The sequence below is a fragment of the Leiobunum rupestre genome, chromosome 6 (assembly GCF_980474605.1).
Source record: "Leiobunum rupestre chromosome 6, qqLeiRupe1.1.hap1, whole genome shotgun sequence".
Classification (NCBI taxonomy): domain Eukaryota; kingdom Metazoa; phylum Arthropoda; class Arachnida; order Opiliones; family Sclerosomatidae; genus Leiobunum; species Leiobunum rupestre.
The window spans coordinates 21,416,775-21,488,863 of NC_143389.1; the positions used below are offsets into that span (position 1 = coordinate 21,416,775).

Consider the following 72,089-nt stretch of genomic DNA (forward strand, 5'->3'; position numbering starts at 1 on the left):
CAAAATATATTAAAATTTCAATAAAATATTTTCTACCCAATTTTTAAAATACATTTTATTTTTATTTTTTAAAATTTGAATTTTCTTAAGTCGTATGTATTAAAATTATTAAAGGAATAGTCCAGGTTGGGTAAAACTTGGGTCTATTTGAAAGATCATGTTTAAATATACTCAAAAATATCAGTCGTAAAATTTTAATGACGAGAAATTAATTTTTAAACGAGCGAAATCTACCCGCCAAGCGAGTTGACATTTTCTTTCATCTTCCCTCCGCAGACCGCACGCGGAGCAAGCGCGCGCAGGAAACAGAGCGCTGTTATAGTGCGAACAGCGCGTGATTAAAGTCCTAAAACGTCACCGCGAAACAAAATGGCAGATCGCTTGGCGGGTAAATTTGGCTTGTTTAACAATTAATTTCTCGTCATTAAAAAAGATTTTATTTAAACATGATCTTTCAAATAAATGCAAATCTTACCCAACCTGAACTTTTCCTTTAAGTTTTTTAACCTGAGAATAACATGGACCCTGAATTTGTTTTTGGAAAAGAAAAAATTGGATGGATAGTGAAATTGAAATTTATTAAGTAACTATGGTATATGATAAAATTTATATATTTTTTATTTTTATTTTTATTTATTTGATTTTTTATTTAATGGATGCACACAAGAACGGATTGGTTCGAAGAAATCTTTCCCAGGTTGAAGCAGTCCAAAGCGTTATTACAAATATTTTTTACCTAACAAAACCTTGTTATGACAAGTAATTCAAAATCATCTTAACTCACATTTTATAGCATTCGCATTATCCTCTCGAAATCCCGTCAGCAGGTGGCCCAATGAAAGTCGACATTTCTCTGGCACTTGGGACGAACCCGCACTCTTCAACAACATTCCCAACACAGTCAGCTCTTTCGCTTCATTCACAAAGTCAGTCATTAGAAAACTTTTGTTGTCGAGGACATTTTGCGTAGTGTTTCTTAAGCTGGTGTTATTAATCCTACTAGCCAACTCTAAGCTAACCGTAAACTCGGAGAGAACGCCAACAACTACAAGACGAATAATTAAATACGGATACATTTTACAATAACAGTACATAGGACGGTCCAGTTGCTACTGAATTTTGAATAGTCTGACACTACAAGTTGAAATATACGGATTAGAAAAATAAATAAATTTTAAAGAGTGTTTCATCACGCGGGTTGTCCATGAACTTATGGAATTCTTGTTCTATTTAGATAAAAAGTTACCGTATACCGTTATAGTGTAAGGAATCTGAAATAATCTTATGTCAGTTCCAATGACAGGTCACCTGTAACATACGAAACGAGCTTTTATCGAAATTAATTATGAACCAGCCCCGGGGAAACTTTCCCGATCAGACGGTATTTTAAATTTTCACTCGTTTCGGAAATATCCAATTAAGAATTTCAAAGTTAAGTAGCTGCGGCAAGTAATTTTTATACAGGTTTTTTAATAATACAGTTTTTATTTCTTTGGCCAGTTTTAACAAAAAAATATCCACAAGAAAGAATTTCGAGCCGACAGTTTATTTTGTAAGATGCTTAATTACTAATAGCACACAATATCATACTTAAATAAACGTTTTAAGAAGCGAAAAATATATAACAAATGTAAACATCAGTGTTTATCATTTTATCTACGCGTTATTTCTAGCATAAATTGGTTTTTTTTTGGTCTATCACGAAAGCAAATTATATTTTAAATAAAATTGTCACTTTTGGTTGAAAATTTATCCGGTAATTGGAAAAGCAAGTTTAGTGTTTTCCCTCGAGCGAAATCGTGAAAAAACTTAAAATCCTTTTTGGCCTACTGAATTAATAAAGAGGTCAATCCCGCATTAGGTAACAAGCACATAGATATAAAACTCGGTACTTACTGTTTATTTAAGACTGTTATCTAGACCGGACTTCACCGGTTCATTGATAGGTATAACGAGTTTAAAAGATTTTTAAAAATATATGAAAGATTATCTTGACCGACAAAATTTCCTGTTTCAAGATGGGAGAAAGCAATTTCGTTTCTATGGTAAAACTAGAAACGAAAAGTAGTTAATATTCTATTAAATGAGAAGTGGAGAAAAACCAAAAAAAATTACAATATGTTTTACATTCTTCATTCACATATCAGTGTGATAGCCTCTCCGTTAAAAAATATCAATGCCAATTTATTCCACTTACAATTCCACTTTTTTGTGCAACGAAGAATAAATATTATTGGGGTTTTAGAGACCGCGAGCATTTAAAAAAAGAGTTTAATCAGCAACCAATATTTTAATAAATGTAGAAAGTGATTGGTTTTTAAAAATGGGAAATTAATTTTAAAAGTTTTTTAAATTCCTTTTAATTTTGTAATTAAAATGCACAGCAGAAATCCCAGAAAATAGCTAAAAATTAAAAAAAATAAGATACGAATTAAAAAAATAAAAATAAAATATATCAATTTGGCAATCGTTCAAATTAAGTCTTTGGATCATATTTTATATTTAACGGGGAATTTTTACATTTGTAAGCCCGTCCCTAGCTATCCCTGATCTAATGAGACAACAATCAAAAGAAAAAATTATCGGTTCCTTCCGGCCTACACTTATTATTTCCTTATTTGTGGAAAAAATACATTACGCTTCATCTTTCTCTTTTAGGTAATGTCACGACATAAAGTAAATATCAATAGTAATTTTTTAAATATATATAATTTAACATTTTAATAAATTGAACATTTTATTAGATTATAATTAATATTTATATATATTTAAACGAATATTTTAATAAAATAAACATTTTATTAGATTCTAATATGAATATTTAATCGAACATTTTAATAAATTTTAATTAACATTTTATTAAATTTTAATTAACATTTTATTAAATTTTAATTAACATTTTATTAAATTTTAATTAACATTTTATTAAATTTTAATTAACATTTTATTAAATTTTAATTAACATTTTATTAAATTTTAATTAACATTTTATTAAATTGTAATTAACATTTTATTAAATTGTAATTAACATTTTATTAAATTGTAATTAACATTTTATTAAATTTTAATTAACATTTTATTAAATTTTAATAAACATTTTATTAAATTTTAATTATAATTATCAATATCTTAATATACAATTTTATTTAATATTAAATATATTTACATTAATATTTTAAATAATTCAATATTTTTTATTAAAATATTTAATTTATCATATATAAGTATTAATTCAAATTTTATAATCAAATTCCAATCATATTAATATATATTTGATTTAATTTTTTGCCATGTTTAATTTATGTATTTTAAATATCTTCGTATTTTAATTTTAGGTTGTATGTCAAACAGTAGGAAATTCCGTTTTGCTATTCTTTTTGAGATTTAGACTTTTGTATCCTGGGTGATTTTACTAATCTTAAACTTGGCTCCTCTTTTTCAGTCCAGAGTATATCCAAAGAAATTGGAGATTTATTTAGTTTTATAGAATAAGAGGAGTAGAGAGGAATGTTTCACATAGTCATTTTATTTTTTTTAAATAAATTTTAAAGGTTTTAAATGTGTTACATTTGACCATCACAAAATGGACGCCAAAATTTGATTTATTTTTTTAATTTAATTATTTCACTTTACAAAATTATAATATAATTAATTATTTATAATATAATTAGAAATAAATTCATTTTAATTAATAATAATAATAATAATAATAATAATAATAATAATAATAATAATAAAGAAACCTATGAAATTGTTTTGCTTCATTTTGTCTCAAAAATGTAAAATAGCATTATATATAAGTATTTTTTAATGTGTTACAGTTTTAAAATAAAATACAAAAGAGTTTTAGCGTTTCTTTAATTGGCTGGGAGGGGGTTACAAAGCCAATAATTTCTAAGGATCTAAAACGTTGAGATGTGGTTGATTTTGATAATCGTGGATGAGGAATTAGAATCGATCATGTGAAGAACACTAAGTTTCGTTTTACCACTTTAAAATTGTTTTCCTTTTTGATCAGATAATTTTCAGCACAACTTTCTAACCCCTATGCAATTTGCTCCTATCGAATTTTTCCCTTTTGTCAAAGATGAACAAACATATTAAATTTTAAATATACACAACGGCAGTTGCCATAAATTATATATTTTTAGTTTGGTATTAGGTGTAAGCGAATTCACACAAATGAAAAAAACACAAATCTTATATTTTTCTTATCATTATTTCAGGAATATCCCAATTACTGTCATAAAAAATTTAAAACGCCTGAAAAACGAGATATTTAAATAAAATACATTCTTTTTTTTACGAAATAATGAATAAAAACCATGTCAAGGTTTTGACATGTGGTAGTTTCTCTGCAATATATGTAGATTTTAGGTTAGCCTTGCATTTTAATAGCTCCACAACAAGAGTGTAGTAGGAAAAGTATTGTGTTATAAAATGGTACTCGGTTGCTACATGAAACGCTTATTTCCCATTGCTCCTGTAATGGAAATCTTTAACTTAAAGGTGTATGCTTTCATAATTTAACTTAAGTCCAAATTATTAAGAACTTTTTTATAACGGATAATTGACGTAAATAAATAACATTTGAGAAAATGTTTGACAGTACTTTTAATAAATATAAATCCTTAGATGGAAGCCCCCTTTTATGAGCGATAAATGCACTATTAAAGGTATGAAGTTTTTTCCCCATTTTGACTAGGTATGAAGATTGCTCTTACCCCCTTGAAAACTTTCTGCAGAGTTCATTCCGTTGAGCAAAACACAGTTTTCCATATGTGTCGTATAGTTTCTTAGCTATGACGTTTGATAGATTCGCGTTATTGGAAGTAAGTTTTAAACTCGATTTTCAACCTTCCAAAATCAAACCCCTTAAGCAACGCAATAAAATATTCCTCAATTGAAAGACCACTTTGCAGCATTGATATTTAATTACGAACTGGTCATGCTGATTAGCAGACAGATCAACGTAATCCTGCTTTCCAACAACGAAATATTAAAGACATGGAATATATTCAGCTAAGTGAATAATCCGCTTTGTCCAGTGGCACTCGAATCTCTCTAGTCTGAGAGTAGTGTTATAAGTATGCGGCCAGAGGATATATTCATGGACTCGTCTTGCAGACCTTTACTCCCTTCGAGACTTGGTTGACCAACATATATTTAATCCAAAGATAAAGTACCACTAATACCAATACGTCTTTTAGCGTAAATTTTGACGCCATTAGAACCAAATGACATTTAGATCAAGAATAATTACATTGTGTCCCAAGGATAATGAAGGTCAAACGATTTGCCAAAATAGAATTTAAGCACGGTTAAAAAATCGAATTGATTAATTCGGGCTGCTTTAGTCTTTTTTGACCTCGAATAAAGATCTTCTGGCCTAATGCAAGTTCACATTGAGGATTTTGTATAATATCTCTATTTATTGATTATTTAAACCACGCGCGCTAAGAAAACAGTATTTTCACGAGGTTAAGTGATTTAGGCTGGGTAAAAAAATTTCAATGTGTAAGTTAAATCATTCACCTATTGTGTTTTTAGGGAAAAAGTAACGCGTACAACAATTATTCACCACAAAGAATCCGAAATTCAAAGCAAAGATTTTGACCATCTTAAAAACACCTCTAGTCGATTTTTTCAATTGTTTTGCCTCTTCAAGATTGTGATGATTTCGATTTACAAATACTACACTACTTCACCTTTACCTTAGCCTAAAGACCGAAATGATACACACCCAAATTTAAAATGTATATTTTATATTTCTAGTAAACATTTCATTGGCCATTTTAACTGAAATTAAAACTTTATTTATGCTTAGGCCTATAACGGGCTATGGGGTACAATACTTGCGGCCTTAACCGGGCAGTCGTGGCTCACCCCATGTAACCCATAAGGGCGGTGGCGCATTAGTAAATATAAATCTTGGTCAAATGGTCCTACCGCCTGGTCTTTTTGAGCTGGGTATTCGTCGGTGGTTCTAGAGCAACCATCCTTTTTTTTGCGGCTGTGCCTGAAGTTGGGAGTGGTGATCCTGTTGCTGAGCCTTTCCGAGGTTTTGAATGGCTTGCATCAACGGTGCGACTGTCAGCAGTAGAATTTGCATGCTGCATATGGTTGTCGTTATCCCGTACGGGCTGTGAACGTTATAAAAAGGCCATCCTGGCTTTCGTAAATATTACTGCTTGGAGATTTCCTTGAAGATGTTTTATTGAAGCGTATATTGCTGCTTTTAATGCACCCACTGTTTTCATTAGAAGACGAATAACAAATAGATACTTTTCCGATTTAAATGAATCAATTTACGCTATTCCCTTTATTGATTATCGGTAAAAAACCCCACCAAAAATAATTCAAGGTAAAAAAAGCCAATTTAAAAGTCTAATTTTATTATTATTTTATTATTATCAAAGTTCAGTGATTTCATAGAAGTATATATAGATAAAGTTTTAAAGCGAGCTCTGCCATTAATGTAATTCAATTAGCATGGAATCCAAAGTTATCGAGGTTAACGGTAATAGTTAGAGTAGGGAGCTGTTGGCTCGGGTGGCTTGCCACCACCCTCCTACGCAATGTAACCCGGTCACCTAAATTAAAGTCTTTAAAAGTTACACGACCTAAGGTATAAGCCTAGCTGATTATTATTATAACTTGGAGATGTGAAAAAAGTTCATAATTGAAATGTCACGCAACCATAAAGAACACGTTTCAAAACATCTGTGTGAAGATTTATTAGTTGGAAGAAAAGACATATCACAATTCTTTCGCGGAGTTAGCCACAACACACGGTTCGGCAATCTTTACATTTAATATTAGAATGTGAAAAAATGACTGTAAAAAACTTTTTATGAATCTACAAGAAAATAAATGACTTTTATTTCCAATTTTGTGGCTTTCTTGAATATAATATATACAATGAGCATCAAAAAAAGAGGTAAGCTACAATACATGGAATTGTCCAGGCGGTCACTCAAGCTGTCAGAGCTGTCACTTAAGTTGTCAGAGATGTCAATCAGTTGTCACTCGTCAAAAGATTAAGTACAGGATAAGAGGGGTGGAAATTCGCTCTGGTCTCGGTCTTTAACCACATTTTAAAAGTCCAGTAAGTATCAAAAGTTTTTTATGTAAGTGAGTTTTTACAATAAGTGAGTTATTATGAATATTTTTATCTAACTTGTAAGATATATGTATAATGTGGCAATCTACATCAAATCTCTAAATTTTATCTATCTTTTAAAAATTAGATACTAAAAATACTCTTTGTTCTTGGTAGGATAAATATTTTAATTTTTACTTAATTTTATTATTTATTTTTATTTAAAAATAACGCTTAAATTATTGAAATCAATTACACATTGAATTGTCAAGATTAGAAACCTTTAAGTTTATATCCCAAGGAATATCTTAACTAAAAATTTACCCTGAATAACGATCTCATTAATTTTAAATACTTTATATGTAAATTTTAAATGACTATTATTATATGACATTTACAAATACAAAAACTTTGCTTGCTATATTAATTATAATAGTAAAAAATCCGCAAACAATCCAACAAATTAACAAAATCCATGAGTAAAATTAAGAAATCTACAAACATACCAAACGAAATAAACCGTGGATTTCTTAAAAAAATACCATTAATTTATTAAAAAATCCTTAAATATATAAAGTAATACCAATTCGTGGATTTTAAAAAATGCAGATAAAAATTCTGTATCTGCTTTTAAATATCCGACTCCTCAGACGCGTGTTTAAATTTTCATTTTAATAATTTAACCTATACTATCAGGCTTTACACGTATCGTTTTCGCAAATAATATTTTTGTAAGGGTAGCAAATGTCATGCTCGTTTTTTAACTAAGAATGTAATCGGGAAATGAACCGATTTCGGAGTAAGGAACTGCTAGTTCTAAACGGCGGATGCTGAGTTACATGTATATGACAAAAAACGATTTTTAAATATTTTCATGGATTTAAGGGATGTCATATTGATTAAATTTCATTTATCTCGCAACCATAACTCCCGTTTTGAATCACGTCCTTTTAATTAAGGGCCGCGTTTCTTTTGGCAGAATTAAATATCAATTCTGTACGCCCTTGAAATAGTTTAACGTTATCTTAAATAATCATTAATCTAGTTATTAGAAATTATTTTTTTATTCGGGGTATTTAACTAATATTTTATTGATTTTAATAAAAATAATTTACAGTAGCTTTCGAGCTCAAAGCTCTTGTCAGATATTTTTAATCAAATATAAAATAAGCCTCCATGTATCTTTCTTCTAATTTAAAGTAATATTATGTCACTTTCCATGGACAATAATCGATTTTAGTTTTACACGAGCCTAGTATAGGCTAGAGTAATACTCTCGTAGCCGCTACAATCCCCGCCGCCGCCGTTCGCAAACACGCCGTTTTCGAACGCCACGGTAGGATTCTCACCGTCCGCAATAACGTCGTTCTCTTACGCAACGGTAGAATCCTCCTACGCTCGCGTTTTAAACCAGAGATGGAAAGACCGTATAAAGCTAGCCATATTCTCCTATAGTTTTACCAGATTTTCGTCCCTAAAATTCACGTGCGTTCGACAACCAACAACCTAGCAAGCCGGGCAATCGGTATTCGGCGATCTTCTGGAGTTTTCGTCTCTGGCGTTTTGGCGTTTTCGTTCGCACACGGTTTCCACTTCCATTCGGGTGGGGGAGGGTAAGATATGGCGATTATGGCGGATCTCCCACCGAGAGCTCCTTTCTATTGTTGGCGACTCTTTGGAGCCCAGCCTTTCTATGGAATTTGGGAACTATCACCTCCCCAGGGGCCAGAGCCCCCAGTTGTGAAGGGAGGAGGGGGAAGCATGGGTTTTCGTAAGTGCATCTTTAAACGTGATGAATTTGCGTCTTTTTGTTTTGTATCCCTTTAGCCCAACCACTCTGGGTAATTTTTGAAATTGTCACCCCAATATTTCCTACAAAAAATTTCGAGCGGTTCCCATATTTCCCACAAAAATATTTCAAACGGTTTTTCTCGACCGTTTATTTTATTTGTTCATAAGAAATAGGTCACTAAAGTAACTAAAAAGCATGGCGTCTCCGAGAAAAGAGAACTATCGGGGGTAATATCAAGTCGTGCCCAAAAGGCTTTAGTATATTATTTTTTAGAAAGTCGATAGAGACACACACGCAAATTCTAGATATAGCCGCTTTTTCTTATTTAAATCATAAAGATCCGGTCGACATTATATACAATGCGTTAAAATATACGGGAGACAGTGAATCCTTCGGGGATCTGAAATCGCTTCTGTTTGTTTTGTATCCCACAAACATATTTCGAGCGGTTCCCATATTTCCCACAAAAATATTTCGAGCGGTTTTTCTCGACCGTTTATTCTATTTGTTAATGTTTCCGTTACCAGTTAAGGAGGATTATGCTTACGGGGGACACTTCCTTCACTAAATAAAGTGTGGAAACTGAATAATTATCCTACTTACTTTAATCAGTTTATACTACTATTCGTTGTGTTCGTAAAGCTTGGCTCGTGTGAAACTATTATTAGGGACTGCCGGGCCCACTTGTTTAAACTGTCGCTACAAGAAATAGCTCTAAAATTTATACAAACGCGGGCGTACGCCGCCGCCGCCGGTCATCAGGGCCGGCTCAAGTAATTTTTTTCACCCGGGCAAGGGGGATTTTTGGCGCCCCTGTTATTTTGAAACTTAATTAAACAACCCCCCTTCCCCCCGTAAAAAACATTACCATGTCCGTGTTATAAATTTACGGTTTTCATAACAATAAATAATCCCTTTAATCACTTTCTAAATACTTTGTGTAAACATATTTCATACCTTCTTTATGGTACATGGTCATTTTACATGGAGTTTGAAACACTAGGTAAGGTGGCAAGACTAGTATACCTTAAGTACATTAATTATAATGTCCATACTGAATAGTATCAGCGCCAAAAAACACTTCCAATTCAGCGACCGTGTCGGCCTGACCGTCCCGACGGTCTCCACTGACCTCCTCTACGCAATGGAATCGCTCTGCAATGAGATCCCAGCCTTCCGAGGTTATACCATGTTCGCACGGAGAAGCTAGGTTAACCTAGGAGGGTCAAATAACCCCCCTAGGTGAGCATTTTGCCAGTCCGAACGCTCGGCGAAAAGACGGACGAAAAAACGGGAGGCGGACCTCGAAGAGGTTCGCCTCCGGTTTTCTGATCACCTAGGGGGGTGAGATTCCGAGAATTTTAAACGGTGCGAACAATAAACGGATTACGGAAAGTCCAGTTTCAATAAAAATGCACGTGCGAACGCCTCTCGAAAGAATATTTTCCAGATTAACCAAGAAAAACCCAATACACCATATTTTCACTTTGTGTTTGTTTGTTGCAAGCCAATAATTCACTCGTGGTTTAGTTGGTCGCTTGTGCAGTTTCAAAATATCATTAAAATGTCTAATTCGTGGTCTTCCAAAGAAATTTATGACCTCATTGATTTATGGAAAGAATTTTACAATAAATTAGAAGGTATGAGTAGGAAAAAAGGTGTTTTTGAAGCTATGGCGAAAAAACTACAAGAGAAAGGATATTTTGATTATTTAATAAAACGACTGAAATCGCCTGAATCACAATAATTAAGCTCAAAAAAATAACTTGAATTTCTTCATTAGCCATAGCTAAAATCTGCCACGGACCCGTAAAACGAACGTTCGTATTTAGCCAAATCTCTTGTTAAAATCCACGTGCGAACGGTTTCCGGCTTTTTAGATACAGGAAAAAACGAAGAGAAAAACCCTGCGTCCGAACGCTCGCCGGGTTTTACCTAGGGGGGTTATTTGACCCTCCTAGGTTAACCTAGCTTCTCCGTGCGAACATGGTATTAGCTCTCAACTCTCCGCCCTGCTATTGTCGCGTTACCTGAGACAAAACTGAACTCCTCGATAAATTCCTCGGAAATATTTGGCTTGGACTTTGCCGTATACCGTCACTACCGAAATCGACACGGTGGTGGTGTCCTGATCGCGGTCGCCAATAGCATAAAATCTTATCCAGTGCGCTCCGAGGATACCGTTGAGGCGGTTGTGGTGCGACTTACCATGGGCTCCAAATGTCTGAGGGTCACTTGCGTCTATCGTCCCCCCTCGACCGGGTCAACGCCTTACTTGAAAAGCTGTCCCAGGGTGTCTCTGATATCCTAGTTGTTGGCGATTTCAACTATAAATCCATAGACTGGGATCTGTTAAAAACCCCTTTAACTCTCGATTTGAAGTTCTTGTGCACTGTGCTCTCGTGCAAATACACGCACCACGTTTTTAGTGCTACCAGAACTACGTCTTCCTTTGAAAGCATTCTTGACTTAGCGCTCTCGTCTCACGCAGGAGTTGTTGGCGACGTGATACAACGCCCAGGTCTCAGGGACCACGACTTCCTTCAATTCACTCTGCTGGCTCTCCCCTCACCACCTAGACTGCCCCCCCCCCCGCACCTGCCTAGCGATCGGCAAAAGCGGATACTGAAGCTATCTCCGCTGAACTCCAGTTACTGTGACTCCCAAACCCGGATATGTGTGACAAGTGGGACACTTTTATGGCTACCCTCTCTGAGGCGGTCTTACGTCAGACCCCTCACACAACATCTCATCCAGATTCGGTGTCCCCCTCCTCCTCCCGGTCTGCCCCCCTATGGAAGATATCACAATGCCAAGCACGGGAATCGCAAAGCTCCTTCAGCAGCTAAATCCCCATAAAGCGCCATGGCCTGATGGACTTCACCCGGCAATCCTGAAACATTGTGCTTGCTCGCTCTCCACAGCCACACTCCCCCAGGACTGGAAGCGCGCCAACGTGACGCCGATTCCAAAGGGAGGCCCCCAGATGATCCTGAGGAATACAGCAAATCTCCCTGTTGGCCCAACTCCTAAAGGTTGCTGAGCACGTTGTCACCTCCTCCTTCACCAACCACTTGGAGCTCCATAATGCCATTTCTCCAGCCCAGCACGGCTTCCGCCGCGGTTACAGTACCGAAACCCAGCTCCTCTCCAGAGTGAACGCTTGGTCCACCGGTCTGGAGACCGCCCCCAAGTGGATGTGGTCTTCCTAGACATAAGAAAGGCATTTGACACGGTGCCTCATCAGCTTCTTCTTCCTAACTGGAGGAGCGTGATTTCCGTGTAGTCCTTCCTGGTGCCGAGTCCGATTGGTATCCCGTCACTTCAGGCGTACCACAGGGCTCAGTACTTGGCCCTCTTCTCTTCACAGTTTATGTCAATGAAGTAGGCTCTGGTGTATTCTCTCGTTTGTCCATTTACGCCGATGACGTCGCCCTGTCGCGAGCAATTTGCGGCCGTGGCGATCACGACACCCTGCGGCTGGACCTCGACCAAATCATGCTCTGGAGCTGGCACTGGAAGCTGAAACTAAACTCCAAAAAATGCAAAGTGCTAAGCCTTCACCGACCAGGGTTTAAACCCACCTCCTTCGGGTACCAAGTTGAAGGCACGGCCATTGATCAAGTATCTCGGTGTTACTTTAACTGCCACGCTCTCCTGGGATGTCCACGTTTCTATGACTGTCTCTAGGATCCACTGAGCTCTCGGCTTCCTTTCCCACGAAAGCATCGGCCATAAAAACCTACGTCACTCCGATTTTAGAGTACTGCTCGGCCATGTGGTCCCCACACCACGGCGGAAACCCACAAACTCGAAATGGTTTTGCCACATCGGTCGGGTACTCGTAGGACATCAGTATCTCACAAGTACTTAAGAATGTTAATTGGCCAACTCTCGCGTCGCGTCGCGTCGCCGCATCAAACGTCTTGTGGCGATAAACTCCATCATCGATAAAGCGAATGGGGCGCTTTCGCCAATTGACAATCGCGCATACAATATCATCGTGGATGCGTGCCCCCCGCGGTTTGAAAACCGGCCAATCCTATGTTATCCCCTATCTGAAAACTATGCCTCGGAAGCACGCATTTGTTTCCTCCTAAAGTCCCTGCCAAACCGCGAAAACTTCACACGTGAAATATCTAGCTCAGCTCTAAGCTGACCTTCTCTTTTACTCTGACGTGATGAGCATCGCCTTTTGTCGGAATTAAAATACTTCAGAACTTTAGAACTTTAAGTGTCTTGGGTATTAGCCTGGCTGATTATTATTATTATTATTAATATATGTGAAATAAAAGAATTAAGTTTACGAAGAACCCGTGAGTTAAAGATAATAATAATATAATGTATATTTTTATTTTTAACTCACGGGTTGTTCTTAGTTAACTTAATTCTTTTATTCCTTACATTAATTGCTTTAACAAGTTAATTAAAACACTATTTTGCGGGATTTTTTAAGGCCTACACTTATGGACTTTTTCAAAGCTGTCGCTTGCTTTTCTGCTTCAGCAGCTTCTCTTAATTTCCTTTTTTTATAAAAAGAACCAGAATGCTTCTTTTTCTCGGACATCTTAAACGTGACTCTGATTAATATCTAACTAAAACTATTAAACTAAAACTAATAAATGGCTTTCTGCGCGTGCTCGTAAAATAGAAGAGACTAACACACGACAGATTAAATCGTACCGATAGACTGCTTTGGAACTAGACATCGAAAACGGTTTAAATGCATTTGAGAAGATTGAATGCCCCTTCATAAGAGCCTAAGAAACAAATAAAATTCTTGAAGATGGCCAGCTAGTTTATTTATCATAAAGCTGGATAAACGACAACGAAATAGCAAGCAAGTACATTGAAGTACCGTATTCCTTTGGGCTTCCTTCTATTCTAGTAGTATCGCCCAATCACTTTTTCTTCTTCATATTATATACCCGGGTTTATAATGAAAATACCAGGAAAATGCTTTATCCGTCAGAACTATCCACTGTAATTTTATGGATAATTTACTATTGTAAAGTAAATACCCAGGTAGCAAAAACACGTGTTAAACACGAGAAATATGATAGTGCGGTAAACGTGTGGAGTTCAAGTGGGGAAAACGGCGAGCCTATCACCCTCAAACACGTGTTTCAGCACGATTTGATAACGTTTTTCGCATGTGTGCATACACCGACCGTCCACGTGTACATACACCGACCGTCCACGTGTATACTCATCAATCGCTACGTGTGTAAATACGTACCATGCACGTGTTTAAAATCACACCATGCACGTGCTTACACACCCATTTTTACGTGTTTAAACACGAATCGTTCACGTGATCATATACTGATCGTCCACGTGTTTTAACACCGTAGTAACATTTAACGAACATCGAACTTACATTCTTTAACCCTAGTAATTTTCCTACATTCATAAATGAAAATATTGCATTATTGTTAATTAAAAACACCCAAAACTTTTTCATTTTAAAATTTTCTAACATACCCGCCTAAAATTAAATATTTAATACGATTAATAAATTTTATGTCCAATATTATTTATAAACTTTCGAATAAAACAATATTTTCGAATAATTTTTTAATGAAATGAATTTTTCAATAAAAAAGCAATATGAACAAAAGTCAAAATGTTTATGCCAGAGTTTCCCAAAGTAGACCGGTTCCGCCCTTTCGGGGCTCATAAATGCTGTGTAGGAACTTTGGCTATCCCTAGGGGTCGGACATTTACCAAAATCCCGTACACTTTGTCTAAAATCGCAAAATCTTTTAACTCTCTCTATGGTAAATTAACATTGAAATCCCAAAATCACTTCAAAAATAATGATAAAATCGCCAAATCTCTACGAAATCCCGAAATCCCGTACAAAATAATGGTAAGTGTCCGACCCCTCGGGCTATCCTTGGAAATCTACCGATATCAGTATAACTAATAAACAATCAGAGTGCCCTTTAAGTGAGCAGTCCATTGCAACTTATAGTTAAATTCTTCACCAATGATTGCATGGCGGTCGCTATTCAGCAGACATCTTTTACGCTCGGGCTTCCGTTGAATTCCAACGTTAAGATATTTATATCAAAGGTCAAAAATTTTAGGCCAGAGATTCCAACAGTAGACAAGAACAAGACGTACGACGGTCAGAATACACAATCCTTCCAGTGGCGGAGCTTGAGTTAGTAGCGCCCCCACGCCGCGTATGATTTATATAGATATATAGATATATAGATATTAGGGATGCAACGGTTCCATGTTTTCGGACTATCTCGGTTCCGGTTCTTAAATTTGCGCTTTTTCGGTTCCGGTTCTGGTTCCTAGCATTTTTCATTGTTCAACAAAAATGATGTAGGGTACGTGACGGTACTTAGACAAATCTACATCAAATATCCAGTGGCGGCGGCGCCAGGGGTAGGCTACGCAGGCTACAGCCTACTTTTATTTCGCTTGTAGGGGCCCCAAATCTAGATGAAGGGGCCCCGAACAGCCTCCTAATATGATTTGCGAAACTAGAAATATCAAAATTCGAATTAAAAGCCTGCGGTTTTTAAGTTGCGAACACTGAACAGTGATTTCTAATATTTATTTCGAACGCAGCCTTGATTCGTTGTAGTTGCTAAACTAGCTACTTCAAAAAGTGTTGCATCGTTAGACAGATGATAAATTGCACGGTTTTTCGACACAATTGCCAAAATAAAGATAAAATAAAGCGTAGCAACTGGCAAGTGTTTTTGCAACAATTGTAAGTGAAAATGGAGAATGCTGTTGGAGGATGTTGCCCATATGTGCATTGTTATGCTCATAGACTAAAAAAAATAATTTCCGAGTACATTTAAACAGTCATGTACATTTCTTTTGTAAATTATTAAAAATAAACCGGTTTTGTCACAGTTTTGTTTAGTTAGTATATGTAAGGGGGGGGGGGCAAATTAAAGAATTAAGTAGCCTACCCATAGTAATATCCTGGCGCCGCCACTGCGAATATCACATTATATGTTACTTTAATTTAAATTTAAACAACCCGTCTCCTTATTAAGCTCTCCAACGTAGAAATGTAACATAGAGTAAAAACGTGTCCATCGAGTATCCTGCTTTATGAGCTAATTCTAAGCAGTAAAACTGAAAGTAAAGTAGAGTAAATCTCGTAACCATTGAATTGGGAATAATACTGCTAGAATTACAATTACGATTTCGGTTGTCATGGTTACGCGGGACCTGTTCTGAGAAGACTGTACGAAATTCATCTTTATAATTAGGCGGTACCGCCATCTATATTTTATAAAGTTATATGATTCGCGCAAAAATTCAATTGCAATATAGTTGCCACCACTAGAGACAGATGCCGCCACGGTTGAACGATATAGTTGAAAAAGTCTCCATATTGAACGAAATTGGTCCCGCGCCAGCCAGATTTAGTTGTACCTCTATTTATTCCCAACTCAATGCTCGTAACAATACTAGATAACCTAAAAAGTCTCCGGCGTGTACCCTGCGTTAAGAACTAATTCTTCGAAGAGTAAGTAAGTTGCGTACCCTGCGTACCCTATATCGCCGCCCCTGAATCCTTCTAACGTGTTAATTTTGTTTGAGCTATTCACAGCAACCTGCAACGCCGGTATCACAACCCAAATATATCCACGGTCACACATATATACATATTTACACTTATTTGTTACTTCTAATCATACTTTGAAAGCATCGAAGATTCCTTCGATCAGTAACACTCTTATATTTTACTTCTGATCACACTTATTTGTTACTACTAGTCAGCCGTTGAGTGTCACACTTATTTCTTCTGGTTATACGACAAAAACTAGTTCGATCAATTTCATACTTATTTGTTACGTTGGAGATTTTCGTTGGGAAAGCGATTTGTATTTCTAATTAGCTAAAGATTTTTCGAATTATGTTATGCTTTCATTAAAATTTTTATAAACAAATCTAATTCTTGGTAAACCAAAAAGGCGCGCAACTCAATTTCGGCCCCTCAGCCGCCCCTGCCGGTCATTTTGGCTGAAGACGCCGGCGTAAGCCGCCGATGCCGGTATATTTTGGGTCAAACGCCGCCGCCAACCCATATCAGATCGGCGCAGGCCTCTAGTTTCGGCGATCTTCTGGCGTTCCCGTCTCTGGCGTTCCCGTCTCTGGCGTTTTGTCGTTTTCGTTCGCACACGGTTTCCGCAACAGCGCTGGTCTCTCGCTTCCTTTCGGGTGGGGGAGGGAAGGATATGGCGGTTCTCCCACCGAGTGCTCCTTTCTATTGTTGGCGACTCTTCGGAGCCCAGCCATTCTGTGGAATTTGGGAACTATCACCTTCCCTGAGCCCCTAGGTGTGAAGGGAGGGGAGGGGGCGGCATGGGTTTTCGTAAGTGCATCTCTAAACGTGGTGAAATCGCTTCTGTTTGTCGGTTATTTAGTTTATCAACGTTTTAGTTACGTCACAGCTTGCAGGAAGGCTAGCTACGGATGACGTGGCAGACAATATTTTACTAAATTTATAACAATCGTGAAAAGAGTTCATCAAGATTCTATGGCGCAACGAAACATTTTTCAGAAAACGGTTGAGCGTTACAGAACGTAGCACATTTGGTGATACAGCTGTGACTTCTACAATATGGTTTTTCTCTTGAATTGATCCACAACTTGCCGGTATAATTTCTAAGAGTAGTTGTGATCAATTCATAGTGTTGAGGAAACTTTAGGGGCTTACCGTTTACAGAGTGTAGATTGTGAAGAAGTTCCGAAGTGGAAAGATAAGAATCTACAAATAGTTTGCAAAATGTATTTTTCTTTCACACGTCAAAACGGTTATACGTCCCAAAGTTGATTGACGCGCCGTCACGCGCACTAGTGGAAACCAAGGCTAATAATTTTCTTTCCGTCGACGACCACGGTCGTAGTGCTTTTGCTATACTGAAAACTGACCTTAAATGAAAATTGCGTTACAAGGGCGATTGATGATTTTATGTTGAGCTTAATAATATGAAGTCGATCCGGCTGTATGAAAAGTTTCACATCGTGTGTCGGCAACTAGTATCCAAAATGGAAAATTAAAGGCAAACTGTGGCTCAATGTATCATTCGATTTCAAGGGCCATAGGTTAAGCCCCTAATGCCTTGGTGCATATTCCTTTCGTAAATTGGACGTCGGAAGTCCAATGTCCAATGGAAGGGGCGTTGGAGCTGAAACCTAAAAGTCGTAAATTTGATTATTTCATACCCAATGAAATCATTGAACAAAAGTAATTCTCTAGTTCCTATGAATTGATACATCATTTACCTTTCAATTTGAAAAGTCCAACGCGATACTTAAATAAAGTCCAATTATAATTTTTTTGGCAAATTCATTTCGTTTAAAGTGAATAAAACCTTCAAAGCAATATTTTTGGAGACCTCTTCAATTTTTCAAATTTCCCTGTACAGTGGCACCAAACATTTAAAGCCAAAGACAAGAGCGGCCAGAGCTGCAAACGTTGGTGTTCCACACCAAATACCCGAGGTTATATTCCCTTTAAGAGCTGAAATATCCCGTCTAAAGAAACCACTAAGTATGTTTTTTTTGTAAATCCACAACAATAATATGCTTTTAATATAAAGTTTCCCCAGTCTGCTCGAAAGATTACAAATAAGGAGCTGCTAGCCGACAAATTAACAATGTTCAGGTATTTTTATAATAAATGATTTAATGGAAATATAACGTCCAGCCTGTTCTTTACGGAAGATCGACAGCACTTTTAAGGATGACTATAGGCGGTGTCCGAATTATATATGGAAGGGAGCGCCGTTTTTTTTAGTATCTGTCTCTTCCATATTAATTGATCCTAAATTTAGTCCTATTTTTTTCTTTCAATAAGGTCATTTATCATAACCTCAAGTGATTCTCCAATGTTACGATGATGATATAAGCTTCTATAATAGAACGGTGTTATGACTGGAATTTGTGTTTAGGTAACGAATACAAATATTTGACAAACTAAGGGCGTTTTGATTAGATTCACAAAACAATTATTTTACCATTAAAGCGCGTTGCTCAACGGAATCAGGCATTGTTGAACTAACTTGCGAGAGGGATTTGTAATTTGGAAAAAGTTTAACTAAATTCGTGATAGAGAGCTGCAGATCAGCGAAAATACCACACCGTTTCCGTTTTGTTTCCCGTTATGGTACATATATCCGTTTCCGGTCCGTTTTGTTTCTCGTCCGTTTTTTCCGTCCGTTTCCGGTCCGCTTTGTTTATCGTCCGTTATTTCCGTCCTTTGCCGCTCCGGTTTATTTCTAGCCCATTATTTCCGTCCGTTTCCGCGCCGTTTTGTTTGTCGCCTATCATTTCGGTCCGTTTCCGCTCCGTTTCATTTATCGTCAATATTTTCCGTCCGTTTCCGCTCCGTTTGTTTCTCCGATATTATTTCCGTTCGTGTTCCGCTCCGTTTCATTAACCGTCTATAAAGCCCCATTTTCATGCTCGCTGGTAGCGGGTAAAAATCGACAAAATCCGCTTCAGCTATACACTTTATCACTTTCCGCGTCGATCTGTTTCAAACAGATATTTTAGCTTTATTTTCACGCTTGCGAGTGGCGGAAGCGAATTTTGACGAGTTTTATCCACTACCAGCGACCATGAAAATGAAACGTTTACTGGGCGCCGCCATTATCGTACAGACAACCAACGAGCCAGCCCTCTACCGCAGAAATTTCATTCTCCAAAACCGGTTTTCTCATCACCCTCCCCGTAGACTGTAGGGTAATGGCGGTCGATTGGGAAGGCGCGTTTAAGAGTCTATAGTCTTGAAAAATGAGGAAAAATTATTTTATTTACCTGAATACAGAAATTTACAGAAACAATTATTATTTATATTGAATTGAATGTAAAACTAAAACTTTACCGCAAGCCGGGTCACCCCGCCAATTTATTCCCCCTTTTCGCTAAACGGCCTTTGTACCTTTTGCGATTCTTCGCATCGATGTACGCAACGTAGTCGTAGAGAAAAAGGCTTCAGTTGCAGTTATGTTTCCCACGAGCCGGCGAAGAAGGGGGATTATGATCTCACTGTCTGGAAAAGTGGGAGACCCAATCAGAAGCCAAGAGAGAAATGAAAACAGTGTCCATGCTTCAATATATGACGTTTTTTTCGGAATTTTGCTCCGATCCCGTTCTATTACAAAGGTTTTGGAAAATTTTACTCCGATCCCGTTCCGCTAAAATGATTTTTCGGAAATTTGCTCCGATCCCGTTCCGTTACAAAGATTTTTCGGAAATTTGCTCCGATCCCGTTCCGTTACAAAGATTTTTCGGAATTTTGCTCCGATCCCGTTCCGTTACAAAAATTTTTCGGAAATTTGCTCCAATCCCGTTCCGTTACAACGATTTTTCGGAATTTTGCTCCGATTCCGTTCCGATACAACAAATTTTCGGAAATTTGCTCCGATTCCATTCCGTTCCTCTACTTTCTTATAAATTAGCTCCGATTCCGTTCCAGCGCCACGGAACGGAACGGAGTCCGCGGAAACGGAATAATTTCCGCTCCGTTGCAGCTCTCTAATTCGTGAACGAAAATTAATCTTTGTCCAAATTAAACAAAAGAAACATGTTTTGATAAACTAGCAGTGGGTTGAAGTTAGACCAGCTTAACTTTAAGCAAATTAGCTTGTGATACCTTAATACGCGTTGGTCTAAAAAAACAGTTTAAGCTCCGGTAAAACCTTGTTGCCTCCTTTGACGATTCAATTTTGCTCTATAACTTTCTCATGGGATTTTTCCATCACCAACCGTTTTTCCTATCATTGTTTTTTTTCTTCAAATGTTTCCGAAATTTAGGAATTAAAATATTCCCAAATAAATACATATACCCTTTAAATTTTAGGGTATATAAATTCAGACAATTGTTGGGATTCCTTCGGCAATTGGAAGAAACACCGTGCGGATAGTTTCTGATATTTTGCGGGAGCCTTCGAAACGTAATGACAATCTTTCCTAAGAAAACGAACCTCTTAAAGTATATAAAAATCAATTATACCGAAAAAACAAATTTATTTTAAAATTTTACACAAATGGTTTTTGTTTATATTTATTAAATAGGCAAATTTCAGCTTTACACTTTGTTTTGAATTTTTGGAACGGTATCGAAATGTAGAATTTAAAGGATTGAAGCAAAATGCCAAACTGAAGAAACATTTAAAGCGCCTACCTCTCGAATTAAAATTTTTGTTTGATACTGTGGAAATTTGAAAATTCGATAATCGGATCGGAATAATACAATTACCGATTTGCTCCCTCTCCGCAACTATAAATGTGCTAACTCAAAAGCTCGTTTAGGCTCTAGAAACTATTAAAAATATTTAAAATTATATGGCCACAAGTAATTATAAACAATAGATTGAATCTCTTAAAATAAGTTTAATAAAATAGGACTTTATTTTATGCCTCTAAAATTTCAAGAACCTCATGAATGTTGCTTTCTGTGTCACGACGCTCCACAAGATCTCACCAGCCACTGCTGAAGTGGACAACAGAACACCGACTACCCAAATGACGAACGCTCCTCGGCAAACTTTTAAATCCAAGCTTGAGACGGACTTGTCTGGCATCGACCAAACGATGTAATTATGTTGGACAAGTATTTTGTTAAAGAAGTGATCGAATGATTTACACGCAAAATAATTAGAGAATCTATATAAAGGGCAAGATTAAAATAATTGTTTGGTTTATTCAATTTATTTGGTATTTAAGAGTAGTCAGCCTTAACAGTGTCAAACGCTTTTACAAACTGCAACAGTGATGACACGATCGTTTTTACTTTTCCCACTTTTGTCAGAAAAACTAGCGAAAGCTAAATGCAAATAAGATATATTAATAATAATAATAATAATAATAATCAGCTAGGCTAATACCCAAGGCACCACCTTAGGCCTAAGTCAACAAGCGACTTTTGAAGCCTTTTAATTCAGGTGGCCGGGTTACAATGCGTAGGAGGGTGGTGGCAAGCCCTGCATGCCACGCGTACGAGCCAACAGCTCCCTACACTAACTATTACCGTTAACCTCAACAAGTTTTATGGAAGGGGAAACCGAAGAGCTCGGGGGAAAACCCCTTAAACCAGTGGGGAGAGAACTTGCAAACTCTACGCAGAAGGAGTTGTTCCGAGTTTTCACCCAGTGCCACAAGCTGGGATCGAACTCGGCTCCTCTTGCTGCGAGACGAAAGTGCTAACCACTCCGCCACCCCATCTATCTTACCATAGATGAAATTCATTTTACCATAAGGAAATACCACTCGATTTTAATAATAAGCGGAAAATTATGAAATATTTCGCGAGAAAAATATCAGTCTAGATTATAAAGCAAATTTAAACCTTTGTGATCTAACAATTGATTAAGTTACCTTTTTTTGTTTAAGAAATTGTGGAAAAAATTAACAAAGAAAACTAAGGTCTAAATAAGGTTAGTAAGCCGGGCTGTTGATTGAACGCAAATTTGACTGTTTTAGCACAGATAAAAAGTAGAACCATTTACTGAAATATTATCAGTTTTTATATCATGAAATTTATATTTATGTATAAGAATTTAAGTAGAGTTTTATCATTATGAATTCCATTAAAGGGCTTTTGGCACAAACATAAATTTTAACACAGTTATTTTCTTACGCTGTCATTTTTGGTTAACCGTATTATATCAGTTATAATTTATTGGAAATATGAAATAAAAAGAAATGAAGAAAATACGAACTTCATATTTCAAAACAAGGAAATTATGGATGTATTCGTAAAAATATAAGCTATACATAAATTTACGAAATACGGTTAACTCAGAATATTATAATTACAACGCTGTTATCATCAATAAATTAATATTTAAATGTGAAAATATAATTTAATTTAGAAAGAAATTAAACATAATGAGAATAAGTTTAATAAAAACAAAACCACGTCCATTATAGCGTAAGTTAAGTGAAACTTTACTTACGCAATAATGGTTGTGATTTTTTTAAACTAATTCTCATAACATATACGAGTAAGGTGATTCACACTCAGTACTCAAAATTGTCAGTGCTTAATGCAATTAAACATAATATAAAATTGAATACCAAATTACCTTAAAATCGCGCTCTGATCACAGACAATTTTTATACTATGAAAATCTATTTATCTATTATATAAAAGAAAACAATGCTATTCGCTAAATTTCGATCGCACTCCAATCACCAACTGTTTAAAGGGGAACGGCCCAGCTTTTCCAAACATGGCCTTATTTCCGTATCAAAAGATTAACAAGACGTTCAATATACTAACACGTACCTTTTTTTGCCTTGAAAAAATAGCTTTTCGCCCAAAAAGTTGAAACGAAAAATAACGCCAGGTGTTTGGGTTTGAATTTTCGCCGCCATCTTAGGGGCGGCCGCCAGCGCCTCTAGCGATTTGCGAACTATCCTAATTTTTAAAATCGCGCAATTTAGGCTTAAGTCTCTTATAACTGGAACGCGCCGCGCGTGCAAAACAATTTTTTTGCGTCTTCAGCAGCGCGCGCTTTTACATTGTTTTTCTGTCTCACCGACTTCTCACCAGGTGTCGCGGCGGACGCGTGCTTATCGATTTCCCGAAATTTCTTTATTTTATGAAAAATTAACCACTCTATATTTTTTGATGCGGTTTTCGCCATAAATTTTAGTTTTTAGTGGGCTATGGGGCTATCTAACTGGTTAAAGCTTGACCATTCCCCTTTAAATTGAAAACGCGTTTCGTGTCATTAGAATGGCGGGTTATTACGTGATCTCTAAAACTTGCAATTATTACCTCGCGCTTCTATTTTTACTGAATAAGAAAAATTTGATCGTTAGTTCTTAAAATCGTCATGATTTGAACTTAAAACAGTTTGTTGCTATATTTCAAATACTTACATTCTATTTAGCAGTTCAATATAGGGAAGATCCTTCTGGTTGTTTCGGCTTGTAGCTAAAGCAAAACTGAATGTTTTAATTTTGCGCTTGCTGATGTAAAAACTGCCTGTGTAATCCTCGCTCGCAAATAGGCTCATCAACCACCAAAAAGAAGTTCCAAAGTCGTAATACGTACTAGAGCCCTCTTTAAGCGATGACAAAAACTCTTCGTTAAATGTGGCTAGATGTTGCCCATACTGAACAGAGATCCTCTTCTTAGTTTGCTTATTTTCAGTCTTGTCAATCTTTGAAAACATTTTTATTTTTGGTTAGTAATTTCACATTTGAAGACAATCTTCTAGAAAAGCAACTCAAACAAGTGATTGCCAACAAATAAATTTTGAAAGTTTGACAACATTTCGAAAAAGGGTCGAGCAAAAAAAATAAACGCTTGCTTCGGGAAAACAAGATAGAATTATTGTATTGAAAATGGCCTTAGGGTCGTTTCAAGCCAAATCATGCAACCAAGTTAAAACAAATCTAAGGAAATTTTAGCCACGTACACTAGGATGAATCTGAAGTTTAAAATCAATACATTTTGGAATTTATACAATTTTTAAGCTATATTTAATATGAAGAACGCAAAATAGTTATTTTGAAAAAATATTTGTTTAGTTTTTCGGTTTTTGAAAATGTCATACTATATGTAATTAGGTTCAAGCAATTCATTACAGAATTTAGCAATATTTTGTAATAATGTGGTATATAATAGGGCTTTACTTATACAAATTTATTGTGTTGCAATTTACTGGTCGGTCTTAACTTTTTAAGGACCAGTGCTACGCAATTCCAAATATCCTTTGCGATTTAAAAGTTGATTAAACCTCTACAGTGACACTGGTAATAAACAACTTAATATAAACTCATTGAGATGGTTATTTATGTATTAGTGCCATTTTTTTCGCACTACAAAAGGTTCGACTATAGCTAACCCACCCCCAGAAGACGCAAAAACCAACTGTGCAGTCTGTGAATACTGAGGCGCGCGAATCCGGGCCGTGCTTGGATCTGATTGCCGTGGATCGGGATGATCATCGGAAATCGCTAGTTTTTGTTGGTAAAAACCCCAATAAATCCAAAATTCACAATTTCATTACAAAATAACCGTTTTATATTTTTCATGGTCCTTACGGTAAATATAAAACTGTCAGCTGGACCTTGGAGAAGTTGTATTTATTATTAATATTAGATAATTTTAAAATATTTGTGGCAGGTCCCCACGGAGAATATGAGAACTTACCCACTCTTGGAGATACTTATGCGGGGGCTGCCCATTTTGTACGATCAGATTAGAATCGGTATTGTCTCTCCACTCTTCCAAAGTGTCCAGAAAAATGTATCCGCTCTGGTAAACATCAGATTTAAAGACGCAAGAAATAAACGTAATAAACACCAGAGCACTAATCAACCACGTTCCAAGTAGAATTCTCCAAGACGAAATATTGTAAACTTTATTCAAAGCTATAATGGAAATTTGTTAATGGTATAGAATTGATATACTGACCATTTTTGTTTCACGTTTTAACGATGGACCGAAATTTTTGTGGGATTTGAGCTCTTTTGAATTATTAGTGTTCTGTTCTACATAAAGTGGATTCCGAAAGTGGATTCCGAAAGTGGATTCCGATTACTGAGGTCAAGCCTTAGTAATAGGGGATACTGGTATTCTGGCTACCCAAAACCAAGTTAATTATTATAGAAATTAGACCAGAAGATTTTCGCCCTTAGAAATGGGACACCAAATCATTCAGTGGAACTTCGAGCTTCTTTACTGAAGATCGGGTACTTTTACAAAACTCTAAAATTTCATTCTGGTTTACAATTTCATTAAAATCGGCTGATTCACAGTTGCGTATAGTTAAGGTTTAACTATTTTTTATGAACTTGAAACTGTCAATATTTTCCTAAATTTCAATAAATCAGTTAACTTTAAAAGATCATTGGTTGATTTGCTCTAAGCAGAAACATAAATTTATCAAATTATTTCATCTATAATGGACTATGCTCTTCGTTATGTTTGTTAACGTGGTGATTATTTCCAGAACGAACACTTCTAGATAATTAAAAAATATATACAGTATGTTTCAATTATTTGAAAAAATCGTCCACGGTTTCCTGTAACAAATTGTCCTTAAATTTGTTGCCGGAAATATTACAGAGATTGAGGCTGGAAATGGCAAACAAGACGAGAGAACGTGTCCTTTACTTCTTGTCACTTCTTGAATTTAAATGGTCTTTGAAATATATTGCTGAGTTCATGGAGAGCTTTAAATTAGTACATTTTTAAAAAGCCATATTATTCTTCGAGATAAGTTTGTAAATTGACACGCACTGAAAGGTATTATCCGGTTTTTATAGCGATTACAACCGATAGAGACGAATAAGTGTTTTTAGCTCAACGAATAATAATCGAAATAATATAGAACAAATATAAAGATACTTACGTTCAAAGAAAAATATCATTAACAAATTCCAAAAAGTATCAAAAATGTGGTACCAAAATTGGTCCAGCAAAATAGTATTTGTTTTAGTGCTACAGTTTAACCTTGTTGCGAAATGTAGTTTTTTCGAAACAATCATTAAGAACGAAATGATGATTAGGACGAGAGCTCCCAGAAAAATTACCTGACACCGAATAAAGAAAAAAGATATAAAATGAAAATAATGGTATGCTCTGAACGGTATCAGCATATGGTATTTTAAAGAAACGTAGGAATTGCTTAATCATCCGTAAAATCAGAAAATATTATACATGCTAAATAATTTATTTTTATAAATTTTTATTTTAAAATACTAAATTTACTACGAAGTCACTAACAAGGAGACATTCCGAAGTGTAACCCACCGATTTTGTTCAAACTGGGGGGATTGGTAGACCTTCATGTAACTTGAAAAATCCTAAAGGGAATTTATTCAAATGGGCAACCGTTTTGCCATGGCAACGAAAAATAATTTGGCAACACAAAATGGAAATTTTCCTATTGAAAACCCAAGGGATTCTGACCGTTTCCAAGGACCCTCCCTCCCTGTTTTTTTTTGTTTTTTTTTAAAGAAATTTCAAAATTTTTAAAATTCCAAAAATAGATTTAAAATTGACGAAAAAAAATAAAAATTTATCAACTTTTGATCAATTTGAATAAATTGGGTAAAAATGAAACATAATGGCTGAAATTGGAAAAATGTGAGAGAAAAATTAACAAAAGTACAAACATTGAAAAAATTTTCGAAATTGTTTGAAATAAATAATTAAAAAAAACTGATCTAAAGCAGTAATTGGGATCAAAAACGATTATAATTGATAGGAATAGATTGAAATAGATTATTTGCGAAATATCAGAATAATATATAGATAAATTGGTATTTGAAAAAAAATACTTTGGTCAATTTGGTCAACTATGATCGAAATTCGAATTAATAGATCAAAATGGGCTATATTTGAAATTTAAAAAACAAATATTAAAAATGACTAAATTTTACAAAAAATCTCAAAATAGTTTGCAATAAAATGTTTTTTTTCTTCAAAATTGATAAAATTGAATACATTTGTACCGATTTGATCAAAAGCAGTAATTTTGTACACCATTGAATTTATTTTTAAAAACTACAATTATCTTAATTTTTTGGTAAAACCTGAAAACATTTCTCCAAATTTACTCAAACTTGGATTAATTTGAATAAACTTGGAAAAATATGAGAACATTTCGGTAAATGCAATAAATTTTCATGAAGCGAAGCACTGTTGCTTGAAGGTCGGATAACAGACAAGTCGGTTTTCCCGACTGCAATCCGACTCATAAAATAAATGAACACGTTTTTACAATTTTCTTTGAACTTCCAACATTTTTTATTTAAATTATTAAATCCCGACTGTTTTTTTGCTATTAATTTTACCCAACCCAGTCTTCCCGACCACTTAAATGGCAGTTGGGTCTACTACTCTGGGCTATAAATATTTTAGGTTCATTTAAAAAATAAGAGAAATGCTAAAAATAAAAATACGAGCAAATATTGAAATTGGCTTCATTTGAGTTTTTTAGATTATATTGCGTAAATTGGATAAAATGGGTTATCTTTAAAAATAAGGGATATTTAAAGTAAAATTTCGACATTAATTAAAAACATTTGGTATATTCAAGTTCAATTAAATAAATCAAAATTAAAATGGTAAACTTGAATATTTTTCGGTAAAATGAAGTAAAGTTGGACAAAATCGCTTAAAAATAGGTAAATCGTACGAATTAGATTACTTAGTGTCGTTTTCTTTAATTTCAAAAAGATAGATTTAAAAAAAATCTATTTTTAAGAAATTTGCGTAAACCTAAATAATAATAATAAGCTTCAATTAACCAAATATTTAAAGTGTGTAAAATTACCCAAAATCTATTAAATCGGAAAGAATGGATTACTCAAGTTAAAATAAATAAATAAAAATGAATTTGAAAAATTTAAGGTGTTTTAAGTAAATTGAAGAAAACCTGCTGTAAAGAGTGTTCTTATATTTGGTTAAAATGGATGAAATTTAAATTGTTTTGTTAGATATTAAAAAAAAATCAAATAAATTAGGGAAATATGAAAGAAGTGTTGGATATATTTTAAGAAATTGAAAGTTTGAAGAAAATGTAATCTTTAGAAATTTTCTCAATTGTATTTAAATTTAATAGCTATTTCAACCTAAATAATATGAGAGAACCTCATTTCATCCATTTTAGCTGAGCTCCGAGCGATTTTACATAAAATGCATGAAATCTGGACTAACCGAAATTCTAAAGGCTTACACAATTTATCAATTTTTTTGGGGATTTTACCTAATAAAACTAAATTTACTTATAATGCCTACAATTTCTCAATTTTTATTAAAAAATAAATAAATAAATAAACGTTAATAAACCCAAATGATGAGTTCATCGAATTTCTGGATTTTACGCAACTTTCCGTATTTTTTTTTCAAAATGCTCGAAATATTAGCAATTCGTTTATTTTGTTTTAAGTTTTCTTTAAATTAACCCAAATTTCAAAGGTTATCCGATTTCATCCATTTTCATCCAAATTTCACGTCCGATTGCCTTCGGGAAAACCGACCTGTCTATTTTCCAACTTGTAGACCTTTAAACGACTTGAAATCAACACATTGGAAGACATATTAGATAAGTGCTCCTGTGTTCAGTGGTCCCCTTCACACATTTTCCGCGCTTTTATGTTGCAGACGCTTTGTCGAGAAAAAAAATATAGTATTTCTGGTTCCAATTCCCGCGTAATATACGGATAAGTGGAATCCTGAAGAATTGTTTCAATATTTCAGTAAACTTTTCTTAAGTAGATAAGATTAGTGGTCGATCTTCGAGCCTTCTGTGTGGTGGGAGACTGTAGACCCTCTTATTCGAAAATAGTGGGAAAATCGAGATATGTTTGAGAAAATAACTTCGACCGAAAAGCTCCTTTTTTGATAAACGCTAAAATTTTTAAGTTAAGGTCTAGCCTTGGATTAATAATAGAAGCTAACGCTTCCTGGATATGACACTTACTCAAAAATGCCAATGGGCGACCCCAGCGCGCCTAGTGGGAATTTTATAAAGCACAAAGGACAAACAAGGAGCACGTGCATACGCGAACAAACACGTTTTGAGAAAGGCTTAGGAAAAGTTAATAGTTTTACGTTTTCCATATAAGCACGGTCAGCGTATCCTGAATCACTTTTACATCTAGGTGTTTCACACCCATTACCAAAAAAAATTGATTGAAAAACCAATAAAACCTTAATTTTTGCTTTCATTTAAAAAAACTAAGAGCAAGGGATTTCAAACCGTTGGCTTTTCAAACTACAAATCACTCGCTTACAATATTGACTCCTGATTTGCTTAAGACTCGCGCATGCGTCGCGAAAACCGGAAAGGTAACATTTTAAAGGAAGTCGTCCAAACCCCCCTTTTTTTCGTCCCCTTCTTTCACTGGCTTATATGAGCCAAACCAAAATCGCCTACCAAAGGCTAGAGTGTCATATCCAGGAAGCGTTAGCTTCTATTATTAATCCAAGGTCTAGCTACTACACTATAGTATAGTGTAGTAGCTAGACCTTAACTTAAAAATTTTCGAGTTACTTTATAGTGACTATACACCTGAAATACCAATTTTGACAAATAAAATTGGTCGAAACTTGCAATGAAAACTGGTTTCAAGTGATAGTGTATACACAGATTAATCGTAATTTAAGTGAATTTTAATAAATCCGGAATTTTTGGTATTAAGTAAAGTCTTATATTTAAAATTAGGTGGCGTTTACCTTCCGTTATATTTAAAAATTTTAAATTAGTGTAATTCTTCTAAAAATGGCGGGTATTTTATCAGTCGGTTGACGGCTGGGTCCTTCATAAGTTTCCCCACACGCCACTGCTAGCTTGTATACAATATTTTTATAAAGTTTCGTAAATACTTGTCGGTCCAGGTCCAGAAAGTTCAAAGTGTACTTTTCCGTTGGCTTTGGTTTTGCAGACACAAGAATGGTATCGTCGCATAAGTATATATTCGAGGGAAACCAATATCCGTTATCTTTGAATTCTTGAATGTCGAAGGTATAGAGAATAGCAGAAATTCCCTTAAATAAAGATAGGATTTTGATACATTAGAAAACATATACAATGAAACTAAAGAATAATTGAAACATTTTCATTCCAAGGCTCTGGTTAAAGGGGTTTTGTCCGCGGTCTTCGAATTCCCATTTCCATAAAAATATTGTGGAGCTTAACGGTAATAGTTATTGTAGGGAGTTGGCACGAATGGCTTGCCACCACCCTCCTACGCGTTGTAACCTTGCTGGCTGAATTTATGGTTTTAAAAGTTGCTCGATGACTAAGGCCTTAGCTGATTATTTGACTATTATTCTTAAGGGTGACGCTTGACCAAGAAATTAATAGTGACTGATTATGTTTACGGTTTAATCAAAAGCATTATCGACTTGTCCGTGTGATTACGCATTAACGGGTATTCACGAAGCTCACGTGTGATTAAGAAATTCACTCGTATTGATGAAGTTCATAAATGTCAATAGTTTTTACAAGCTTCACATTTTTTTAAATAGCGTTTTCCATTTGATTGCTCATGATTCGCTCTGAATCTGTCTCTGACGTCATAGATCTCACGCCAATCGACTAGAGTAAAACCGCAAAATAGAACATTCCATGAACATATTCCCGCGCTTTGTTGTTTTTCTTCTGCTAGTAATTTGAATTTTCACGTCTCGGTCTGCCATTTTGCCCAAAAATCAAAAATTAACACGCGAAAATTTCCTCCAATCTCGATCCCGATCCGTTGATCTGTCAAAATCAGCAGATTGGTTTTGGGCGATCTCGGAACACCCGAGAGCGCGAAATGGAACACGCGAAAATTGATCGGAGCAGATCCGAGCACGCTAATTGAACATAAAATGTTGATCAGAGCGATCTAGTGTGCTCGAGAGCAGACAAATGGAAAACGCTTTAAGTTTATGATTACTTGAAAACTACATATTTCTTCTTTTTTATTTTAGGAAAAATCTCCTTTAAAAATCTCAGTTTTATCTACATTTCATAATTTTATTTCTCATTAAATAAATTTAGTGAATGCAGATAAAGCGTTTAAAAATGCAGGCCTTGATTTTAAGGTTACTAATTATCATATGAATAAAGAACGTATTTTTAATATAAAGATCCAATTATTTATTACAATTTGAATTCATCGAATGTTTATTATGAGGAAACTGAGTTATGAGCGACGAGTGTAATTTCGAATGGGCTAATATGTTTCATTTAATATTGCCAAATAACTATTAGAAACTTGAAAAATGGTTTTTCTTTTGCAATTCATGTTTCCGCTCTCTTCTTTGCAGGTCTAACCCGCTGCCAAGTATAACTTCCTTAATTTGCCAACCTCAAATATAATTTGATAGTAAAACCACGCGTTATTTCCATTTCTAAAAATACCGTTACTTATAAAGAAATATTTCACAATTTATTTGTCATTTTTTCTAGATTGTGTATTCATTCCTAACTATACTGTAGTAGATATAAAGTATTCACCGTCTTTAAGTAAGGACAATAAGATATATATATAATAATTAAAAAACTTACATCCAAATGGTTTATATTTCCAGTTTTGTTGTCCCGCATGACTGTATAGGGTAAAGGACTAATTTTAATCCTAATGAAAAATAAAAATAAAAATTTGTGGCTTAACAATAAAAAGTTGCACCGATAATATTTTAACTATAATATAGAAGAAACCCAAATGCTGATAGATTAACGTTGCAATACTTCAGCGAAAATGGCTATTTTGCTAATGAAGATGAATAGTCATTTTGTTTGTATTAATGAGAAGTGGCTTAGTTATCACCGATTTTCTTCTAACTTAAAAATCATAATGGAAATAGGGATAATCGCCAGCCTTTCGAAAAGCAAACACAGAAAATTATTCTTATAATTTAACATGGGAAAATCAATTTTTTATGGTTTAAAACTTTTTATGCCCTTTCCCATTTTTACTCTACTTTTCCCTAGAAATGTTTTTCTAATATCTGAAATTCAAATAATAATTCACACAGAGAATATTTCGTTATTAGTTGTTAAAACATATTTTAGTGGTATAGAAATATTTTAATATTTATGATTTTTCAACTTAAATTAACTATATGTTCACATAACCATTTCAAAATGTTTTAAAGTCTGTCACAAGAGGAGCTACATACATTTGAAAGATAATTTTATAGCCACCCAAATGGTATTTGAAACTGTACTTTTTGAGGTCTGCTTTATGTTTAAAAACCAAAGATTTACCTACTAAGCACGAAAGATTTAAACGATGGAGGTATGTTTAGATATTTCAATGCCAATGGACACAGCGGCTGAAAAAGGCCAACGAAGAAACTAGTTTTTCTTTATTAAACAAGTTCAATAGGGATTTGGCAGCATGACGTGAGGCCATACCTTGGCTATGGCCAAATACGGGTACGCTTTTTGTCAATTGGAAAAAGCATGGGCGATTTAATATCTTATTCATGCTGTCAAGTCTCTATAGGCCACAACACTTACAAAAATTCAAAACAATTACTTCATATTAAGCCTCTGGGCCCCTTCACTAATTTCAGTTACTGCTTTTTCATAGGCTTCAAAAGCCAAACACTCCTACATAAATAAATATGAATGATTTGAGGTAATAAAACATTATTATGGACACACTTTTCTATGGGATTTGACAATTATAGTTTTCAAAAATCCGATTTATTTTTAAGTAAATATAATGGCCAAGTTTGAGAAATATTCAGTAACATTGTACTCACTGTTCAAAATAATTGCCAAACCCTACTGCGTTAATATTAAGATACCATCTATGATTTACAGAAGAAATATAGCTACGATGCTTTGTTCCTATACTGTTCAACGCGTATCGCACTCCATGATGGAAACATTTTGACATAGCACTCAATACTTTGAAGCTGTGCCGCTTTTGAGCCAGCTTAAAAGCGGCACTGTCTGTTATGATCATTGAATTGGAAATAATACTGCTAGAATTACAATTACGATTTCGGTTGCCATGGTTACGCGGGACCTGTTGTGAGAAGACTGTACGAAATTCATCTTTATAATTTTGTAAAGTTATATGGCTAAAAATAAATAATTATTAGCTAACTTACCGTAACTTGTGTTAAAAAGGATCGTGTTGACAGAATAAAATTATTTTTTAACAACTTCAAAGGTTTGTTTGTTACGAGAAATCATACATTACAATTTCGCGTCAGACTCGCGCAAAAATTCAATTGGCATATAGTGGCCCCCACCAGAGACAGATGCCGCCACGGTAGAACGATAAAGTTGTTAAAGTTTTCTTATTGAAAGAAATTGGTCCCGCGCCAGACAGATTTAGTTGGACCTCTATTTATTCCCAACTCAATGGTTACGAAATTCAAACATAAAACTTTCTACAAGAACCACCTATTAAACTTCCAAAGACGCAGAGCTGTAGCAAGGCCTTGGCAGGGTTGACTCATATCAAGGGCGCGCCTAGGAAATTGGCGCTGTTTCGGCCTCCTAAAACCGACTCTTCAAAATTAATTAAAATTTCAAATTGCAATATGAAATGGTTAAAAGAATATAAAGAAGCTTCTATACCCACCGTGTTTAATATCGCGAACATTAGAATTTAACTTAAAACTATAAAATTAGAGCTCTCAACATTTTTTTATGCAAAATTACAATCAAAGATAAATTAAAATTTAAACTTTAAAACACGCTTTAATGCACAGAATTATAATTATAGGCATGGTGTTCTCGAAAAAATTAAGGTTCAAAGAACGTTGAAAAACGAAACTGATCAATTTTCATCCGAGTCAAGATTTCAACCCGCAACCTTCCAAACTACAAAAGTGCACGCCACGAATAGGGCCCCGCGCAATATTAAATTGTTTTAGAAATCAGTACTCGTCTGCCACAGTTGTACAGTACACCGGTATAACTCAGTTGTTATAATATTTTATTAGGCTTGCAAACTTTCCCTCACAGGGGGTTATTACAGACTTATGGTGACGCTCAATGTTACTAGACATTGCAGCTTTAAAGTCACATTTCAATATTAGTTCGTCGCGAGTTTTACAGAACTCTAGATTAAATAGTTTTTGAAAAAAATGCGCTGGCTGATCGGCCTGAAACACCCTGTATAATTTTAACAGGAATCATATTGAACAAATACGAAGGAGGATATCCGAAGAATAAATATTGCAACGGTGAAATCAAAACATTCGAGTGAGCTGGTAAAAAGTTAAGTTGCACTACATCAGCAGATTTTAAGTTAAGCACCTATTAATTGCAAATAGGGTTTCAGGAGAAATATCTTGGACACTTTTGCTAAAAGGACAAACGGGTTAGATGCTATCTTGCAATGTTCTTAAACATGGTACTTACCGCACACACTCCGAAAATTTTTTCAACGGTGTTATTGAAACTGAAATTTTAAAATACTACTAGCAAATAACATAACAAAGACGTAAATAACACTGATTTCTTGTTAAGGTTAGTATTGTATCGTTAGAAAATCTTAACAAAATTGGATAATTAAAACTTGTGCTACCGAGTGAAAACCTGATAACCACTCTTTCCACGTTGAGTTATCTCACCGTCTTTAAAAGGCGTTTTCCCCCCAAGTATTTCTGTTTCCTGTTTCCAAAAACCTTGCAGGCTATCGTGGCTTGAAGGGGCTTGTTATTTTAACCCAGCCTACTGTAATTGGCTTCACAAGTCACTAGTTGAATTAAGACTGTTTGGTTCTTTGGGAATAAGCTTAGTTGATGATTAATATTATATTTAAATTCTCGACTAATATGCTCATTACGAAATCAATTACAATTAACTTTTTCCCTTAAAGTAACGAGATAAATTTAAACATTACAATTCATAATAGGATCCATGGTAAGAATAACAAATACAAATTTTAACGGAGGAAACACTTGGACGTTCAAAAATAAATTTATTGCAATTTAAAAATCACGTGAGCTTTCAACCCGCAGTCTTAGTCAAACTAAACCCTAAACGCATTACACAACATTTATATTGTTTCCATAAAAAAACCCAAAAAATTTAGATGATGAACTTCTGTTTACACTAACCTGAGTAAACCTCTGTTTTCCATTATTCTGAAAAAATTAAATTTACTTTATAATTTTGTAATTTTCTATAATTGACTTATCGTGCTCACTAGCAAATACAGATATTTTTTTATTGTTTTAGTTAAAATGTAGAAGTTAAAAACCATAAGGGTCTTGCGAAGGGTCAAGGTGGTCAACAGCGTCGAGAGAAACGTTGTTATCCCCCAATAACAGTGTGTGAAAATCTGTCCCACTACCCCAAGCATCTGCTGCTTGGGCCACCGGGCGGAACTTAAATAGTTCAGCAGATCGTCGTCCATTTGTGCCACCCAAGTAGCACCGGTCATTGACATCCGTTGATGGGGCATATGCCTTGCCCCAATGGATCCTAGCGATGCTGGCACATAGTGGGTGGCCTCTCCTAATTTAAGCTGGTGGACTGCCCACTTGAACTTTGAGTGGACTACCTTAAGGGTCCTCCTTGAGCCGTCTGTCTTGTAGTTTGTGCTGGATGCCCTCCCCTCGACAAGGTGATCGGAACCTGTGCCCCTTGAACCTTGTGCCCATTCTTGCATCCCCAAACCACACTGCCTCTGGTGGAGGCAACTGCTCCCCGCCCCATCGCCTATATTCAAATCGACATCCTGCTTACAATTGCTAAAAGATGGCGCGAATGCGCAACAATCTGCAGCCAAAATTACGTACATTTCAACTTATCAAAAATTCTACGTGTTTTCCTTTGAACGCAGATTGTAGTGATGCTTAGAGGGGTCTACACCACTCCCACTCCATCTACGCCGTCTCTTCCTTTTGGGACAAGAGATGATTTCTTCCTTCTCACCAGTCAGTATGGGGAGGGTCATTTCTTCGCCACTGAGGGGTGAAAGACTTGCGTAACTACTATGAAATCACTGGAGTTCGGTTCCCCCAGCCGATATGTTGAAGAAGATTTCCTACAAACGGCCCCTCAAACTTATCTCCCAACGAAGCCGTGATACCACGACTCGCGTCGGAAAGAAGATGAGTTGTGCCCAACATGAGGTATCCACGTTTGTAGAAAACAGCTCGATGACGTTTTTCGTAGTGCAGTTTTTGCGTGATCTTTGAATCCTGTATATGATGATCGATTGCCTCGTGCAGCCTTATTTTCGGTTTCTTGGCGTACATGCTCGAGTTTCAATTACCGGACGTATTTCCTGGTATGAACTCCCAATCCAAGGGTGCGCGAAGCTCTCGAACTAAGTTCAAAGCGGCGGGCGAATACCCTGTCGCTTTGCTCTCACCGGAACGCAAAGAAAAGCTATTTCTGAGAGATGGGCATCGCAATCCATAAGTCAGTCGACATAAGAAATTATGACTGGCTTAATAATTTAATTCATAAATTCAGTCTGATTTGCCTGAGCGTGATAAGGGGTTGTCATCTTAAGGCGTATGCCAAAATCCAAACAGACTCTTTTGAACTTTTCTACCTGTTCTACAAATCCATATCGACAGAAAACTTCATAAATTTACTTTCATGTTTTTTCCATAGTCATTTTCCTAAGCGGGTAGACTTCTGTCCACTTTGTTAAATGATCTACAATGACGAGTAGGTATTGATTTCCCTTGGCGCTTCGAGTGTAGAAACCCATTAAATAAGCGGTTACCAAATCAAAAGGCCTTTCATTGGATACGCGAGAAAGTAACCCGGGGGTTAACTGCTGGGATGGCTTACTTTTCTGGCACACCACGCAACCCTCACATACTAGCTGGATGGGGTGAACGAAAATCAGTTTGGCATAGCGGGTTTCAATCGCGTTTTCAATAATAGAAGTTTCGCTGGGTCCTTTCGTCAACACTTTTTGGAAATCCGAGTTTTTTTTCACAAACGTCCCCTCTCGCCATCCGTGCACTTCGAAATTAACGTATCATTGTCTACTTGACAATAATTTACACTTTCGCCTTCCTCTTCGAAATCGAAGGGGATGACGCACTGGGGTAGGGGACCAATTGAAAACCCACCCTCGATCATTCTTAGGTCTATTCTCTCTGTCCCAATAAAATCGGCACCCAAGATAACAAGGGGGTCAGACCTCGAACTTCAAGAAAGCACTGGCCAAATCTAACTGTAGTGCTGTTTTCACTCATGTCCCTTCCTTTTTTCTCAAAGAGATACGGCTGAGCCAGAGTCTAACAAGTCTAGAAACCAATGTTTCAAAGTTTGGAAACGTAACAATGCGTGATTTTCCCCACCAAATGTTCCTTCAGCCCAGCGGTTGACAGTTCTGACTATTCGGAATTCCTCCCTCGTTACCGGCTTTCCAAACTTCAGAATTTTGCCGAGGCTCACTCCATTTCATGGATCTACATCCATTTAATTGGAAGGCCTCTCTCATCAGTTTCCCTGATCGGGACAATGGCGTTTAATTTTTCGGGTTCCGACAACCATAACTAACTAAATTCTGGCGAACCGGCCTAAAACTTTCTATAGGATTCTTCTGGAACGTTTTCTGCATTGGTTGAGGGGTGACTGCCAAACTTGACCAATTAGCAGACTGCCTCTTACTCCTATAATGCCAATAAGGATCCAGAGCAGCTAGTCCTACTCCCATAGCACAAAATTCACCCAGAGATACCACGCTAGAAGTAGCCGGTACTACGTCGGTTACTAAGCTCAGCGTTCCATCGGTAACAGGGAGCGCTCGCCCAACCTATCCTATAATAACCCCGTGCTCCCGCATCTCGGTTTGTCGCAAAACCATCCAAGGCCTCGCGCAAAGCACGGGCTGTGACCAGTACCATATCCTCCCGCGCTGGGTTTTTAGCACCAGTACCCCCTACGCTTCTCAAAATCATTCTAGAACTGGTATTAATGTTTTAAACTTAAACCACGACTCTAAAAACCCTTAGAGCCACCTAACTAACAAAGGTTCTGCCAATACACTACAGAAATTAAATACACGTTGGGCTCCAATTTTGAAGCCTGGAAATTGTCGGCTTATTTTAAAACCATGTACGAGAGCCAAAATGTAAAATACTCTTTTACTTATAATAATATATATTTACCAATTTGGTTGTGGCATTGCGCGAACAGAAAATTCAAAATATATTTATCTAGAAGAGAGAACACCCTATAAGGATTCAGCCCGCACTCCGGAACCAAAGAGGATTTGTCCATTGTCAGGATGCCTTTTATATAGTGGGTTCCTCAGAATACCCAAACGGTCTCAAACCTAATTAGCCGGAGAAGAAAGCCCGCCAGGAAATCTTTGCGGACTCACCGCTAACTTTACCTCGCTCTTAACCCTTCGTATCAGAGGTCACAATTTTCGGAGAATTCCGAAGGTGGACGACGCGAGCGAGGATGAGTCGTCCCTACCTTCCCCAGCAGCGATGGCACAAAACAACGAAGTAAAGGACTGTTAGGGACAAAACTTACATTTGCGAATGCAATTGCGGGGCTTACATAAGAAACAGTCTTAAAAATTACTTTTCAAAGCTTATATAATAATAGGTCTTTAATCTCTACCTAATTCTGCGGGATAGATTAGAGGAATTAAAGCAGAGAGACAAATAAAACGAGAAATATAAAGCACTATGTAGGTGGATAGAGTCTAATTTTGAGCTTAACCTACTTTTCCAAGATAGGTTATTTTCCAACTCACTCTGCTCTGTTGGTGATGGATGTATTCGTGCTACTACAATAACAAGAACATATTTCGACAACGCAAATCCCGTTTTATACACAAATTTTAAAATTATTTATTTGCCTAGTAATATGTGGCATTCTAGGCAAAGTAGTTTCAATAGGTGCTATAAAATCTTTTCTGCGATATTTTTACGAATAAATTGCTTGTCCTACAAATTCTCAATTTCATATACACAATAAAGAAGACAAACACCAGTGTAAAGCAGCGTAATAAATTCGCGTAGAAACTACATTTTGTAAGCCCAGGCGGAGTAGCTTCAGCGTAACGATTTCTTTGCTAGGCTTAATAAAATATTTCGAATAGACCCAAATTTTTAAACGGTTTCTGTCTACGTAAATGTGTCACTTTTATATCTTTAATATTATCAGAAAAGCAATATAGAAACATTAAAGCTGATTACTTTAAAACACAATTTAAACGATGTAATAAACCCAAACGTTTAGGTTTTACATGTTGCTTTCGAAGCATTTCTGATGTTTTCGTGAAACGTTTTACGGATGTTGGCTAATTTTTCCGAAATAAAATCTTTATTTGGTGATCTAAGCCAAACGGTATACTGTTTAAACAATTTAAATGACGCGAGAATGTGAACTTCGAAGGAAATAATATTATGGCGAACAAATATAATCCTAAACATCAGAGTAAAATAATTCATATATTTGAATTTTATTGTAAGGTATTTCAGAGCTTACATTAATTAACTAATGGGTATTAGAATTCGAATGAAATTAATTAACATACAAAACTACATATTTATGTTACATAAATTATTGTAAAATTCAGTTTTAATTAAATTAACAAGTTAATTACCAAAAATCCGCATGAAATAATTTTAATTTGATTTTCGTGAGTTAGAATCAAAACTAAAAATTACTCATTTATAATACTGACTATTTCAACTACATTCATAACCTTTGAACTTTCAAACATTTTAACTTATTTACTTAATTATTAATAAGTATTAAACGATGGTCCACAAAAATCCATTTCAGTTCTTGATATTACATATAATTATAATTGAAAATATCAAATATCACAAAAATCACACTTATTAACATGCAAAAAGCAATCACAGCTATAATATTTTGAATATCTTGCATATTAATGAATGCTGCTACTTCTTTATCTACGTGTTCATTTGTTTCGAGCGATCTTTTAAAACTTTTATCCGAAATCCATTTATTCCACAAACCAGAAAAGGCTATTTTCAATAAACTGAAAATTTACAAAAAGGCAATGTTCAGACATGACTTAAATATATTTAAAACTTTTAGGCAAAGATAACTTTTCTTACAAAAATGGTTGCCCGAAGCTTAACGAATTAGGTTAATATGGTTTATTAACAACTCACCATTCGTTAAAGATATGTTCACACTTGAAATATTTTCTGTATGCGATGAAATTGTTGTCTGGAGCAAAACCTTCTTTGGCTATATGGAATTTTTCCAGAGAAAAGTTGTTTTTGAAAATTTCTGAAAAAATAAATTGCCTTCCACCAATAAGAGCAAATTTTTCATTAAGAACTCTCCGTAGTCCCTCTTTGTAGGTCTTTACGCCGTGATTTCCAAGTTCCTCCATATGACGATTTAAAATTTGAGTATGGTGACTTTTGGAAGTCTGTTGTGAACGTTATGAACAAATTAGAAGGTACTTTGTTGAGAAAGTGATATATTAAATTATACATTCACCATTGAAAATTTAAATCGTGGTAGTAGTGAGTGTAAGTAACTATTGGCTTGCGTCGCATGAAAGGCTTGCCACAACCCTCCTACGCATTGTAACCCGACCACCTGATTTCATGGCTATAAAAATCAGTCGATGAATTAAGCTTATGGTGGTGCCTTAGGTATTAGCCTAGCTGATTTTCATAATTATAAATCTATGATTAAAATGGTTAAATGGTGTTTGTTATGATTGAAATGATGAAATCACTATCAACTTTTTATCATTTATGGGACAATTGAGCAAAGTGACCTTCTTATGGAATTAACCTTCCAAATTATCTAGCATCGTTTAAGAAATTTTGTGCCCTTAAGGAAAGTATAAATTTGAATTACTTCCCAATGATAAAATGAAATTTTTCTCATCAACCTCACCGAAAATTTGGCTTTAGTTTTTAACAGTAGCGTGGGCCCCCTTCCCAATGTTTGCAATTACAATTATTCATTGATTGTTTTTTAATCTGAGCCTACCTCTCAATTAATTTCTGGGTGCACCACTTTCCCGTGGCATTCACCAAATCGTCAAGACGACACATTTCTTAAATTTCTCAATGGAATGTCGCGATTAGGAAATTAAAATTAAGTCACTTTGCCTGTCGTTATGCTTGTAGCAAAGTACTAAGGAGGCGTGGAAACAGCTTTGAGTTTGTTTGAAAAAGATGGCAAACCGCCGCCTCTACGGATAATTTTAATTCTTGAAAACCATAAACGAACCTTTTTCAATATTTCAGAATTCTTTTGCGAAAACGAAAACTTACAAAAATAGGTTCAAATTAAATCGAGCTCTTTTTTGGAAAATGTTTGCGAATTTGCTAAATTTTCTTAACAGTGGAATATGAATGTGATATTTTAAATTGTTTTTTTCCCCATTTATAAATAATAACGTGTAATTATTTTCACAATTATAATTGAAAATTATTTGTTTTTGTAGGCCATTCTGTTTTTTTTAAATAACGAAGCCAATTAAGAGATAAAACGTATACACTAATAGTCCTAGATATAAATTCTGTTGAATCTGAAAATAATATTTGTTTCCTGAAAAAAGCTTTCGAAATTTGTAATTGTAAATTTAACTTTTTTTAAATGCTTGAGTTCTTGGTGTACGGAAGCCGCTTTCAAAGGTTAATTATATCTGAATTATAATATTAAACTAGCCTTAATCAGATCATAACCTGCTTTATTCAAATGACTAAACAATTTTGAAAAGTATACCCCCAACTATTTATTACAAAATCTCGATAAAGAAACGTGTTTACCAACATACAAACTTTGAAAGCAACGTTACTTCGTTTAGAGGTCGAACATTTTATATTATCATGAACAACGTAAGATCGATTGTTTTATTTAAAAAACTCGAATATTTAGCATATGGGAAACCAGAATCAACTCTCGAAAATTTTTCATATTGGACAAAGAAAATATTATGGGAAAAATACTGATGCTAAAATTAGAGTTCAAGATAATTACTTTCAGTAATTTTGAGTAATAGCTTCCTTTAATCGTTTCGATGTTCAACCCAGTTTGCACTGCCAGTGCAATATCTTCAATTGTGTCCAATGGTTTTGAAATTGGTCGAAAGCCAACTGAAGTTGTTAGAAGGCAGCCATATAATAATGAGCTAAAGAGAATACACCATATGATACCTAGAAGACAAGAAATAATTTTTGCACACGAAAGAAAACAACTTACTACTACTAATATAACTTGTTTTCTTGTGTTAGTAAAACAAAATTGGTTTTATTTGACGTATAGGTGGTTTTTATTTACTTATCGTATATTTCATTCTCCACCAATATCCCCTTATTTGGCTTTCCGTCGCTACGCAACGCGTTTTGAAATTTTTTATGTTTTGGTTAGTTTCTCTTTTCGATCTAGTTAGACGCAGGCCTGATTCCCTGCGCGGTTCTTGTGAGCACCAAATAGGGTGAAACAAGTCTTCCGCGGGAAATTCTGGATATTTTAATTGGTTGTTGTCTAGATGATATATTTGGTCCGAGTTTCGCGTTTTAATTTTATTCTCGAAGACCTATTGGCCCAAGTAATACGTAACTTTTTTCATTACTTTAAATTTGTAGGGTTCAGATTTTTCCCGCTTTTTATCATGGACTTTTCTACCTTTTCGCGTAATTTAACTGCATAAGTGGTTTTTATAAACTTGGAAATTTAAACTTGAATTAAAACTTCATATCATACCGTATTTAATGGCATTAGATGAATCAAATAACGTAAACGCTTCTAAAAGTTTGCACCAAAGAACAGAAATACGCCACGCTATATACATGGTAACTGCAGTCGTCAACAAAAATATCCACACCTGAAAAAACCTTATAATAATTATGTTAAAATCCAAACAAAGGTAAAACCCTAATCCAATTAAAATCAATAAATATAAACCCTTTCTTTCAAATCTGTTCTTTGAAAATTCTTTAATAAATATTTTACTCTTCTTTCAGGATTTTAATTCGAGTATTTTTTTATCTCCTATACCTTGGAATACATCGTTCCCAAAGAATCTCAAATGCTTAGTTAAAGGAAAATGTTACGTGAAAGAGGACTCTACGAAACGTAACAAATTTGCTGTTGTTTAAAAAGGACATTTGTCAAATTGATAAATTTTTGGTTCCGGGTGTGGTGCAAAGCTCGCGATGATTTTCCTCCAAAACAATTTCTCAAAATATTACAAAATAACCGGCAATAGATTGAGTCGAAATACCTTACACTTTTTGGAAATGGTCGGATGAAGAAAAAGTGGCTTCCGTGAGTTTCGAATTCACTTGACAATGTAACATATGTTAAATCTTGAAAATCATACACTGGTGAGAAATCAACAAATCTCAATCTCGAATTCGTTGCAGCAAGAGATAGTGACATATCAGCTTCCTAAAAAATTATTGTAATAGTATATTTATATGGAATTTAGTGGCACTTATGTTAATTAAGCATTTACTTATCAGAAAGAATGAAAAATTTACTCAATCAGAATACCCGAGCGTCTTACAAGTATCTTAATATTACCTTAAGTTTATTTGGCATCGCAATTTTCAGCGACTTCCAAAATTATTGGTAAAACAAATCGATTGAAATCAAGTATCCTTAGAAATAATTCAAAAAAATATATTAACCGAATAATGAAATTAATTTGGCTTAATAATAATAATCAGCTAGGCTAATACTCAAGGCACCACCTTAGGCCCAAGTCATCTTGCGACTGTTAATGCCTTTAAACAGGTGGCCGGGTAACAATGCGTAGGAGGGTGGTGGCAAGCCCTTCATGCCACGCAAGCCAACAGCTCCTTACACTACATTGGGATCGAACCCAGCTCCTCTTGCTGCGAGGCGAAAGCGCTAACCACTCGGCCACCCCACCTTATCACTGATCTCCATCAACAAAAATAATATTTAAGAATTCACAACTTTTCAATGATTTTTTGTACATAAACCTCAGGTACATATACCTTGAGCGTGTAAGTAGCACACTGGCTATTTGTTTTGGTGCGCTTTGAATTCGAAATTGAACCGTAACTAAAACCGACCACCGTCCTTTTTTAACTGACCACCGTACTTTTTAAGGCTCTGTCGTTTTTCTGTTGGTCCAATGATGGGCCAACCAAACGGTATAGATGTTTCCATCTTTAACCTATTCGGATAATGGAAAGTCTTACCTATTGAACAGTTTTTTAAAATAATCGTTAAACATTTTTGCCATCTGCATCAGATGAGTTTTTTTAGTACGGTCGTTCTAGTCAAAAACAGGGGTGTACCCCAAACTCTTTGCAACTGATTTTTTTTAATGATTTTTGGGTAGAGGTAGGTTAGATAGTTATCACAAATTATTTTGAAGTGTAACTTAATGCAAATTTGGTATACGCGGGTTTCTTTTGCTTTGTATTTTTCGGTGTTTCAAAAAAAGGTTATTCGGCGATTACAGCGCGATTTATTTTTGCAGTGATGGAATCTTTTGCACTGAGCTACTTTTAAGTATTTGGAACAGTTCTCCGTTTACGTTGATGTCAAGCTGGTGGCCAAAAATGGTCTATTACATGTTTTTGCAGCCAAGAGGTGATTAAAATTACAAAACGAGATACGTATCTGGCAACAATAGGTATTTTCCAACTAATCAGTCAAACCGTTCATAATTTTAATAATAAAAGTCAGAGGTTTAGCCGATTAAATAATACCCCACCTCTATTTCCGTTTTCACTAAATACATTTCATTTATTTTTGTTAGTGTTTATGGTATAATTTTTAGAAATTTTCTATCTATTTCGCACGACAATGCTTTTTTAATTATAATTGTATGGCTCCGAATAGCGCGCTAGCAACCGCCTAAAAGTGACACCGGGAGATCGAACTGCCATCTATAGTCCATGAGCCAGATGATATTTCGATAACCAAAAAAGTGGCTAATTTTCAAGGTTATTTTCATAAACAGGGGTGCTTAAGATATGCAAAAATCAGTGGAGTGGGGTTCTATCGCCTAGCTATCCAAGATGGCGGCCATTTCAAAATGGCGGCGATAGAGATCATTAAATTGCTTATATCTGGACCGCTATTTAACGGATTGTCATGTGCAATACACCAAATTAACGAGAAGTGGTTGTCGTACATGTTATGATTTATGAAGTTTTTTCATAGATGGCGCCATTTGGCGGCTACATTTAATTAAATATATTTTCGTTTTTTTTAAACTGTTTTTGTTACTTAAAAAATGAAAAATATTTATATTTAATTTTTTTAACAAATATATATCAGTAGCTGAAGATTTTATCAATCTTTAAATATAAGTACTAGTCACCTATCCTAAATAATAACGGAGATATATAAATAATCGTACAGGGGGGCGATTTTCTAATTTTGAGGTTACTAGCATTATATCGCACATAATCTCTACCAGCCAGCACTTGTTCCGTTTTTTACGTATTAGCGCCTTGGTGTTATATTTCTACTCACTCTCTCCTTCGTTTTGTTGTTTTCCGGGTTCCAAATTGAAGGTCACATTGTCAAAGTCCAGCCTACGATGCCCCATACAGAGATCGGCGGGCTCTGGGCTCTAAAGAGTCCGAGAGCTCGACTCTTCGGCAAAAAAGGGAAGAGCGCGAGTGCAAGCTCGACTCTTCTGGAGAAAAGAGAAGAGCGCGAGCGCGAGCTCCACTCTTCGGGGAAAAAGAGAAGAGCGCGAGCGTGGGCTCCACTCTTCGGGGAAAAAGAGAAGAGCGCGAGCGTGGGCTCCACTCTTCTTGGAAAAAGAGAAGAGCCCGAGCGTGGGCTCCACTCTTCGGGGAAAAAGAGAAGAGCGCGAGCGTGGGCTCCACTCTTCGGGGAAAAAGAGAAGAGCGCGAGCGTGGGCTCCACTCTTCGGGGAAAAAGAGAAGAGCGCGAGCGTGGGCTCCACTCTTCGGGGAAAAAGAGAAGAGCGCGAGCGTGGGCTCCACTCTTCGGGGAAAAAGAGAAGAGCGCGAGCGTGGGCTCCACTCTTCGGGGAAAAAGAGAAGAGCGCGAGCGTGGGCTCCACTCTTCGGGGAAAAAGAGAAGAGCGCGAGCGTGGGCTCCACTCTTCGGGGAAAAAGAGAAGAGCGCGAGCGTGGGCTCCACTCTTCGGGGAAAAAGAGAAGAGCGCGAGCGTGGGCTCCACTCTTCGGGGAAAAAGAGAAGAGCGCGAGCGTGGGCTCCACTCTTCTGGGAAAAAGAGAAGAGCGTGAGCGTGGGCTCCACTCTTCGGGGAAAAAGAGAAGAGCGCGAGCGTGGGCTCCACTCTTCTGGGAAAAAGAGAAGAGCGTGAGCGTGGGCTCCACTCTTCGGGGAAAAAGAGAAGAGCGCGAGCGTGGGCTCCACTCTTCGGGGAAAAAGAGAAGAGCGTGAGCGTGGGCTCCACTCTTCGGGGAAAAAGAGAAGAGCGCGAACGTGGGCTCCACTCTTCGGGGAAAAAGAGAAGAGCGCGAGCGTGGGCTCCACTCTTCGGGGAAAAAGAGAAGAGTGCGAACGTGGGCTCCACTCTTCTGGAGAAAAGAGAAGAGCGCGAGCGCGAGCTCCACTCTTCGGGGAAAAAGAGAAAAGCGCGAGCGTGGGCTCCACTCTTCGGGGAAAAAGAGAAGAGCGCGAGCGTGGGCTCCACTCTTCTGGGAAAAAGAGAAGAGCGCGAGCGTGGGCTCCACTCTTCGGGGAAAAAGAGAAGAGCGCGAGCGTGGGCTCCACTCTTCTGGGAAAAAGAGAAGAGCGCGAGCGTGGGCTCCACTCTTCTGGGAAAAAGAGAAGAGCGCGAGCGTGGGCTCCACTCTTCTGGGAAAAAGAGAAGAGCGCGAGCGTGGGCTCCACTCTTCTGGGAAAAAGAGAAGAGCGCGAGCGTGGGCTCCACTCTTCGGGGAAAAAGAGAAGAGTGCGAACGTGGGCTCCACTCTTCTGGAGAAAAGAGAAGAGCGCGAGCGCGAGCTCCACTCTTCGGGGAAAAAGAGAAAAGCGCGAGCGTGGGCTCCACTCTTCGGGGAAAAAGAGAAGAGCGCGAGCGTGGGCTCCACTCTTCTGGGAAAAAGAGAAGAGCGCGAGCGTGGGCTCCACTCTTCGGGGAAAAAGAGAAGAGCGTGAGCGTGGGCTCCACTCTTCGGGGAAAAAGAGAAGAGCGCGAGCGTGGGCTCCACTCTTCTGGGAAAAAGAGAAGAGCGCGAGCGTGGGCTCCACTCTTCGGGGAAAAAGAGAAGAGCGTGAGCGTGGGCTCCACTCTTCGGGGAAAAAGAGAAGAGCGCGAACGTGGGCTCCACTCTTCGGGGAAAAAGAGAAGAGCGCGAGCGTGGGCTCCACTCTTCGGGGAAAAAGAGAAGAGCGCGAACGTGGGCTCCACTCTTCGGGGAAAAAGAGAAGAGCGCGAGCGTGGGCTCCACTCTTCGGGGAAAAAGAGAAGAGCGCGAGCGTGGGCTCCACTCTTCTGGGAAAAAGAGAAGAGCGCGAGCGTGGGCTCCACTCTTCGGGGAAAAAGAGAAGAGCGCGAGCGTGGGCTCCACTCTTCTGGGAAAAAGAGAAGAGCGCGAGCGTGGGCTCCACTCTTCGGGGAAAAAGAGAAGAGCGTGAGCGTGGGCTCCACTCTTCGGGGAAAAAGAGAAGAGCGCGAACGTGGGCTCCACTCTTCGGGGAAAAAGAGAAGAGCGCGAGCGTGGGCTCCACTCTTCGGGGAAAAAGAGAAGAGTGCGAACGTGGGCTCCACTCTTCTGGAGAAAAGAGAAGAGCGCGAGCGTGGGCTCCACTCTTCGGGGAAAAAGAGAAGAGCGCGAGCGTGGGCTCCACTCTTCTGGGAAAAAGAGAAGAGCGCGAGCGTGGGCTCCACTCTTCGGGGAAAAAGAGAAGAGCGTGAGCGTGGGCTCCACTCTTCGGGGAAAAAGAGAAGAGCGCGAACGTGGGCTCCACTCTTCGGGGAAAAAGAGAAGAGCGCGAGCGTGGGCTCCACTCTTCGGGGAAAAAGAGAAAAGCGCGAGCGTGGGCTCCACTCTTCGGGGAAAAAGAGAAGAGCGCGAGCGTGGGCTCCACTCTTCTGGGAAAAAGAGAAGAGCGCGAGCGTGGGCTCCACTCTTCGGGGAAAAAGAGAAGAGCGCGAGCGTGGGCTCCACTCTTCGGGGAAAAAGAGAAGAGCGCGAACGTGGGCTCCACTCTTCGGGGAAAAAGAGAAGAGCGCGAGCGTGGGCTCCACTCTTCGGGGAAAAAGAGAAGAGTGCGAACGTGGGCTCCACTCTTCTGGAGAAAAGAGAAGAGCGCGAGCGCGAGCTCCACTCTTCGGGGAAAAAGAGAAAAGCGCGAGCGTGGGCTACACTCTTCGGGGAAAAAGAGAAGAGCGCGAGCGCGAGCTCCACTCTTCGGGGAAAAAGAGAAGAGCGCGAGCGTGGGCTACACTCTTCGGGGAAAAAGAGAAGAACGCGAGCGTGGGCTCCACTCTTCTGGGAAAAAGAGAAGAGTGCGAGCGTGGGCTTCACTTTTCGGGGAAAAAAGAGAAGAGCGCGAGCGCGAGCTCCACTCTTCGGGGAAAAAGAGAAAAGCGCGAGCGTGGGCTCCACTCTTCGGGGAAAAAAGAGAAGAGCGCGAGCGTGGGCTCCACTCTTCGGGGGAAAAGAGAAGAGCGCGAGCGTGGGCTCCACTCTTCTGGGAAAAAGAGAAGAGTGCGAGCGTGGGCTTCACTCTTCGGGGAAAAAAGAGAAGAGCGCGAGCACGAGCTCAGCCGCTAAGAATAAAAGAGAGCGCGAGTGCGAAATCAGCCTCTGAAAAAAAAAGAGAAGACCACGAGCTTCAGCTTCTGAGATAAAAGAGAAGAGCTCGAGCGCGAGCTTCAGCGCCGCCCTTAGAGAGCGAAATTTAAAACAATTGATTCCCGCCTTTCTTCACGAGTCACATAACGTGGTGCTTTTTCTGAATGTGAATTTCCCAGAATCTATCGGCCTCTGAGAGAGGGCGTTTCTCATTACGAGCAGACCGCAAGCTTTAGCTCTTCCTCTTAAAAGAGCGCGAGCGCGGGCTACCCCTCTTGTATTAAAAGAGAAAAACGTGAGCGTGGGCTCGCCCTTTTGTACTAAAAGAGATGATCGTGAGCGTGGGCTCGCCCTCTTGTACTAAAAGAGATGATCGTGAGCGTGGGCTCGCCCTTTTGTACTGAAAGAGATGATCGTGAGCGTGGGCTCGCCCTCTTGTACTAAAAGAGATGATCGTGAGCGTAGGCTCGCCCTCTTGTACTAAAAGAGAAAAACGTGAGCGTGGGCTCGCCCTTTTGTACTAAAAGAGATGATCGTGAGCGTGGGCTCGCCCTCTTGTACTAAAAGAGATGATCGTGAGCGTGGGCTCGCCCTTTTGTACTAAAAGAGATGATCGTGAGCGTGGGCTCGCCCTCTTGTACTAAAAGAGATGATCGTGAGCGTAGGCTCGCCCTCTTGTACTAAAAGAGAAGATCGTGAGCGTGGGCTCGCCCTCTTGTACTAAAAGAGATGATCGTGAGCGTGGGCTCGCCCTCTTGTACTAAAAGAGATGATCGTGAGCGTGGGCTCACCCTCTTGTACTAAAAGAGATGAGCGCGAGCGCTGGCTCGCCCTCTAATACTAAAAGAGATGATCGTGAGCGTAGGCTCGCCCTCTTGTACTAAAAGAGAAAAACGTGAGCGTGGGCTCGCCCTTTTGTACTAAAAGAGATGATCGTGAGCGTGGGCTCGCCCTCTTGTACTAAAAGAGATGATCGTGAGCGTGGGCTCGCCCTTTTGTACTAAAAGAGATGATCGTGAGCGTGGGCTCGCCCTCTTGTACTAAAAGAGAAAAACGTGAGCGTGGGCTCGCCCTTTTGTACTAAAAGAGATGATCGTGAGCGTGGGCTCGCCCTCTTGTACTAAAAGAGATGATCGTGAGCGTGGGCTCGCCCTTTTGTACTAAAAGAGATGATCGTGAGCGTAGGCTCGCCCTCTTGTACTAAAAGAGAAGATCGTGAGCGTGGGCTCGCCCTCTTGTACTAAAAGAGATGATCGTGAGCGTGGGCTCGCCCTCTTGTACTAAAAGAGATGATCGTGAGCGTGGGCCTACCCTCTTGTACTAAAAGAGAAGATCGTGAGCGTAGGCTTGCCCTCTTGTACTAAAAGAGATGATCGTGAGCGTAGGCTCGCCCTCTTGTACTAAAAGAGATGATCGTGAGCGTAGGCTCGCCCTCTTGTACTAAAAGAGATGATCGTGAGCGTAGGCTCGCCCTCTTGTACTAAAAGAGATGATCGTGAGCGTAGGCTCGCCCTCTTGTACTAAAAGAGATGATCGTGAGCGTAGGCTCGCCCTCTTGTACTAAAAGAGATGATCGTGAGCGTAGGCTCGCCCTCTTGTACTAAAAGAGATGATCGTGAGCGTGGGCTCGCCCTCTTGTACTAAAAGAGATGATCGTGAGCGTGGGCTCGCCCTCTTGTACTAAAAGAGATGATCGTGAGCGTGGGCTTGCCCTCTTGTACTAAAAGAGATGATCGTGAGCGTGGGCTTGCCCTCTTGTACTAAAAGAGATGATCGTGAGCGTGGGCTTGCCCTCTTGTACTAAAAGAGATGATCGTGAGCGTAGGCTCGCCCTCTTGTACTAAAAGAGAAGATCGTGAGCGTGGGCTTGCCCTCTTGTACTAAAAGAGATGATCGTGAGCGTGGGCTCGCCCTCTAGTACTAAAAGAGATGATCATGAGCGTGGGCTCACCCTCTTGTACTAAAAGAGAAGATCGTGAGCGTGGGCTTGCCCTCTTGTACTAAAAGAGATGATCGTGAGCGTGGGCTCGCCCTCTTGTACTAAAAGAGATGATCGTGAGCGTAGGCTCGCCCTCTTGTACTAAGAGAGATGATCGTGAGCGTGGGCTCGCCCTCTTGTACTAAAAGAGATGATCGTGAGCGTAGGCTCGCCCTCTTGTACTAAAAGAGATGATCGTGAGCGTAGGCTCGCCCTCTTGTACTAAAAGAGATGATCGTGAGCGTGGGCTCGCCCTCTTGTACTAAAAGAGATGATCGTGAGCGTAGGCTCGCCCTCTTGTACTAAAAGAGATGATCGTGAGCGTAGGCTCGCCCTCTTGTACTAAAAGAGAAGATCGTGAGCGTGGGCTCGCCCTCTTGTACTAAAAGAGAAGATCGTGAGCGTGGGCTCGCCCTCTTGTACTAAAAGAGATGATCGTGAGCGTAGGCTCGCCCTCTTGTACTAAAAGAGATGATCGTGAGCGTAGGCTCGCCCTCTTGTACTAAAAGAGAAGATCGTGAGCGTGGGCTCGCCCTCTTGTACTAAAAGAGATGATCGTGAGCGTGGGCTTGCCCTCTTGTACTAAAAGAGATGATCGTGAGCGTGGGCTTGTCCTCTTGTACTAAAAGAGATGATCGTGAGCGTGGGCTTGCCCTCTTGTACTAAAAGAGATGATCGTGAGCGTGGGCTCGCCCTCTTGTACTAAAAGAGATGATCATGAGCGTGGGCTCACCCTCTTGTACTAAAAGAGAAGATCGTGAGCGTGGTCTTGCCCTCTTGTACTAAAAGAGATGATCGTGAGCGTGGGCTCGCCCTCTTGTACTAAAAGAGATGATCGTGAGCGTAGGCTCGCCCTCTTGTACTAAAAGAGATGATCGTGAGCGTGGGCTCGCCCTCTTGTACTAAAAGAGATGATCGTGAGCGTAGGCTCGCCCTCTTGTACTAAAAGAGATGATCGTGAGCGTAGGCTCGCCCTCTTGTACTAAAAGAGATGATCGTGAGCGTGGGCTCGCCCTCTTGTACTAAAAGAGATGATCGTGAGCGTAGGCTCGCCCTCTTGTACTAAAAGAGATGATCGTGAGCGAAGGCTCGCCCTCTTGTACTAAAAGAGAAGATCGTGAGCGTGGGCTCGCCCTCTTGTACTAAAAGAGATGATCGTGAGCGTAGGCTCGCCCTCTTGTACTAAAAGAGATGATCGTGAGCGTAGGCTCGCCCTCTTGTACTAAAAGAGAAGATCGTGAGCGTGGGCTCGCCCTCTTGTACTAAAAGAGATGATCGTGAGCGTAGGCTCGCCCTCTTGTACTAAAAGAGAAGATCGTGAGCGTGGGCTCGCCCTCTTGTACTAAAAGAGATGATCGTGAGCGTAGGCTCGCCCTCTTGTACTAAAAGAGATGATCGTGAGCGTAGGCTCGCCCTCTTGTACTAAAAGAGATGATCGTGAGCGTAGGCTCGCCCTCTTGTACTAAAAGAGATGATCGTGAGCGTGGGCTCGCCCTCTTGTACTAAAAGAGATGATCGTGAGCGTAGGCTCGCCCTCTTGTACTAAAAGAGATGATCGTGAGCGTAGGCTCGCCCTCTTGTACTAAAAGAGAAGATCGTGAGCGTGGGCTCGCCCTCTTGTACTAAAAGAGATGATCGTGAGCGTGGGCTCGCCCTCTTGTACTAAAAGAGATGATCGTGAGCGTAGGCTCGCCCTCTTGTACTAAAAGAGAAGATCGTGAGCGTGGGCTCGCCCTCTTGTACTAAAAGAGATGATCGTGAGCGTGGGCTCGCCCTCTTGTACTAAAAGAGATGATCGTGAGCGTAGGCTCGCCCTCTTGTACTAAAAGAGATGATCGTGAGCGTAGGCTCGCCCTCTTGTACTAAAAGAGAAGATCGTGAGCGTGGGCTCGCCCTCTTGTACTAAAAGAGATGATCGTGAGCGTAGGCTCGCCCTCTTGTACTAAAAGAGAAGATCGTGAGCGTGGGCTCGCCCTCTTGTACTAAAAGAGATGATCGTGAGCGTAGGCTCGCCCTCTTGTACTAAAAGAGATGATCGTGAGCGTAGGCTCGCCCTCTTGTACTAAAAGAGAAGATCGTGAGCGTGGGCTCGCCCTCTTGTACTAAAAGAGATGATCGTGAGCGTGGGCTCGCCCTCTTGTACTAAAAGAGATGATCGTGAGCGTAGGCTCGCCCTCTTGTACTAAAAGAGAAGATCGTGAGCGTGGGCTTGCCCTCTTGTACTAAAAGAGATGATCGTGAGCGTGGGCTCGCCCTCTTGTACTAAAAGAGATGATCATGAGCGTGGGCTCACCCTCTTGTACTAAAAGAGATGAGCGCGAGCGCTGGCTCGCCCTCTAATACTAAAAGAGATGATCGTGAGCGTGGGCTCGAACTACTCACTGTGAAAGAGAGGAGCGCGAGCGCCGGCTCGTCCTCTAATACTAAAAGAGATGATCGTGAGCGTGGGCTTGAACTACTCACTGTGAAAGAGAGGAGCGCGAACTCGGAAATTTGGTTTTTGCCTATCTCTGGCCCCATATATACTGGACGCTTTTAACCTGACCTTTTTTCAAGTCAATTTTGTAAAACTCTCTCGCTTTGGCAATTGTTTCGTGTTTTTGTGTATATAGCGATTTATTTTTGCTTCGACGGTTTAAGAAGTGTTTTTCAGGGATTCCCTCACTTTTCAACCACAGTGTTTATTTCTATGAGCAATTGCGTGAAGGTTGGATTTTTCCGTCCATGTTTTAAACATGTTGAAGATTTGTGTAATATGCAACAAACGGTCAGATGAAAGTGAGAGTCTATGTAGATCGCCAGATGCGAGATCGTGGCAAACCCTTTGTGACGCTGCTTAAGTTAGAGATTTTGAGCCTATTCTTACTTAATCAAAAGACCCCTCTACTTTATTTACGAACGTATACTACCATCGGAAATGTTGAGCTAGTTTCACGTCGAAGACTAACCTTGCTGTAATAGAAAGATAACAAGGATCGTCTAGTCAAGGTAACGGTTCATCACTGGAAATTAATCCAAGACGCTCATCGCGAAGTTCGGAGCAAGTTGCCTCAGGTTCCACAATTCTTGAACAAATTTGCATATTTTGTCAAAAAACCAAGTACTTAAAAGGAAAGAAGACGAGAGAACCATGACTACAATCCGTGGAGCTAAGGTCGGATAAAACTGTAAGAGAAATCGCCACCGAAAGGTGTGATAAAAGAATTTTAGCTATTACATCCAGAGACATTATCGCCGCGGAAGCGCATTATCATAAAACGTGTTATTGACTCTACACGAAAAAACTACCGTTACAGTTTCGGAAAAATCTCAGAAATTAGAAAGTCTTGATGACTACCAACAAGCTGAAGAAGCGTCTCTTAAAAAGTTATATCAAAGTCTTCGGAATGATTTATTTTTAAATGAACTAGTGTGTTCGTTGAAAGACATTACCGCCAACATGATATTATTTATGGAGAGAAATGGAGTTCCAAACCAAGAAGTGACCGAGTCAGCTAAAAATCATCTGCGAAGGCACATTGAAGAAGAATTCGGTAACTCTGTGCACATTTTTAACGTTAATCGTAGAGTCTTTGTCAGAAAAGATAATTTATCTTTGGAAACCCTTTTGGATCATTTTGTAAAACTTAAGATGAAATACGAGACATGCCTAATTTCTCCAATGTCGAAATCAAATTTTCAATAGACAGCTATCTCCCTGCGAACTGAAATAAAAACGTCTATTCCGGAGCAGCATTGGCCACCCCAACCCGAAGAACTTAATTTGGACTACTTGTCAATACCTCAGAACCTAATGACATTTTTAAACGATTGGCTTTGTGGTACTAGCGCCAAATCAACTGATCGAGTAAAACGACTTTCATGGTCCATCGCGCAAGACATTATTTACGCCGTAACTACAGGCAAAGTATTTACTACGAAGCATATATTACTATCGTGGGTAGTCAAAACACTGACTGGAAACGTTGAATTAATTAAAACATTAAATAGCCTAGGGCATTCCTGTTCGTATTCTAAATTAGGAGAAATTGACACAGCACTATGTATCGAAAAGACTACAATGACAGACAGCACCGTTTCACTAAAAGCCTTAAAGATTGTTACTAAAAATGAGAAATATCGAAAGGCAGTCGATGACCTCGGTTCCAGTTGGACACCCGAAGAGACTTTTAATGAAATTCAAAAATTAACATGCCAGATGTACTGCAAAAACACGAAGGTGACAGATGTGAATACACTCAGATACCAAATCTTTCGCGCCAAGAAGGGCAACGTTGAATCCGGACATCTTCCACACTGCGCTGATACACTAAAGCAGCACACATTGAGAGCGAACTACCAAGCTGCACTTTGGAAAAGAAGTCTCGAAGCGTTTCCGGTTATTCCCGACCCCGTAGATGGTCACGGATGGCGAATGGAAGGGCAAGAATTAGATATCCTCTGGATGACTGGCCCACCAGCTCCAGATATAGTTCTAACACTTATGGCTTGCAAATGCGCACGAACTTGCCGTCCAAATGAGTGTACGTGCATACTTAATAATTTAAAATGTAATTCTAATTGCACAAATATGGTTACGGATGACGAAGACTACCTCCATAAATCTGGCGACTCCGATTCTTCTGATTGTGATAACAATTAGGAATATTAGCGATTAGTTTATCAGTGGGTAAACATATACATAAAATAAACCATGTGAAATTGCAGAAAAATAAAGTATAACATTTTATCAGAAATTTCTTTCGTTAATGGCATGTTAGATCGATTAAGCCTCAAAATTAGAAAATCGCCCCCCTGTACGATTATTTATATATCTCCGTTACTATTTAGGATAGGTAACTAATACTTATGTTAAAAAAATGATAAAATCTTCAGCTACTAATATATATTTGTTAAAAAAATTAAATATAATTGTTTTCATTATTTAAGTAAATAACAGTTTTCAAAAAAACGAAAATATCTTTAATTAAATGTAGCCATCTATGAAAAAACGTCATAAATCATAAAATTTACGACAACCACTTTTCGGTAATTTGGTGTATTGCTCATGACAATCAGTTAAATAGCGGTTGAGATATAAGCAATTTAATGATCTATATCGCCGCCATTTTGAAATGACCGCCATCTTGGATAGCTGGGCGATAGAACCCCACACCACCGATTTTTGCATATCTAAAGCACCCCTGTTTATGAAAATAACCTTGAAAATTAGCCACTTTTTTGGTTATCGAAAGTCCTATTTTGGGTGTCTGGCTCATGGACTACTAGTCGCCAGTCGTCGTAGTCGCGTGGCTAGATAGTTTTAATTTCGAATTCAGGACATAATGGTCGAACTTAAGCTCTTGTTAGCGAGGTAATTGGGATACAGGAGCATTATTATCTGCGGTGTTTTATATAAAATTTTTATATTTTGTGACTAAAGCCAACCAGAGTAATGGACGAAGAAACCTGTTGGCTTTGTTGGAAAGCTCTTGGAATAGCAAGAACGTGGGAAGATTAAAAGACAAAGGGTGAAAAACTATCTTAAAAGATAGTCACGATTTGAGGTGACTAACTGCATTAGGTAGTTGTCCTTAGAAATGATAATAAAGTTCATAGTACTTGTCGCACAAAATACGTCGACAAAAAATAAGATTAAAAAATCCTAGCATAATTAGCCCTCAACGAGCAGAATGTTGGGATCGAGAAATAAGATCAGTTTTAAATGCTCGTGTTTCTTCTGCGAAAATGTTATCAACGAACAAGAAAATAGGGAAGAAGACGGGTGTTTGGGGTCTGGATTGTAAAATTTCAAGACACGCGAAAAACGAAATAAATGATTTTTCCAACCATGTTAAAGGTCGAATCCTGGTAACTGCCGTTGCTTTTTATTACAAATTTTAGAACTGGATGTGGAATACCGAAAAAGCATCAAGCCGTATCACCTGACTGCCTTACCGAATAAGACGAAGAGCCAAATTCTACATTTCTTAAAGTTTGTAAGTCAGATTAGGGTAAAAATATAGGATTTTATTCCCGAGAGCTCTGAGCCCTACTTTATGTGAATAAAGGCCACATAATTTCCAGCAAAAACAGGTTTCTGCAATTATGATTACCTTAGGAAGGAATATTTCCAGTATATTACAAAACTATCATAAACCAAAGCACTAGAAGACACTGACGAAGAAAATATTCAGATTATAGAGTCAGCTGCTTAATTGATAATCACTGACCTACAATTGTTAAGAAAATAAATTGATTATTACTTATCCGACTCGGAAATTGGCGCCGTCACGAAAAATACTGAATATGTCCCACAAACATTGATAAACTTCTTGCGAAATCTCAAAGTAAAAGTGGTTTACTAGATCTTGAAAGCCATATAGCAAGCGACCAGACCCAGATAGACGATTTGCCTTTAGATCACCCTTAAGTAGTGGTGTAAAAATTAACCGCGACTTTCGGATTCTCATATTTTTTATCGTTTCATATGTCGAAGTTCAAAAGTACCTTGAGTCCGCAGTTGTCGACCAGAATATGAACTTCACCCTTTCGACAGGTCATTTTCGGCTAATTTCCATCAATCGAGACCTAAGTAATTACCTCAGGGACAATAAAATGACTGTAGTGGATGAATTTGCGAAATCAAATAGGTGAATACAATTTAAAATTTAAATGTCTTTGATTGGAATTTAGAAATAAGTAACCTGAAAAATATCTAAAATTGTTTTCATGTTTTTTTAGGGGGAGGGGTTTAGAGGAGAAAATGTGGTGCCAGCTAACATTAGCCTACATTGCAAATAATCCTGGCGCCGCCACTGTAATATATAAAGGTAATAACAGTCTTCGATGGATATAGTCAATCCAACATTAGGGATATGGAACATAATCGAGGACCCAAACAGTCCTCAGTTACAGTAATGTTTTAAGAAAATTATCAGCTACAAATTAGGTATAACAACACCAATAAGGCGAAGTTTCTGCTACTTCTCAGAAACCATCTAAAGTGCAATGGTCATAATGTCATACAGGCTCCTTCTGACGTAGATATTGTTATTGTGAAGACCGCCTTGACAATGTCCGAAACAACGCGTGTCACTGTAGTCGCTGATGATACAGATATTTTAATTCTGCTTTGTTACTATACCATTTGGAACATCATTTTGCAATCATTTATATTTGATGATAACATCCAAGACATAAAGAACATGAAGGAGGAATAAAGGTAACACGCTTAATTGTAGCATTCTTTCATTTGACCATGCTCTTACGGGATGCGATTCAACTAGAGCCTTATTCGGTCGTAGAAAATCTTAAGCTTTTCGGGTACTCCCACAATAAGATCTTTTATAGTCTATTATCACCGCTTACGGAATTGAAAATAACGAACTAATTGAACTGAAAAACCTTGGTTTGAAAGCGTTGGTTTTTATTTACGGTGGAAATTATGAAATCGATCACTTGAATGTCCTTCGTTGCTACCACCTACCGAATACGGTACCATATTTCATTTATAATGAATTCAATTGGAATGTGTCACCTCGAGAACCCCTCAATGAAGGATTACTGAATCCATTGTTATAGGGTTTGAAAAACCAAAAAGATGAACATATTCCAATTGTCACCGATATAATGTAGGACCAGTGAGGCGACTCTGTACTTTTCATTTGGATCGAATCTCTCCAAATCATTTTGAATTTGCTTATTCTATAACTGTAAATGTCATTCAAATTACCGGCCCGATGGAGGAATTTCCCATTTGGGTAGCTTACCCCTTGGCTTTTACATGTAGCTCAAGTTTCCTTCCTTTTTGGTTTCCATTACTCTGTATAGTGAGTTTCTTTTGGCTGCCATTTTGATATTTTTCGTTGTATTTTAAAACTGAAATTTTGATATTTGTTCAAGTAATTTTAAAGCTTCATTGCGAGGCTAAATTCATAATTTTTAAACCTTAATCTAATTCTTAACTTGGCATTAAATTTGAGGTGGTGCTTCGACTAATATGGATGCTTTGATTTTCCAAATTGAGCTTTTTTGTTTGCTATATGAATATCGTAATCGCGTTGAACGTCGTGATCTACGAATTCAAAGGGTTTATAGAGATGTGAATCAAGTTTGGGAGTTAGATAAACTTCGATTCCGAAGGAATTTTCGCTTAACGCGCGAAATGGGTATAGGCTTTTGTCAAACCTTGACGGAGCCTCTACAAGGAATTAGAATCACCACTTTGCCAGTAGATTTGAAGGTAAGAAATATGAAAAATCTAAAAACATTTTACTATAAATACTACTAAAATGAAACATTATTTTTCTATGTGCTTATCGCTTTGAGTTTTTATTCGAGAGGGTCATATCAAATTGATTTACGCCATAACGTTTTTCTTGGAGTCAGCCAACCTAGTGTAAGCCGTTGTCTTAGAGACGTTACGAAGGCTATCAACTGGCAACTATTATCTACGAATATGAATGAGCCGTATCCTGGAATTGAAAACTGTATTCCCCCAATACAGGCTCCCCGTCACACCTACGGTAACGTAGATCGAGCTTAAAATTTAACCTAAGCCTATAGCGCCATCATACGGCAGGATGCGTGCACACATAATTTCGTCTGCTAGATGTTCGAAATAAGAAGTAGTAACGGGCTTTAATTTGGTATAGTAGTGGAAACCGATTTAATTAGTGGAGGAAGCTGAATGTTTGGTTTTAGTATCAAAATATTTATAAAACTTAGTACGGCTCTTTCACATAAAAAATGAGATGAAGCAAGAGAACCGCAATAATGTGTAATAAAATCGTTTGTATTAAAAAGCGACGACTAGTTTTGCTATGCCTTTCGGGAGCTTCATCAGGTTTAACGCACCAGAGTAAGACCCCATGAAGCTCCAGAATGGGATAGCGAAACTAGTCGTCGCTTTTTAATAATAACGATTTTATTACACATAATTGCGGTTCTCTTGCTTTATCTCATTTTGTATATTATTAAGCAAAATATTATATTATATTTACCATTATGTGTCTCTATTTTACTTTTGGGAAAAACAGTAAAGTTGTGTTCTTGAAAAATTAAATTGGACGTTTTTCCTTGTTACATTGTAAAAACTATAAAAACACGTGGCGTGGCAATAACTAGCAGACGAAAATATTTTCTTAAGTTCAAACTATTTCCGCTAGATGTCTATATTGTTTTAAGTTTAATGGTTTAACGTTGTATTTTGGAGTTATTTGCTGTCTAACGACACTTGAATTTGCTATCGTTGAACATGTGTGGATTATGTTGTCTTCTCGTGGCAAGTGTTGAAAACTTACTTTTGCAAGGCCAAAACATGCACCCTTTTTTTACTGTCAAAGTTAAATTTTAAATGTTTTTGGACCTTATTTAATAACCTTTACATTGTTTTTGCCGGGCTGTGTCCCACCAAGGTTTTATCCTTGCCGGGTGAAATAAATAACATAAATATATAAGATTTACTTTGTAAATTTTGCTTTTAAATAATATGAGTAATAATTTATGTATTGTTGGAAACCGTGGATGTTTTGACCTTGCAAAAGCAAGTTTTCAACACTTACCTCCAAAATCGACTCTTTCCCAATTTTAAAAAAGCTCGACCATTGTGAATTCAAAAACGCACGAGTCAATGCCGTAGAACCAATATTTAAAAAGTTGTCAAAAATGAGTTTTTAAAAGCTTTAGCGTATATAAAAGGATATTCTTAAATCCCTTTGCCAAGTTGTCCTAGAAATTTCGATTTTTTAAACCGGCCTTTAATTAATTATATTTTCAATGTTGTTGAATAGCTGTCGAAGCTGCGTTATTAATAATCGCTGGATGCATTTTAGGTGTTTCCTAGTTTCAACGAAAGTTTATAAACGCGATAACTTCTCAACCGTTGGTTGTAGAGAGATACTTTTTCCACTTTCTAGCCAGAGCAATCTCATGACTCATTGTAATTTCTGCGAGTATCAAATTTAGAAGAATTGTTTTTCCGGTGCCTCCTGGTGCATCAAGAAAAAGAAGTCCACCATTTCCGCCTTGTTCATGCTCCGCAACTGAGACGTACGCGAGTCGTTGATCGTTTGCTACTAGCCTTTTCTGGGCCTCAACATAAATTGGTAGCGCATCGACGTCGTATTGTTTTTCTCGCAATACGTCTTTATCGGCAACATCGTTTCTGTTACGTTCCGGTGAAAATATAGCCCCAGCTGGTTGAGTACTTTTTTTTTAGTTAATCGAAATACACAAATCTTCCTGTGATATCAGTGCCTCATTGAAAATGTCTTCCGAATACTGCACATTCAGGCTGGGGTTGTCTCCACGTGCTCGAAAAAGTATGTCCTCGCTCATACTCTCTTTTTGTTTTTTTCCACAGATCTTTCGGATCAGAAGACGCACAGGTTGTCAAAATTATGGCGAGCAGAGTTCGTATTTGGTAAGCATAACGTGTTTTAGATGCTTCTGCCAATGCGTTATCAAAATGTTGATCATTTTCAAGCATACTCAGTTTGAAACATGCTTCTCTGTATGTCCGACACTCTTGACTATCAATGGTTTTGATTGCTTGAAACGATGCTGGGTATTATAAACTTATTCACAAATTACTAATCGCAGTCACAATCACTATTCGTTATTATTTGGTGCGATTACTATTTGTTGTAATAAAAAGTTGAGTTATAGCAAAATAGATATCTCGTAAATATTATCCTTGTTCAAATATCTAAGCATACTAATTTTATTGGCGATCGGTTGATCGGTATAGAAAATTATGCACTGCAGCGCCATCTAGTGGCGAGTTATAGCAAAATGGATGGCACGAAAATATTATCCGTGTTCAAACAACTATGTATACCAATTTCCATGGTTAACAGTTGAACGGTATAGAAGTTGATGCGCTGCAGCGCCATCTAGTGATCGTACGGGGTAACATTTGACTCGGGGTCGGGGTCGGGGACAGAAAAAACTCCGAAAAATCGGGTCGGGTTGGGGTTTTTTGGAATTTTCACTTTTAAGCGATTTCTAATTACAAAAATGACGATAGTAGTCGCATCACTTCAGCGGCCGACTATTTAGAAGTAAAAATAAATTAATCAGTGTATAATATTGTTTCATAAGTGTGGCACTTTCTATTCTTCACATGTAAAAAATTTACTGACAAAACAGACTTCATTACGGGCTTCGTCGCAGTTTTGCGTCCGCTTACTAACGCGCCACACGTAGCCTTTGACAGCTACTCGCTAGGGGATATTTTCTTGATGACGTCACTTGGTTACTAGCTCTCAGTAAAATATTTTCCAAAGTGACGATCTTAATTTTTTCTTGGATTTGGAAAACCCAACTTTAAAAAAAAAACCCGACCCAAAAATTTAACAACCCGACCCGAGTCGGGTCGGGGTTGAAAACCCGGGGATCCCCGACTTACCGGGTCGGGGTCGGGGTCCCCATACGTTCACTAGCGCCATCTCGTTTCGAGTTAAAGTAAAATGGATAGCATAAAACCTTCTCCATGAAAAAACACTAAGATGTACCGTGAGTAGTGGCGTACTCCTGTAATCCCAAGCGTCTGGGAGGCAGAGTTTGTGGATAGCCGGGTGAGGGCCACCACCAATCCTCCAACGGGTGGTCGGAATACTTCCGCCACGGGTGTCCCCACCCCTGTACGGGGGTATATAAATTCACTAGTCCTTGTCCCCACGTATCCCCCCGTTGGCGTGGCCGTTACACATATCTCACGGACTGAATTGTCCGACACGTTACAGTCCCGGATAAAAAGAAACTTAGTTGTGGCAACTTTCATGGTGATCGGTCAAACGATGTTGGAGTTCATATATCTCATATATACCGACATCCATTTTTAAATATATAGATTATCAACGGTTTTCACTGATTAGAGGAGAAATACGTATACGTTCAAAATACGTAAGTCGTTTCGTAATTTAGGCGCCTCCTGGTGGCAAAGACATGGTCGACATCTTGAATTAGTGACGTCACATGACCGATTTTGAGAACAAAACGTAAACGGATTAATATTCCTCATACTTAAAAGTAGCTTGGTGCAAAACTTTCCATCACTGTAGTATTACGTCGCACCGTAATCGCTGAAAAACCTTATTTGGGATCAAGCCTAAATACACAGAAAAATATAAAATGTTCCGCGTAAAAAATATTCATTTTAAATAGTGTGTTAGTCAGCTAACCTACCTCTGCCCAAAAATAAAAAAACAATTATGTTGCAGAGAGTACGTTTGCTGTCAAACCTTAGAACGACCGTAGTATTAGCGTTTCTAGGAGTAGGGCTATTTAAAAACTGACTATTAGGTCGCATTTGATTGTTTCGGGTTTAAAAGGTTTCGTGCTATTTAATCAAATTTCCCATCACTGATTTAGACAATAAAGTGGGGCACTTATAATCGTTAAATCTTTCTTTTTATTCCTTGAATGTGTAATTAAAAAGTTCTTACATTCCTGGTTAGCATTCCAATCATTCCAGTGCAATTACCGTTGTCGTTACACACTCCAAATTGGCCATCGTTTGGCAATACAAGCCGGAATCTGCGTTTTGTTGCGAAATTTAAAACTTTTATTAAAATTGAAATCGGCACATTATTAGAAAGTTAATGAGTGGGGATGAAATTAACAAAGACTCCAAAACGGATGATAAAATCAAGGTGTTATTAGCACCTATGGTTAATGTAAATCAACATATCTTCTGATTTTAAAAGCCGTTTGTGCTTCTCCAAATTCGTGCGAAGCGAATTGTGAAAAATAATTAAAATGAGACACAATAGAACGGAGTAAATTTATAATAATTTCGGAGGATTATTATTATTATTTCGCCCTTTTTCCTGGATATTAATAAAGTAGATGCTGTTAAATGTTTGATATTCTGTCTCATTTTAAAATCATGAAATTCAACAGTTGTAATCATTTATACTGGTTTTTCGTAGCTTGAAATAAAGTTTCAATGAGCAAAAGTTCGTTGCCACTTTTTCCGATGAGTGTCCCACTAGGCAGTTTTTCCACTTGGATATTGTAAATCTTATTGAAACAAAGTTAATACTGATAAATTTTTAAACATGTATCTTCCCAAATTAATAGGAAGAGAACCGACTGCGAAAAGTTCCTGTTATTATCTCAAAAATGCTTAAATAGAGTGGTCATTTCGAATACATGTAAAACGAATTTTAAAATATAGTGTAAAAATGAAATTTTCAATAATCGAATAGTTTCTATTAATCCAAATTTCAACTAAAAAGGCTAAGCAAAAGAAATCGACATACAATTTTTATTATAATTTTATATTTGCCTAAATTTGAAGATAATTTTGAGATAATGAAATTATCTTATTCCCGATTTGTAGAACTTTCAAGGATGAAAAAAAGGAAATTAATCTAAGACTGTAAAACTTAACTTTCTATCGTTGACATTTATTCTGGAAATACCTATATATAGACTCATCAAAAACTAATGATATTTGGTTTTGTGTTTAATTTCCCATAATATACCTTTGCTATAGTCGATTATTGTTATTACCGTCTGTATATACTAGCATTACTGAGGGTTTGTGACATGCACATTTTTTTAAAATAATAGTATTTTTAATGTCAAGGTTCAAAAGTTTACTTATTTTTCGATGCTTCCAGGAAATAGTTTTTAAAGGGTTTTCTTTTATTGTTAATACTTACGTCAATGGCCACAATAAATGAACTGTTTCTACATTGTTGCATTATTAACCTTAGGGTGTTGCTAAAACTTTTCAGTTCAATCTGAAAAATACAAAAACATACAGATGTTAGGGTAATGCTATTAAATTTTAATTTACGCCCTTCAGCACATTTTTTGCATTCTCTTTACGCAAAACCGCTATAAAGTGCTATTTTCTTGCGATTCTTTGGCTTTATTGGATACAGGAAAAACAATCACCTGAATGAGAACTACATGGAAACATAACTCAAGTGAGTCGAAATGTAATTCTTGTTAAATTTTATCCTCAAAATTATTACTCGATGACATGATTTCTTTCTACTACTGACAAATGGAACTTAGTGTTTACTTCAGTTCTTAACAAGAAAAGAGCATAGAAATATTGATATGCCACTTTAAATAGCTGTATATTTAACTTGATATGAATTCATGAGGTATCTCGAAGTTTATGCTTTTTTTAACGACTGGGTTCAGGGGCGAACGTACGTTTCTGTAGATATAGGGTGTAAGTTCATTCAAGTTCTGGGGTTCAGAAGAGGAAGTTTTTTTTGAAACACAAAATCACACATTTAATTTTAATTTCATTTTTGATAAATGTGATATGCAACTAAAATAATAGTTTACTGTATATATTTGCTAAATTATGGTGCAAGACAATGTTTATTCCAATCTAAATACATAATGGAGATGACTAAATAACAGGAAGATTTAATTTTTATCTTCTTTTGAAATATCTGAACAGACCGAAATGTGGAAGGAGCAACTTCATTAGTTGTCCCTCCTAGCCAATGTTTCGGACGAGAAATACCCCCATGTTCCTACGCCCCTAACCAAGTCCTACTAAGAATTTATTTACATGCAGCCACCAACCCAATTTGTGGCTCTGTGTCAAAAAACGAATGTAAACTACTGAAAAGAAACATGCACAGGTTTGAAAGCCATAGTGCCGAGAGGTTAATGGTAAGTTATGAAACACACCTCCCTCGTGGCTTAGCTTGAGCCTTGTGTCGCTTAAACATCGGCCATATTTTACAATTTGTCATGGTAACACTTTTTCTACTAGAAAAAGGGCACAATTGCAAGACAAATGGAATTTTTCAGCTGTGTAAATTCTAAATAGTGGTATCCTTATTTAGCAATACAAGAAGAATATAGCAAATGTACAATGGTTTTATCTCGTCTGCAGGACATATTTGTAAAGTGGCTCTCCAGATATCACTCTAATCTCGCATACAACTGGTTTATTGAAATAAGTACTGATGATATTAAAATCTTAAATGTTTTAAAAAATAATATCTATTAAGTAAATTGGGAATGCGGAATTGTACAGAAAATATTTTTCCAAGAATCTGAATACGATTAATTTTTTACAGGTTTACTGAGCGCAAACATATTTTGTTCTGTATCTGAGCTTTTTCTTAATTATGGCAATATACTGAACCTAATATATTCACACTGAAAGGCATCGAACACGTTGAAATTGGAATATTCTCGAAATTTACAACAAATTACTAAGATCAAATTATTAATAATAGAAGTTACGCCAGATATAATGAGAATAGAATATAATTTTAAAAATAATACTAATTTTAGTTATAAAAATAATTGTATTCAAATTAAACAGGGTAACACTGGATTAGTAACTTAGAAAACCACTGTACACATAATTGTTTTGGGGAGTTACTCAAATGCGGGCGATGATTGTATTATAGTAACTAATGCTTCTTTTGTTATTAAACTTTTAAAACCAAATAACTCCTGATTTTAATACAGTACAATACAAGTATAATTATTTATGAAGCCCTAATTTCATCAATAAATTGATTTAATTTAGCAATATCACTGATTTTGAAATATTAAGTCAGAGTTTAAGAATGGGAAAATTTAAAAAACTATGAAACAGGTTATCTTGCCTAAACAAAGGAAGTGTCAGTCCATCCCTAGCGGCAACTTCTTTGGGTTGTAATGTTTTATATGAGCTATCTCAGGACCGCCCTCGAAGGCAAAAGTTCTAGCAACGGCACTGGCACATTGGCAATAAAAAGGTTGGTTGCACTACAGAGCTTGCCTACGTTCTTAGCAGTACATTCTTCTTAAATGAAAAAACTAGTTGTGGTTCCAGACACCTTGATAGTTCAGTAGGTTTTATTGTGCATATAAAGCTTTCCCGGTTTCAATGAAAATACGAGTATCGGGACCTAATAGTTAAATACATTATTACCAATAGCGATAGGGGTCTAACTGAAAAAAATAGTTCAGGGGAGGATGATTGTAGATTCCGTAAGGCAAATACACAGACATTATTTGAAACGCAAACCGAAAAAGACCACCCCGACCAGCTTTTTATATAAAACATCGACCACATTAAAATGCTAAGCTTTTAGTCACTCTTCTTATTTTTTATCAATTGGATATTTCAAATTCACTAAATGGACCAAAATGAGTAGATTTTTCTACAATAAAAGCTTTTTTTTTAAACATTTATCGAAAAAGTAAGGTTTGGCCTATTTTTGACCAAACACTTGAAGAGCGCAACTTATAGGGACCATATTTGCTATATTCTTTCTTAACATGCATTTTAAAATAATGAAATTTTTCAATCACACTCACTGAAAAATTAGGAGTAGTAATTTTTTCAATAGTAGCTTATTTGGTAAAATTTTATTTGCAATAGAAAAATTTTATAAAAAAACGAGCCAACTGGCATTTTTACTCCTTACTACAAATCAGTTGAAAAATTCAATCTCACTAAAAGCCAGTATTGTAAGAGCTTATAACGTATCATTTTTATTAATTAAATCTTCCAAATATTTAAGGCTTGACGACACTGTTCTAATCGCCAAAAACGACGAAATAGCCTTCCTTCAAGAATTGAACAAAGACTTTGAAACACGGGAATTAGGGGAGAGCGAACCAAATGTCTCCATAAGCATACTACCAGAAGAAAACAGATCTACTTCCTTGAGTTAATCCAAATTCTGAAGACATTCGGAATGATTGACGCGAGTGGGGTAAGAACCTCTCTGGATCCAGGGTTTAACCGGAAATAAGTCGCCGATATAAATTGAACAAAAATAGTAACATACGAGGGTCTAACCACTTGCGTATTCCGGTGTACACTTTTGTTTGTATTACCAAAAAATCCCAAATGTATTACGAAAAATATCACTTATTATCATGTTTTATCATATATTAAGAAAAGATATCGTGTATTACAAAAACATTGTAGTCTATTACCAATGTAATACATAAATTTATTGTGTTACACAAATTAATTACGTTTCTCATAGATTTATTGTGTACAACAATTAGTAATTGTGTAATACCCAAAATTTATTGGCTAATTCACAAATTTATTAATTACTACAAAAGTATTATCGTTTATTCCGGTGTATTAAAATATTTAATTTTCGTTGATTAAACCAAGTAATAAAGTACTCATTATAATAGTGCAATACCAACTTCAATTGTGTGTTACCAAGTATATTTAAGTATAAATAACCAGTATCGAGTTGCTGATAAATTACTTGTATTTTTTGCAAACATTATTGCGTATACCGTGTTAAACTCTGGTTTTCCAATCTTTGACACAGAATGAAATTAATAGTGTTCAGAAATATTTTTGGCAAAGGATAAACATAGCCGGATTTGCGATGAGAGGACGTGTAACAATTTTTATATATGTATGGAATTATAATTAAATGTTATTAGGGAAGTTAAATTATTAGTTTCGTTGTCTAGGGGTTAAATTTAAATTGTTACATTGGAGAAATAAAATAAAGGGTTATAGAAGTATTTGATTAATTATAATAAAAATATAAAGGCTGGTCAGGCCACAATTAAAAATATACACAAACAAAATAATCATATACAATGAAAAGAATATATTTACAACCGATAAAGGTCCATGGCGTCCCAACGTCCACCGGCCGAAACACTCGGTCCACACTTCGGGCACTAAGGCCCCGCCGTTCCGACGTGCACCAAAAACTACTCCTGGGACAGGGCGTCTTTTTAGTTGAGCGATTTTCTCAATTCTGCCTTTACTCTCGTTCGGGTCGGATGTTTTAACCCCTACAAAGGGTATTGCGAAATTAGATGAAACCTCCTTCCCGGCAGGGAAGGTTTTGGACAACGGAAAACCCGCGAGGCAACGTCATAGTTAAGGGAGAGTAAAATCCGTTACAGACGCCTGAAATGGATTCTTCTCGAGTGAAATTGTAGGGCCATTACTCGTGTATTACGTATGTGAGGAAAACAAGGGTCGTGTTAGTTAGCGCCGTTTCCGTTAGCGTACCATCATTGTGAATAATACTTGCTTTCCGAAATGAACGAAATATAATTATACAGGATTGACTGATTTGAATTCACTTGATTTCAGGCGCTTTGATCAAAAAATCATTTATTTTTATTTTGTCAACACCTTGTCCAAACTGTAATACATTTGGTGCTTCATTATTGCCAAAAGATCTCCTCTGTTTCCCAAATTCCTTGATTCAGATGATTAGTTAATATAAATTTTACTCCTTTCCCCTCAAATATCTTACAACTTCTGGTATAGATCTAGCGGTTGTTATCAGACCTTCAACAGTTTCTCGGCTTAGCTTCATTGAGTTTCTTTGGGTTACTGTGAAATTCCCTGGCCTATTGGCTACTTCGGCTTCCCAGTTCAGAAAGTAGTGTACAAAATCTTTTTCAAGCCACTATAATATTTAAAAAAAAATAAGTTAAATCTAACATTGAAAACTCTATTTTAAATCATTTTTACCTGCAATCGGGGATCATCAACTGTTGTGTAAACATTTAGGTTTGGGTTGCGCTTAAAAGTTCCTTCATTAATATTTCTGGTGATCATTAAATCAAAGAATTTATTCATTAATCTGATAAATTTAACGGTCTCAGGATAGTCATTCCCATATTCTTCTTCAATAGCATTGGCAACCGTTGAACTAAATATTTGAGTTGCTAAGCGAACCCGCATTTTTAAAAATGAATTAAGCCTAATGTGGTCAGCGGTAATCTTTGGCATCAGCTTAATAGTTCTATTAAAATTTTTTTTCGAAAAGGCTCACTAATTGTGTCCAGAGGATATGATGGCCATTCTTCCACAAATATCGGGTATTAGAGTGAAAGTTACTATTTGCAAAGCAATTCCTCGCTGTTTTATTAAGAGTGGAGGATTGCAAATAAAATACAGATAACGATCTTCATCCATCGCAAACGTGTTTTTACACTTATATCCATTTTCCCCAACAAATTGCTTCATGACTTTTCGATTAGTGCTAGCTCCGTCAAAAACTACTGTTAAAATTTTAATAATATTCATCTCCAGTTTGCAAATTGATTGTGAAATGATGCTGTGTAATGAATCACTCGACACATTATTATTGGGAAAATATGCTACGGTGTACTTCATATTTCCTGATATACTCCTTATCATAACTTGAAGTACATGGGTGGCTACACGTGGGTCACATTTTTCATTTCTCATTTCCTCTATTTCATTACCAATTTCATTCAGGTTAATGTAGCCTACGGGCTCCCCAGTTGTGTGTTTATAAACAATGTCTTCCTTAATTTTCATGTCGTCAAACATAAGACTAAAAAACATCTGATGGGTCTCTTTACACATAACCTTAGCTTTTTCCCTAAGTTCCATGAAAACGTCTGGGCTAAATCCAGGTGTAGCACCTATATGAGAAGCGTAGTTGTAAAGGGTACGCTTTGAAGGTAATTGAAATGCGCCTGAAGTTTGCAATATATCGTAAGCTGCGGATGATTTTTGTTTCAGATATATGCACCACTGAATTATTTTTGGGTGCCACCTACGGTTGCATTTGCTCTTGGCTTTCAGTGCAGCTAACTGCTGCTGCGCAAATAAGTTAGCAAAAGATTCTTTAGGAAGAGTCTCCTTCGTTTTTTTCAAAATGTCCTTCAGAAATTCACCATCATCAGTCACTTCTTGTCCGCTTTTCTTAAGTTCTCTTAAAACTTTCGTCTTAGCCGTTTGATTTTCTTAACTAAATTTTCATTCCTGCGTTTCAATGTTCTTATTTTCTTTTGAAGATCTGCACGGGATAAATATTTGTTTCTGGTTTCATTGAGTTTAGATTTTGGTTGCTGAGTTATCTGTTTTTGTATCCTTCCTTTAAATAAAGAGCATTGACCACAAAATTTTTTCCGGCATTTTAGTGTTTCTAAAATAATATGACATTTTCTTGAATGGACGTGACTAGTGAAAAAAGAAATATATCCATCTTTTTTATTAAATTCCCTGCATTCAAATTGGGTTTGGTGTTTACTATCCTTGATTCCTCCACATAACGACCAATGTTTAAAAATGTCTACTGCCGCATAAATAGCTTCGACGCTTGTGAACGCTTGTTATTGTGTACATAATGGATGGTTCTTAGGAAGTGCTTGACCATATGCCTTTACTGATGGTAGTAAACTCTCTTTTGAAACAGTAAGGGAGATTAATATAGAAGAGGTTTCAATGTTGCTTTTAAAAATTGTAACATTGTTATTTGATGTGGTAAAGCTCCATGTGTTTGGCATACCTATTTTCAAGGAGGTAATTGCATCTTTTAAGTCGGAAAAATCAAACACGTCCTCCATAAACACTTCTTGAACTTTAGGTGGGGTTTCAGTTACATGTTCTAAAGTTAACGTATTGGTGAGCGGTTCAAAAGGGTAAATTTCAGAAATATCTTCCTTGAATTGAGCCACTTCAGTTTGAGATGATGCGATTGAAGTCGATATTTGAGCATTTAAAACATCAACGCTATGGTCACTAATATTAGCAGCTGCTTCAATTTCCATTGGTTCTACAAATTGTTCTTCACAATTGTTGGTACGTACCTATTAAAAAACAATTAAAATAAATGAAGTTGATAGAACCCATTAGTGGTACCTATATCAAAAGTGGATATAAAACAGAAAGTCTGGGAGGACCCGGTAGCCCTGTTCCATCAAAAATGAGGATCCCCCAAGCATGCCCCTAGTTTGTGCCTACCCCCTTTGGCGGATAATTTCAAATGGCGCTTTACTCGCATTTACCTGCGTAAATCGGCTGATATATTATAGTTCTTCTTCAGTTCCTTATCCACCTGATTATATAGTCTTTGGGCTGGATTTGGTGCGTCTGCTCTTTGTGAAAATTCACATGTATGGCAAGGCTTAGGTAGATAATTGATAAAAACGTTTTTGTTTTGTTTGAATAGCGTGTGCAGCTTAAAGTGTTTAACGAATTTAAAAACAATCGAACTTTAAAAGAACTAGTATACTAGAAGATATCTGCTCTCAACACGAGTTGTTACATTTGCATTACTCTGAAGAAAGAGGAGGATAGTGGCTTTCTGTACGCATGGAACAATTGGGTATACAATTT

At 37.3% G+C, this 72,089-nt stretch overlaps 1 protein-coding gene across 1 annotated transcript; it reads right to left on the bottom strand.

The window, feature by feature from the left end:
• Positions 1–23,770: 23,770 nt before the first annotated feature.
• On the bottom strand, positions 23,771–43,041 carry LOC149940297 (uncharacterized). The gene is made up of 10 exons (XM_090179213.1): positions 43,019–43,041; positions 42,293–42,468; positions 40,456–40,721; positions 40,178–40,319; positions 32,889–32,962; positions 31,913–31,982; positions 30,241–30,402; positions 26,258–26,438; positions 25,054–25,274; positions 23,771–24,058 (listed from the first exon to the last, which is right to left on the bottom strand). Exons 3-10 carry the CDS (start codon positions 40,680–40,682, stop codon positions 23,771–23,773), a joined length of 1,365 nt encoding a protein of 454 aa, XP_090035339.1. The 5' UTR covers positions 40,683–40,721; positions 42,293–42,468; positions 43,019–43,041.
• Between the last annotated feature and the right edge of the window lie 29,048 nt (positions 43,042–72,089).

Coding starts and splice junctions, on each gene's coding strand:
- LOC149940297 (XM_090179213.1), bottom strand. CDS start 40,682: ATGGAGGAACTTGGAAATCACGGCGTAAAGACCTACAAAGAGGGACTA. Junction 40,320..40,455: donor GAACATATCTTTAACGAATG/GTGAGTTGTTAA, acceptor GTAAATTTTCAG/TTTATTGAAAATAGCCTTTT. Junction 30,403..31,912: donor GAAATATAAACCATTTGGAT/GTAAGTTTTTTA, acceptor TCTTTATTTAAG/GGAATTTCTGCTATTCTCTA.